This window comes from Pinus tabuliformis, chromosome 1_1 (genome assembly GCF_031772625.1).
Source record: "Pinus tabuliformis cultivar Carrire ecotype Pingquan chromosome 1_1, CPIR1, whole genome shotgun sequence".
NCBI lineage: Eukaryota > Viridiplantae > Streptophyta > Pinopsida > Pinales > Pinaceae > Pinus > Pinus tabuliformis.
Window position 1 is genome coordinate 684,123,171 of NC_142297.1, and position 72,089 is coordinate 684,195,259.

General features: G+C 37.5%; 2 protein-coding genes across 2 annotated transcripts; both read left to right on the forward strand.

Annotated features, from left to right (window-relative positions):
• The first annotated feature begins 26,271 nt into the window (after nt 1-26,271).
• On the forward strand, nt 26,272-27,075 carry LOC149215264 (uncharacterized). Its single transcript, XM_089389675.1, has one exon. It carries the CDS (start codon nt 26,272-26,274, stop codon nt 27,073-27,075), a length of 804 nt encoding a protein of 267 aa, XP_089245801.1.
• Nucleotides 27,076-27,244: 169 nt separating this feature from the next.
• LOC149215265 (uncharacterized) lies at nt 27,245-54,893 on the forward strand. Its single transcript, XM_089389676.1, has 10 exons — nt 27,245-27,559; nt 44,063-44,229; nt 45,803-45,974; nt 46,402-46,621; nt 46,741-46,821; nt 50,329-50,836; nt 50,914-51,087; nt 51,201-52,266; nt 52,377-52,733; nt 52,830-54,893. Exons 1-10 carry the CDS (start codon nt 27,245-27,247, stop codon nt 54,891-54,893), a joined length of 5,124 nt encoding a protein of 1,707 aa, XP_089245802.1.
• Nucleotides 54,894-72,089: the final 17,196 nt, after the last annotated feature.

Here is a 72,089-nt window from a genome sequence, read left to right on the forward strand (position 1 = left end):
CTATCGATGTCCCAATTTATTTTTAGTATATTTAACCGTCATACTTTGAAATTAAATGGAAATGAAACAATGTTACAGGGGATTTCTATCATTTTCTTCTTTGAATTGACTTAAAAGATGATCAGGGACTAACAACAATTTGTTGAAGGATCGTTCTTGTAGTTTGATGTAAAATTATGATGAGGATTTTAAAGTGTAATTCATTGTGATTAAGAGTAAATGGGCTTATGATTCACGATTAGGAACATGAAGAGAGCGTAGGAGCATGGAAGAGCGATCAGGGTTTAGCGCGCGCAGGGGTTGTCATAATACCTATGAAGGGTAGACAAGGAGGGGCTCCACTCCCTCCTACAAGGAGGCCCTGGCCAACAGGGGGAAAAAGCCTCTAGAAGATGTCAGGGAAACAAGGGTGGAAGGAAAAAAGAGCATGGAAGCGGGAACAGAAGAACGCACCGAAAAGGATCAAAATAGCACAAAAGACAAGGAGGTAGAAGACAGGAAACATGAAACTAAAGACAAGAGACACAAGGGACCCTACAAACCCAAAACAGATATAACTCCCACGGTGATTTTAAATAATCTAGAGCTGGAGGCGTACAGAGAACACATGGGGACATATGCCATCATCTGTAAGTTTATGGGAATATGGCCCACTAAAAAATCTCTACAATCATGGATCAAATACCACTGGAAACCTAAAGGAAGCATAGATTTTCACCTTGGGTCTAAGGGTTTTTTATAGTGGTGTTCACAAACACTGAAGATAAGGAAAGAAAATTTGAAGGATGACCCTACTTCTATGCTACTGCAGGACTCTATATGAGACCTTGGGTTATGAACCTTGTCCCAAAAAATGAGACTTTTACTTCAGTTCCGGTTTGGGTAAGACTCTACTCTCTACCTCTTGATTACTGGCAAAATGAATCGTTAGCGGCCATAGGCAATAAATTAGGACGCTATGTTAAAGCCTCTGAAGCCACTAGAAGGGGAAAATATACTTCCTTCGCCAAAATTTCTGTGGAAATGGACATATCAGGAGCTCTACTGGAGGAGATAATCTTGGAAGTTTTTGATGAAGAATGGGTACAAACAGTGGATTATGAGCACATTCCTTTCAGATGTCGCAAATGCCATGAACATGGACATCTTTTTAGAGAATGTCCGCTCAACAAGGAAATAAACAAAAACAGAAGAAATACAGTGAAAGAATCAGATAGCTTTCATAAAGTGGTTAACTGAAGTAAAGGAAGTAAGAGAGGTCCAAAGAATCAGCAGCGAGAAGAACACAGTTCAGGCAAAACAGTTTCCAGGTGCTTCAGGAAGAGGAAGAGAATACTAAAGAAGAACAAGCAATGGAAGGGAGTTCGGCAGATAAGGAGGAAGGGAAAAACCCAAAAGAAACACAAAATGATGATTACCAGAAAGAAGCCACTATGAGTGATGTGGAAATGGATCAGGAAATGAACCAGAATGAACGGACCTAGAGGACTATGAACTACTAGAAATTCTTGATAAAGAAAACCTAGACCTAGAAGGTTTCTTGAGGCAGGGCACCACGAGGGGAGTGGATTCGCTACCTTGAAAGGAACTCAATAGAATACAACAATTGTTTCTATGGAGATCGAAAACTGGGGAGTTAGAGCGATGTAACAACATAGACAAACAGGACAGTAGAGGAGTGAAAATGATGAAAACTACACTAGGACCAGTCAAGAGAAACCCAGGCAAGAAAAGAGGTAGGAAAAACCAAAATGAACTCTTGATGGAGTGTGGAAAATGAATGATTGATTGAGGTAAGATGAAATATCTAGCCAGTGACTCCTTTACAAATATTTTCTAATGAAGTTGACATCTTGGAATATTAGAGGTCTAGGGAGTAAGAGAAAGCAGAGAATGTTTATCAACAGAATGAAACAAGAAACGTCAGATATAATGTTTATCCAGGAAACGAAATGTTCCATTCAAAAGGTAAGACAAATCCATAGTAAAAGGCTCAGTAGCTATGAGTTTCTTGAAGTAAAAGCAGAGAATACAGCAGGGGGTTTACTCACTCTATGGAATCCCCACAAAATTGGCATTCTAGATGCTAAGGCATCCACAAATAACTTATCGATTGTCATTCAACCAGTAGGAGAAAGAGATACCTTTCTGGTCACAAATGTTTATGACCCTTAGAGAATAGATGACAAACTTAAGTTTCTAGATACCCTGGTGAATCTCAGGAGCAGACATGCAGACATACCCTAGATCATGGGAGGGGATTTCAACATGATTAAATCCCTTTCAGAGAAGAAAGGAGGAACAAGATCTCTAAGTAGAGATGCCACAGCTTTCCAAACTTTCTTTGACAACATTAATCTAGTGGATACTAATTGGAATAATGGCCTTTTCACTTGGAATAATAGGCGAGGAGGAGACGCCCTAGTCCCCTCAAAGCTAGACATATTCTTCATCTCTGAGAATCTTATCATAGATGGGAAAGAGGTAACAGCACGAGTTCTTCCCTTTGGTGGCTCAGATCATTGGCCAATTCAGTTGGAAATCAAAGGCATAGGGACTCCTAGGAACAAATCCTTCAGATTTGAAAATATCTAGCTATCTCACCTAGACTTCATAGACAACATTGAGAAATGGTGGTCAGAGGACTTTCAGATTCCGGGAACCAGAATGTATCTTCTTCACAAGAGATTAAAGCACATAAAATGTCGACTTAAGGAATGGAATAAGAAGGATTTTGGTAATATTTTCAAAAAAAATAGAGCAGTTGAAAACAAAATGCAGGCTCTCAACCAAGCCCTAATCAAGAAAGGCTTTGATAAAGAGATCAGTGCACAAGTGGATAAATAGTATCAAAAATGGGAGGATCTATGTAAGCAAGAGGAAATATTTTGGAGACAAAAATCCAGAGTTCAATGGTTAAAAGAAGGAGAGCGCAACACTAAGTTCTTTCATAGAACCACCATGGCCAATAGAGTTCACAACAATATCTCTTCAATCAAGAATGAAGCAGGGGAACTTCAGATATTGGATAAAGCTATAGAAGCTGTGTTAGTCCACTACTTCCAAGGTATAACACAGGAGAACACTTCAGATAGAGAGCAGGCCATCAGGGAAATTAGCGAAAACATACTGAAACTGGTATCCAAGGAGGACAACTTCAACCTTATTAGACCAGTAACGAAAGGGGAGCTAAGAGATGTAATCAAAGACATGCAAAATGGAAAAGCACCGGGCCAGGATGGTTTCAATGTGGAGTTTTTCAAAGCTTGTTGGAATATTGTTAAGCATGACATATTAAATGTTGTGGAGGATTCTATGTCAAATAAAACTATTCTAAAAGCCCTCAATACTTCTTTCATCGCCCTAATCCCCAAACACGAGATTGCTCTTACTCCGGATAAATACAGACCCATATCCCTATGCAACGTAATCTACAAGATTATAACCAAGTTTGTGGCTAATAGACTCAAACCTTTGCTTCCAGTCCTGGTTTCTAGGGAGAAATCAGGGTATGTGGAAGGTAGACAAATTCTGGATAATATCATTTAAGCACAAGAAGTGGTGCACTCTTTAACTAGCAAGAAGCAGGCGGGCATGATCATGCAATTAGATATTGCCAAAGCTTATGACAAAGTAAATTGGGTCTGCCTAAAGAAAATGCTAATTGCATTTGGTTTTGATCATCTCTGGGTCAAATGGGTAATGGCACTGGTGACCTCCTCTAGTTTTTCTATATTGGTTAATGGCTCCCCTTCAGAAATTTTCAAGCCTTCTAGAGGCCTCAGACAGGGGGACCCAATCTCCCCCTTCCTTTTTATTATCATGATGGAAGGGCTAGGGAGAGCTATAAAATAGGCGCAATCTATAGGAAAGATTAAAGCCCTACAGCTAACGGATAATGGGCAAGCTCTGACTCACCAACAATTTGTTGATAATACCATGCTTCACGGACTCCCCACAATCCAAGAAGCCTCAAACTACAAAAGAATTCTGAATCTTTTTGCCTCGGCTTTAGGTATGGAATTAAGTCTCTCCAAATCTAAAATCTTTTTCTTCAATACCAATATTGCTATTCAGAAAAACATCTCTCGAATTCTTGGCTTCCAAAGAGATTCTCTTCCTTAAAAATATTTAGGAGTTCCTCTAACAGCAAAACCAATGCTCAAACGTATATGGGAACCTTTGATCAAAAAGTTGCAGGATAAAGTCAGTAAATGGACCATCAGATCTTTAAACCTTGCTGGTAGACTAGTTCTTACCAAAGCAGTGCTCCAAGCAGTCCCCATCTTCATGTTATCAGCCCTCCCAACTCCAAAAGGGGTCCTTCAGCAATTCAGAGATATTCAAAGAAATTTGCTTTGGGGTAGGGAGGAGACCATGAGAAAATGGCTCTTAGTGTCTTGGGATAAAATTTGTAAGCCCAAAAACCACAGAGGGTTTGGATTGGATGATCAAGAGATTCTCAGTAAGGCTCTAGGAGCCAAACTTTGGTGGCGCTGGGTCCAGCAACCAGAAACCCAATGGGCTAAGATCTGGAAAGAAAAATATGCTAATTCCTGGAAAAACAGTGATCTTATAAGAATGTCGGGAAATATAAAGGGTTCTTATATTTGGAACAAAGCTTGGGAAAATAGAAGACTAGTACAAGAGAATAGCTTCTGGGAAATCAGAGACGGAAATCTTGCTCTTTTCTGGGAAGATAAATGGTAGCAAGAATCAATTCTGGTAAAAGAAGAGTTTCTAGATCTTAAACAAGAGTCGGAGTCCCAAGGTTTAATAAAGGTTAAGGATTACTGGACACATTCTCATCTCACGGAAAAGTGGAGAGTATGGAGAAAGATAGATTGTAGTAATAACAATCTCCTGAAAACTAAAGCAGAAGAACTCAGGAAAATTATAGAACAAAGGAAAATCTTAGTGGTAGAGGGACAAGATCAACTGAGATGGGGAGAGAACAAAGAGGGCACCTTTAATCTTAAGGAAGCTAAAAACATTCTCCTTGGGTTGGATCACCTAGTTCCAGACAAAATCTGGCAAAACCTTTGGAAACATCCAGGGTGGATGAAAATCAAAATCTTCATGTGGGTTGTTTATCACAGGAAAATTCTGACTTGGGACAACATAAGGAAAAGGGGTATACAGGGGCCTTCAAGATGCCTGCTATGTGAATATCAGGAAGAAACCTTGGAACATTTACTCAATAGTTGCATTTTTACATCCTGGCTATGGGATTCATTTGCTGCAATCTTCCAACAATCTGATAGGGACAGAAGGAGCATCATCAATACCCTCATCAATTGGAGGAAAATTTTTTCGGACAATGAAATTCTTAACTCAGCATGGGCTCTTGTACCAAGCTTCATCATATGGAATGTGTGGAAGGAGAGGAATAAAAGAATTTTTAAGGGAGAAAAAAAAGCCCCCTCAACACCTGCTGGAGTTAATCCTGAAACAGCTCAAGGAGACTGTGGGAACCATTGTTCGTAACCCCCCCAAAAAACCCCCCTCAGATTCAGATTCAAATATTCTCAGGCAGCTGGGTTGCAGAGGCTCTCCCCCCATGGGCTTTGATAGGAGGATCCTTTTGTCAGACTCAGAAAAGGAATTTTGGCATCCCCCTTCGGCAGGCTATTTAAAATACAACATTCATGGGGCTTTTAAGGGGAACTCGGGAACAACAAGGTATGGAGGTGTTCTTAGAAATTCAAAAGGAAGTATACTTAGTATCTTTCATTACCACCTAGGTATAGCCACCAACAACATGGTCGAGCTTATGGCTAGGGAGCAATGCCTGGATTTGCTGAAGCCGGACAATTGTCAAAATGTCATGATAGAGGCAGATTCAGAGTTAATTATCAACTCAGTGCAAAAAATTCACAATGGAACCACACCGGATAAAGTCTCTAAACATTGGAAACTAATTCAAGTTTTCCAAAGGATTCAAAGCCATCTTCAGGGCCTGCACACTATCAGTGTCCACCATGTTCGCAAGAAGGCAAAGAAGCTAGCGGATCTTCTGGCTAACCAGGGGGTCAGCTGCACAAGGAAAAATGGGTTGACAAAGTGGCAGGAGGTGAGGCCTAGTAGACTGAGAGCTCAATGTGATGAGCAGGCGGAAGATGACAGGGAGGTGTTTAGACTCAATACCTTGGGAAATAGCTCGAATGGATTTTCCCCTGGTTGAGCCTTCCTTTTGGGTAATGTTTGCGACAGAAAGTGATCCTTGTCTGGATACTCAGACTCAGGGTGTAAGAGTTATGCAGATCTCAGATGTTCCTAGTAAGAGTTATGCGGATCTTCGTTCAGTGACAAGCCCCTCATCTATTCAGGGTTCCAGGTTCAGGCGAGGGAGATCCACTTGCGCTGGAAGAGCCTTGTTTTTTCTGGAGGCTGGTCTTTTAAGAAATCAGAGTCTCGGCATGGAATACCGCCCCCCAGGCGGTTTCTGGTTGATCGCATCGCTTTCAATTGAGAAGCGGTTTGGGAGATTTAGCAGTGATGCCACTCACCCTCCAACACGTGGCAGGGAGAGGGTTCTGAAAACCGCTCTTCCTCGCACACTAATGTCGGCCCTTCTTGTCCGGAGCGATATCAATATCATCCGTTGGATTTAGTTAACGAAGATCTATGGCTGAGTCGGATCTTGGGGTTTCCCGAGCGGTTTTCGCATGCCCCATGAGTGGGAAGTGGTTTCTACTCTTTCGCAGTGATCACATTCAACGAATGACACGTGGCAGAGGGACAGTTTGAAAAACCGTCGTGATCGCACGTTAAATGGCGGCATATAGGCTTCAGCGATATTCTTTTCCGCCGTTGGATTTGCTGAATGAGATCAACGGTCGTTTTTTATCGGGCATGTTTGTGGGGCCCGTTGGTTTAAATTATAGTTTAGGTTTATAAAGTTCTGTTATGAACAACTGTTCGGTTAGTTTTTATTTACGCATTTTGGGTTGCGCTTTTTCCAAGAAGGTAGTCCTTTGGTCGTGGATGTTTTTTCCTGCACCATTGGTTGGCATCTCCTTGGTTTGTTGCCCACGTCGTTCGGGGGTGTGTGTAACATATGTAAATCAGTTTTGAATTAATGCCATTGAAGGATCGTCTCTTGCACCAGCAAAAAAACAAAAAAAGAGTAAATGGGCTTATATATTTGGGCAGATAATTGACCTTTGTATTGTTGTACCTGACTTGAGATTATTATAATGAGGCATTTGTGTTGTAAGGGGTACATGAACGGTTGTACCTGACACCCCAAAGTTGATTTCTCACGTGTGTTGTAAGCCTTGTTAAGTCAAACGGGAAATGTTAATCTCTCTTAGGAAGAGAGAATATGTGATATCAAGTTGTGGAATTGACCACTAGATAGATACCTAGGTGTACTTGTATCTATATTTGATTTGTAATTGTTGATTCGGGAACATAGTCTTTATCCGTCTTTGATAGAGAGAAGATGTGACATCAAGTTATGGAATAACGACTAGGTAGATACGAGGGTGGTAGGTGCACTCGTATCTAATCTTGATGTGTAATCAAGGAAGTTAAAATGTGATATGGAATCAGAGTTTAACGGATCAAGTCAGGAAGAGTTTAAGATCACTGATGAACCATGTAGGTGAAAATGATTCCTAGTGAACTGTCGAGTACAGTGGATGGTACCCATGCACCTTGGTAGATGGATTTCATTTTATATGGACATCAGTAATCAATTGTATGCAGGTACAATAGAGAGAAGAAGAATGACTATTGTGAAGAAATCCTAAAGGGAAGATAATAATAACTAAAAGCAATGCTTCTGGAGTTCTACATATTACAAGATCAGTGTGTAGACATATTTAAAAAATCCTCAACAATTTTTTTTGTGAGATAATTAAGGGGAAGAATATCGCTATTTATCTCACGGCTTTCATCACCGCCTCCAGTGCATCCACCTCCTCCACAGCCACCGCTCAACGCACCAAAGTTCGAAAGACCAACACCATCTGGCCTCATCAATACTCGAAAAGGAAAAACTAATATATGTAACCGACTCAAATTGTGTATAAATATAGATGCTCAACCAAAGTTACATATCGCTATCTCTCTGTGAGATTTATTTGTTTAGTTAAGCAGTGCTACCTTTGTTTTGGTCTTGTATTGTCTCCTTTCGCAAAAATCTTGAGAGTAATTCTTTTGGTATCGAGTTGAAAGAGATAACCAAATCTGCCATCTCTAATAACTGTGATTCTGAACCAATTCCAAATTATATTTTTGTACACTACTAATCAAAATAATCCTTAAAAAAATAATTCGCATAAGTTCCTCACTGCCATTTAAAATCCGGAAGCCTCTTCACGACAAATGTAAATGTCATCTTTGTTCCCGAGCATACAAGTGGGCATATAACCATTTTGCTTTCACTTTTGTCATTCTAGTTTGTAAGGGAGACAGTGTTATCGTGAAATTAAAAGAGTAAGTGAAAAGTGTAGGAAATTAATATATATTTTTTTAGAAAAACCGTTCTTAAATTTATTTATTTTCGAATGAAAGATTAAATGTTAACCTGATTTTCGTTAAAACTAATATGGGAATTTTAAATGATCATCTTAAAAACAATCTTGGGATCACTTTAGATTTGCAAGATGCATACATTTTTCAAAGAGTGTCTATACATTCGGTAAAAATAATTTGGACTTAAAATTGTTCAATGGGATTCTATTAGAAATTGAAGTCTTTATTGCATTTGTTCGATATGTTTAAAATATTTATAAAATAAATACCAGGTAATTTTATTTTAAATTTTATAACTTTTAAATTTAATTAATTCATATAAATTATAAAATAGTGTTAATAATGTGTTTCTATGTTCATTATTTGTACTATAATATATTGAGTATACAATAAATAAAAAATTTACAAATTCGTGTATTAAACAAGTGCTACATAATAGTTTGTAAATACTGTTTAGTTTAAATATAGCTAAATTGAAGTAAAAAAATGATAAATAACAAAAAAATTGCATTTTGCAAAGAAATAAAACGTGGGAAATATTATTTTGAATAAATATTTGTAATTTTTTATTAATAATATATTTATTTTTAAAATAATAAAAATAATTAAAAATATTCTTTCAATATTATACTTTATTATAACTAAAATTTAACTAAATAATTTTTATATAATTATATTTTTAAATTAATAAATTATATATATATATGGTTAAAACATCTTAAAATGTCTATTAAATGATCTAAAAAATAATATTTTTTGATATTTATTTTAGAAATATCAAAAATATTTTTTTATTTTGAAAAACAAATAATACTTCTAATTAGAAAATTAATTTCAATTAGAAATAAAATTTATCACTTAACAACTTGTCATTATACTCCAAATATAAAAGGAAATAATTTTTAAAAATATATTATTAATATATTTATTTTTAAAATAATTAGAAATAATTTTTCAATTTCGATAATAAATTTAATTAAATATTTTTTTATGTAATTATATTTTTAAAATAATAAATCTTTTATGTATGAACAAAGCACAAACATGCATTGGTAAGTGTGTAAATGGAAGGGTAAAAATGAACATATGCATCTGAGAAGTTAGACAGTGATAAGGAAAATCCAATGATAGAAGAAAATCAACTAGCAATTGTAAATTACACTCTTATTTCAGGAGGCTGGAGGAAGGTGGAAAGGAAGAAAAGAAGAAGGGTAAATAAGTATTTTTAGTTGGTCCTAATGGTGGTTTACTTCAACTGGTATGATTGAACACTCTAGAGCATATACAACATGTAATTTTAATTTTTAATAAAATTACCATTTTTCCTTGGGGAAAAAAGTGTGTAAAAACTAAATATTACAATTCTAAAAAGAGTATGAAACTATGTTTACAAGTGTGTAAGCTAGGAGATTTAAAAGTGTAAAGCTATTAGATTTAAAAGTGTGTAAAAGATATTTGAAAAACACTTTCCATTATAAGCTCTCAAATCCAAACATTTTGTAAAAAAAACAAAATATACTCTAGGAAATTATAAACCTCATTGTTTTGAGAAAATGTAACAAACCGAAAATAAGTTAGAAAATAAATTATACTAATTAAAAACACATTTATAAAATATATATTGTATATTACTTTTCCATTATTCTAATGTTTTATTTTTTTATAGTTTTATTTTAAAAATTAAAATATACTAGTTTTGAAGCTACTTTGGTTTTAGTATTATTATGGTAAAAGGATAATCAAGAGTCATGCAAACAAACTAATCCATTTATGTGGGAGACAATGCACAAATGCATTTTCAAATATGGAAAGCATTATGGTAGAAAGCTAATCAACAATCATGAACAAAAACTAATGCACTTATGTGTTGGACATTGCACAAACATGCATTTTCAATATTATGGTAAAAATATAATGTGTAAAAGAGGTAATATCAATTTGATGTTTGTGTTGTTTAGTATTAACATGGTAAACAGCTAATATCTACAAAATTTGATATTTTGCAACTCTAAAAATTTGAAAAAACATGTTTAATTTTTTTGTATATTGCTACACTTACAATAAGAAATAAAAAAAAAAGGATTATATCAATTTCAAAGTAAAACTTCTATATATTTTTAAACTTACACCGCAAAATAAAAAATCGAGGTAATAATGTGACACCTAAGTTAACATTCCTAGTTAAAAAAAAAAAAAAAAAAAAAAAATTATGTGAAATAATGTCTGTCCGGGACTTCGATAAATGGTTCATCATATGCAATCACATAAATTACAAAAATCATAATGTTTTAAATTATGAGTCCGAAGACTTTGGCATGCATGGATCTAATGAATTTCCCATAGATTGCATTAAGGTCGACAGGTCTAAATTTAATTGTGAAAGATCTGTCATGTGATATCCTTGTCCCTTCGCCTGGGTTGACTCGCTGCTTTCTGTACCTGAAGCCATGTGGCAAGGAGTAAGGGAATGAGATTGGTTGCGTTGGACTAAAGGGGCATGGTACTTGCGCCGTCTGTCTAATGTTGATTCCGTTGGTTGTACTCCTGCGATCAGACGGTGGAGATCTAATAGTTTGCAAACCCTAACTAATTGTTTGACCCTGAGCTCCTCGTGGTTCATTGTTTCCACTGCTTCTAAGGTTTCTTGCTTCTCCAGGAGGGTTTCTTGTTGTTCGGTGAGGGTTTAAAATGTTGTGGGGGTTTCCTATCATGCAACATCTTGATTACTTGATCAGAGTTCTTGGTGGTCTAGACATCTTCTGAAAATGATGAAAGGGGTAGCTATTACCCACGCAGTGACATGTAAACCCTTCGGATTGTTGTTTTGTAGTCTTCTTAGATTGTATGGCAGTGTTTGCTATGAGGTTGGTGTGAGGTTTTGGAGCCATTTAACACTTGGCCACTACTGCACAGAAGGCCCTGTGGCACCTCTAGCACTTCGGGTGATAGTCGATTCCAAGAATTGGTTGCGGATGGTAATTTCCTGAGCACCTTTGCACTTGTATCTTTTTAATTCCTTTAATGTTTCCTTAGAATTTCTCTTATGGTTTTCTTACTGTTGACAGGGAAGTTGCCTTCCGTGGGAATCAATCACTTTCAGGTAACTAAACCCTACCTTATATTTATTACAATTTTATTCAACTTTCCCATAAGTTTTCCCTAGCTTACATTTTTGGTTGCCTGACAGGCAACTATATGATATGCAATGACATTGATGGTAGCAAAGGTCATTCCTTACCAGGGCTTAGATTGCTCATGGCGACATTGGCTCTTTCAAGTCGGCATTATTCCTCTGGCATGAATTAAGATATGGAACTCCCCATATGGTCGATGTATAAAATCCTCTTCGAACTCGTTCAAGCTTTTATTGTTTTGTTCATTATGTAATTAAGGCAGCATATGTTAAATGTTAAGGGTTTTTATACTAGGTTCTTTCGGTAGTTTTGGGGAGGACACTCCCGCTCTAAGTCGATAGAGGGTTTCTCTATTCCGTAGAGGGTTGTTTTGTCATGCGACCACTTAAGTGAGCGGCCTGTGTTCCATTATTGAGACTGTTTATATTATACAATATCACTTCCAAGGCTATCTAAACTGTATGTTTGTTTGGAAATAGTCTAAGTTATTTGAAGTAGTATTCGAGGCCGAGAGGGCCCTTTTCTTCTTCATGCAAATATTTAACTGAGCTGGTTTTGGAATTCGATATAGTTTTCTTTATTCAAGATGTATCTATGCTTAAACAATAATTCTGTGAAATGGCATAGTCAAGATATGCATTCCAATAATTCTATGAATCTTCCTTCTTTATAAGTGAATTTTGCAATGTGAACAATTACATAATATTTGAATCTAGAACTGCGTGCCAGCAACCGTCTATTTAATATATTATTCTTGTAATCATTTGTTCAGAATGCATAAATTTATTCAGTTCGTTCTACAGAGTTTCAGTTACAGTATCATTTAAAATGACTCACTACTCTATCTTACCAGATTAACTTGGATTACAAGGTTTAGTGTAACATAATCATTAAATGATCATACTCATTTTATTTTTGTTATGTCACTTAGTAATTTCTATGGGTAATAAAATACACCATCTATCGTGCAATTACAGAAAAGCTGTTTTGTTTTCTAAAGTTCACTTTTCTTCATGACTTCTAGTATAATTTGTCATTTCATAATTTATTCTATGATAGTCCAAGTATAATGATTATATTATGTCATTAAATTTTAACCTCTTTATGCTATTATTGATTGTAGAAAGAAACAAAATGCAGTACTTATCTATTCCACCTATAGTTCCAATAATTCCAGAAAGTCTCTCCTTCCAGCCACAAACCTGGCAATTACGTCGAGGTCCTCCCTTGAGCACTTTCGCTGCTGGAATAATTTCTAGATACAGTCTGTGCCTTGCGTCTCCGGACTCTACGGTCCAAACTCAAGTCCTGCACTTCATTAACTATTCATCTGCAACTTCCCACTGGTTTTTCCTGCTCCATCCCTAGGATAGTTTTCCTTATTTTTCCCCTTTCCCCTATAACTCCCTTTCTAGGGTAGGGGCATAACTGTTTTTTTTGTTAACTGTTTCTTGTAATTGTAGTAAACAATTTTCTTTTAATTTAAGTATTGGGGGTTTTCACAATGCATTATATTAGATATCATTTTTTGGATTCAACTACGTTAATTCATTCATCTATGGCTATTTCCATGAGAGGTAGTCATAACTAACTAATTTCTCATCATTTTTCAATAGTCCACTTAGCACTCATTACATCAGGTGATGCTCATAGGGGTGAAGAGGTGGGGTTGAAACTAGTGTTCCATTTTTAATCACTCATAAGTAGGTAACAATTTAATACCTGGCTTTCCAACCTTGATAACACAAAACAAAAAGTAATGTAGTAAAACATAAACCAAATTAATAACCACAGTAAATTCTTTCAAGGAGCCAAGGGTGTTGCATCTCCCCCCCATATGCGAAACTTCGTCCCTGGTGTTCCTTCTATTTTAAGCAAATAAAGTCGAGTAAGTTTCTCTCATAAATTCTTCATCTTCCCACGTTGCCTCATCCGGGCCAAAGTGCTTCCATTGCACTTTAACCTAGGTGATGACCCACCTCTGCAAGGTGGTTTCTCTCTGATTGAGAATACGAAGAGGTTCTACCTGAAATTCTCCTTCCGGTTCAATCTGCATGTACAATAACTATAGTCATATTCCTTCAAAACAATTGGCAAAATATATAAAACCTTTTTACTTTTTACCTAAATATTTTCCCAGTTTATTATGTTTTGTGGGTTGTACACATATTTCTTTAACAACGAAACATAGAAAACATTGTGGACCCTAATGTGGCTTGGCAACCCCAGTTTATAGGCTATAGGTCCAAATCGTTCCAGGACCTGAAAGGGTCCATAGTATCAAGGTACTAATTTAGCACAAGCCCTCCACTGTAAGGAGCTTTTCGAGGCTTAACTCTTAAATACACGTGATCCCCTCGATGAAATTATCTATACGTCCTTTTCTTATCTTCATACACTTTCTGCTTGTCTTGGGCAGCTTTTAGATTCTGTCGAACTTTCTTAACAGCTTCCTCCATTTCTACTATCATGTTCAAGCCCAATGCTAACTTATTCACATGGTTATTCCAGTCGATAGGTACCCTGCACTTCCTTCCATACAATACTTCAAAAGGGCTCATGCCCAGTGATTCATGGTGTTCATTGTTGTATGCAAATTCCACAAGGTGGAGGTAATCCTCCCACTTAGGTGGTTGTTGCATTACAAACATTTGTAACATTTCCTCTACTACTTGATTCACCCGTTCTATTTGTCCATCGATTTGGGGATGGTAAGCTGTACTAAAATGGATCTCGATACCCAATCCTGAGAAGAGGGCTTTCCAGAATGCAGATGTGCATTTTACATCCCTGTCTAAAATTATCACTTTGGGTGTACCATGCAGCTGAAATATTTCCTTCATAAATATGTTTGCAATTTCCATAGTTTTGTATGTGGAATTCACAGGTATAAAATGTGCGGTTTTTCTTAATTTATCTACTACAACCATGATTGAATCATTCTATTTCCTGGTGCAAGGTAGACCTGTGATGAAGTCTAAGGATATGGTCTCCCATTTCCATTTTGCAATGGGCAGTGGTTGCAATAAACCGACAGAATGTTGATGCTCTGCCTTAACCAATTGACACTCCAAACATTTTGATGAATAGTTTGTGACATCCTTACTTAATCCAGGCCAAAAATACCCTTTCTTAATCGCTGTTAATAATTTTTGGTAACCTGGATGGTCAGCGCAATGTTTCCAGTGAAATTCATCCATTATTAATTGTTTAACAAAACTTTGGTTAGGTACATAGACTCTATTTTTAAAGGTAAGGATGTCATTCCAATCTATGTCGAAATCTGATTTTTCTCCTCTTAACAAAGCTTCCTTTTTTTTCTGCCAAATAAAAGTATATTCTGGATCCTTGAATGATGCTTCCTTTATAATTTCTAGAATGTTTAAGCATGCTTGACTGATCTGAATCTCATAGAGGCAATGTACCTTCCTACTTAGTGCATTAGCTACCTAATTCTCCTTTCCTTTTAAATGCTTCATGTCAAAATCGAACTCACCTAAAAATGCTCTCCATCTCGCTTGTCTAGCATTAAGACCAGACTGGTTGAAGAAATTTGCTAGGCTACTATGATCTATTAGCAACATAAATTTCTTCCCCAGTAAGTAATGTTGCCACATTTTAAGTACATGTACCACTGCTATTAATTCAAGGTCATAAGCGGAGTATCGCGACTCATATTCCTTTAATTTCCATGATTCGTAAGTTATAACTTTTCCTTCTTGCGTTAGTACTCTGCCAATGCCTTCCCTACTTGCATCGATACATACTACAAGGGACTTTTCCGAATCTGCCACTTTTAACACGAGTGCAGTGGTAAGTAGGTGTTTTAATTTCTTAAATATTTCATTTCATTTCTCTGTCCATTGGAAGGTGTGACCCTTATTTTGTAAAGAAGTCATTGGGAAGGAAATTTCTGAACATCCTTCAATGAACTAATGGTAATATCCAGCTAAACTGAGAAAGGATCTAATATCAGTGACATTCTTGGGAACAATCCATTCATAATGGTTTTAATCTTCTTCGGGTCTATCGCTATCCCTTCAGCTAAAATAACGTGTCCCAAGTATTGGATCTGATCTTTGAAAAATTTGCATTTACTAAACTTAGCATATAACTGGTTTTCTAGTAATGTTTGTAGTACAATTCTCAAATGTTCTTCGTGTTCCTCCTTATTTTTAGAGTATATCAAAATATCATGAATAAAAATTAAGACAACCCTATCAAGATAGGGTTGGAAAATACCATGCATCAAACTCATTAAGGTGGTTGGGACATTTGTGAGGCCAAAAGGCAATTATACGAACTCGTAATGACCATAACAAGTTCGGAATGTTGTTTTATAAACGTCCTCCACCTTTATTCTTATCTGGTGATAACCAGATGTTAAATAAACTTTTGAGAAAACTTTCGCTCCCTGCACTTGATTGAATAGATCATTAATATGTGGAAAGATATAATTTTTCTTGATGGTCGATTTGTTTAACTGATGATAATCGATGCACAATCTCAAAGTTCCATCTTTCTTTCGTACAAATAAGATGGGTGCTCCCCAAGGGGACACACTGGGGCGAATATACTTTTTATCCAAAATCTCCTGAAGTTACATCTTGAGTTATGTCAACTCAGGTATGCTCATGCGGTAAGGGGCTTTAGACACTAGAGCTACACACGGGATAAGTTCAATGGTGAAGTAAATATCCCACTTGGGTGGTAAACTAGGAATAGATTCGGGGAATACATTCGAAAATTGTTTCAGAATGAAAAGAATATTTTCCAAGGAGGACATTTTATTCTTGGAGTTGGTAAATTCCATTGTATCCCGTATATTTGTCAACCCTTACTAATACATTTTCCTAGCTGGCTGGCACTAATGGGGCGTAGCTTGGTGTTGGACATAATTCCTTGCAGTTTCTTCCTTTGTCCTGATTCTTAAATAAAACTAATGGTTTTTTGCTTACAATCAACCAAAGACCAGCATTTTTCCAACCAGTCCATTCTGATTAAAACATCATATGAGCCCAGAGGAAAAATATTGAGGTTTATATGAATGGGCTGTCTGGAAATGATTATGGGGCACTGGTCTATTTTGGTGACTGCCTTTCTTTTTGCCCCATTGGCCAGCTGAGCAAGCCAGGATTTTGGGAATTTACTGGTCTATAGTTGACACTTTTCTACCACTTTAGGACTAACATAATGTAAATTAGCACCAGGATCAAATAAAACTGAAACAGGTTGCTTAGCAATCATACCGTCACATTCAATCATAGTGAGCTGAAATTCTACTTGGTGATCCTCCAAGGCAGCCTTAATTTTGGGTATATTTCTTGCTACTTCCCCAACAGTAGACGCTTCCTGCAAGTTTGCAAGTTGTTCTATCCTTGCCTTGTGTAGATAATTTTTGTAGTAATGGGATTCTCTGCATCCCCAACATTGTAACAGTGGTTTTGACTGTTGTTCATTACTGAATTTATTAACCCCTTCTAACTGTTGATTTTCAGAGTACATAGCCTTGGGTTGGTTTGTTGTCTGAAATTTATGGAGAGGCTTTTGCTGTAAATTTCTGTTATTAGTAAATTTTGGGTGTCTACTTGAAATCAGGTTCTTTCCCTTCTTAATCATTCCTCCTCTAGATCATCCATTTTTTTATTTCATTTGCTGGTAACATATGCAGGCTTTCCGCACTGCATCATCCATTCTTTTGGGGTAGTCAAACTCATTTTTCTCCTTCATGAAATTGGGTAAGCTAGTGATGAACTATTGAATCTTGGCTTTATCCTCCTACATATAAGGTACATAGCGCAGAAGGGAGGTAAATCGAGTTAAATACTCGTCCATAGTCAAGGCCCCTAGTATTAATTCATGAAATTCTTTTGATTTTTCATCATAATAGTGATCAATTAGATATTTATCTTTAAAATGTTTTTGGAATTCATTCCATGTCACTTGTTCTTCATCAATTTTTCTTATGGTTTTGATCTCTTCCCACCATAACGTTGCCTTCCCTCTTAACTGATATATTTCCAATTGTGCCTTCAACCTTTCAGTGTATTCATAAATCTAAAAATACTTACCCATATCGATTAACCAAGCCTCCGCTGCTTCTTTGGATTCCCCCTCAAAAAGTGAGGGTTTAATCTTTTTGAGCTCTACTTGAGGTTCTCACTTTTGTCTTTTTGCTTTGTGCTGGTCGGCTACATTATCCGATCGTCCTTCATCGTCCTCCCTATGTCTCTCAGCTAATTTAGAATTATCCTCTGATTTTGTCGATTAGATAGACTTCTGAGGATCCTCTCCTTCTCCAAGAGTAGTTGTTCATTATCCATTCATAAATTGGTCATTTCAACACGTAACTGCTGAACACTCTCCAGTAAAATTGCATTAGCTAGGTAACGAGTCTTGTCTCCCAGTTGTATCCAAATGTCAGAGTTGGCATTTACATAAGCTGGTTCTGGAGTATCATGTGGTCCTGAACTTCTCTACACTCTGTCCCTTATATGGAGGTTGTCACTTTCTCTATGTTCACATATGATTTTATTTAATTAGATTTTAAAATACAAGAGAAAGAAATAGTATTACATGCACAGTCATATAATTTTCTATTCCAAAGAGTCTTAGTGTACGAACCTGAGCTCTGATACCACTTGTAACACCTAAGATAACTTTCCTCATAAAATAAAATAAAAAATTTAATTATGGTGAAATAATGTCCATCTGGGACTTGGATAAATGGTTCATCATATGCAATCAAATAAATTACAAAAATCATAATGTTTTAAATTATGAGTTCGAAGACTTTGGCACACATGGATCTAATGAATTTCCCACAGATTGCATTAAGGTAAATAGGTCTGAATTTAATTGTGAAAGATCTATCATGTGATATCCTCGTCCCTTCACCTGGGTTGACCCGATGCTCTCTGTACCTAAATCCATGTGGCAGGGAGTTAGGGAATGAGGTTGGTTGCGTTGGCCTAAAGGGGCAAGATACTTGTGCCATCTGTCTGATGTTGATGTCGTTGGTTGTACTCTTGCAATCAAACTATGGGGATCTAATAGGTGTCCAAACCCTAACTAATTGTTTGACCTCGACCTCCTTGTGGTTCATTGTTGTCATTTCTTTTGAGGTTTCTTGCTGCTCTAGGAGGGTTTCTTGCTGTTCGGTGAGGGTTTCCAGTACTGTGGGGGTTTTCTATCATGTGACAACTTAGTGACTTGATCAGAGTTCTTGGCGGTCTGGGCATATTCTAAAAATGATGGAAGGGGTAGCTGTTACCCACGCATTGTTAGGTAAACCCTTCAGACTATTGTTATGTTGTCTGCTTAGATTGTATGGTGACATTTGATATGATGTTGGCTGAAGTTTTGGAGCCATTTAACATTTGATCACTACTACATAGAAGGCCTTGTGGCACCTCCAGCACTCTGGGCGACAGTTGATTCCAGGAATCAGTTGCAGATAGTAATTTCCTGAGCACCTATGCACTTGTATGTTCTTAATTCCTTTAATGTTTCCTTAGCATTTCTCTTATGCTTTGCTTATTGTTGTCAGGGAAGTTTCCTTCCACGGGAATCGACCACTTTTAGGTAACCAAACCCTACCTTATATTTATTACAATTTTATTCATCTTTCCCATAAGTTTTCCCTAGCTTAGGTTTTTGGTTGCTTGATAGTAACTATACGACATGCAATGACATTAATGATAGCAAAGGTCGTTCCTTACCAGAGTTTAGATTTCTCACGATGACATTGGCACTTTCAGGTTGGAATTATTCCTTTGGCATGAATTAAGCTATGGAGCTCCGCGTATGGTCGATGTAGAAAATCCTCTAGGAGTTAGTTCAAGCTTTTATTGTTTTGTTCATTATGTAATTAAGGCATCAGATGTTAAATTTAACAGTTTTTATACTAGGCTCTTTTGGTAGTTTTGGGGAGAAAACTCTCGCTCTAAGGCGATAGAGGCTTTCCCTATTCCTCAGAGAGTTGTTTCGCCAGGCGGCCACCTATGTGAGTCGACCTGTGTTCCACTATTGAGACTATTTATTTTATAAAATATCGCTTCTAGGGCTATTCGAACTGTGTGTTTGTTTGACAATAGGCTAAGTTATTTGAAGCTATATTCCAGGGCAGGAGGGCCCTTTTCCTCTTCAAGCAAATATTTAACTGAGTTGGTATTGGAATTTGATTTAGTTTTCTTTATTCAAGATATATCTATGCTTAAACAATAATTTTGTGAAATGGCATAGTCAATATATGCATTCCAATAATTCTATGGATCTTCCTTCTTTATAACTAAATTTTGCAATGTGAACGGTTACATAATATTCAAATCTAGAACTACATGCCCGCAACCGTCTGTTTAATATATTATTATTGTAATCATTTGTTCAGAATGCGTAAATCTATTCAGTTCCTTCTACAGAGTTTCAGTTACAGTATCATTTAAAATGACTCACTACTCTATCTTACCAGATTAACTTGGATTACAAGGTTTAGTGTATCATAATCATTAAATGATAGTACTCATTTTCCTTTTTTTGTGTCACTTAGTAATTTCTATGGTTAATAAAATACACCATCTATCGTACGATAACAGAAAATCTGTTATGTTTTCTAAAGTTCACTTTTCTTGATGACTTCTAGTATAGTTTTTCATTTCATAATTTATTCCATGATAGTCCAAGTCTAATGATTATATTCTGTCATTAAATGTTAACCTCTGTATGCTATTATTGATTGTAGAAAGAAAATAAATGCAATACTTATCTATTCCACCTGTAGTTCCAATAATTCCAGAAAGTTTCTCCTCCCAACCACGAACCTGGAAATTATGTCCACATCCTCCCCCAAGCACTTTTGCTGCTGGAATAATTTCCAGGTATAGCTAGTTCCTTGGGTCTCTGAACTCTAGAGTCCAACCTCAAGTCTTGCACTTCATTGACTCTTGATCTGCAACTTCCCATTGCCTTTTTCTCCTCCATCTCTATGATAATTTTCCCTCCTTTTTTTTCCATTTTCCCCTATAACTCCCTTTCCAGGGTAGGGGCATAACTGTTTTTTTGTTAACTGTTTCTTATAATTGTAGTAAACAATTTTTTTAATTAATCATGTTTCCAATTTTAATCACTCATAAGTAGGTAACAATTTAATATCTGTATTTCCAGACTTGATAACACATAACAGAAAGTAATGCAATAAAACATAAACCAAATTAATAACCACAGTAAATTCTTTCAAGTAGCAAGGGGTGTTACAAATACACATATTGAAATTTATATCTCTTTCAATATTATTATTGTAAAAATCTAGTCAATGTTCATGAACAAAAACTAACAACATGTTTAAAATACAAAATTCTCCTCTTAGCTCTTTCACATTTTGTAAAAAAATATTTTAAAATAACTTTAGATTTTAAAATTTAAAAGAAAAAATTGAACACTTTAATTATAAAAAAAATGAGATGATAATAATTGGATGCTCTGCAACTAGGGTTCTGAGATTCTCTGCGACGACGCAGACTGCATTCTCCTTGCCTCCTTTGGACAACTGCCTACCAAAGCACAATAGCATTCCCTTTTTTTAATCAACGCGGCAATGGATCTCCCCCAGGGGAGGCTTCAAAGCCCTCTCCTACCTCTAATAGTGAGCCTCCAGTGCAACCACGGACTTCACCCTCTGGGCCAAAACAAGAAGATGCGGTCATTAGCGAGCCCCCACTAACCAGTCAGACAGACGTAAAGAGAGAACAGAAGAGAAATAAAAGCCAGAGGAAACGCCCAAGGTCACCTCGAAGACATGCAAACCCGTAGCAGCTGAAAGGCCCAAGATAGAACTTCCCAGCCATAGAATCAATGGGCAAATCCAGTATATGAAGGACCATGCGCTCATTGGAAAATTCATTGGATTCTGGCCGACAGAAAAAGCTTTGCAAGGATGGATCTCTACCAAATGGAAACCTAAGGGCCATGTCACCCTGCAGCTAGGACCGAAGGGGTTCTTTACTGCGATCTTCATTTGCATTGAAGACAGGAATCGAATCATGGATGAAGGGCCCTACTTTTTCAACTCTGCGGGCTTGTACTTAAGAGAATGGGTGGAGAGATTTAACCCGGACAAGGAGGACCTCAGCTGGGCACCAGTGTGGATCAGGATGTACTCACTTCTAGAAAAATACTGGGATGAATATTTGCTCAAAGACATTGGAAACGGGCTGGGGGAGTTCATAAAAGTGGCGGAAGAGACGAAGCTGCACAGATACACCTCCTATGCCCGTATTTGCGTCTTCATGCACCTGGACATGGCCCTTCCGGACTCGGTAAGTCTCTTCCATGATGACTATGAATGGATTCAACCCTTGGATTATGAACATGTACCCTTTCGCTGTCGTAAGTGTCATGCTCTTGGGCATCTTTTTAGGGATTGCCCTCTAAATGCCAAACCCCAAACCTCTGATCCCTCAGACAAGCTGGGCCAAGATGGCTTCACCAAAGTAGAAAATCACAAAAGATCGCACAAAAAACCCTCCTCAGGGAAAAAACCCCAGCAGGACGCTGCCTCCTTTCCTTCAACAAGCAACAGCTTTGAGGTTCTTGCTAAAACCTCAGAAGATCAACCTCTGCACTCGGTGCCCAACCCTACGCCTTTCATCTCCTCCGCAATCCCTCCTCCTTCTGGTTCCTCTCCCATCCCTCGCCCCCCTAATGACACCAATGGTACCCCTGAGGAGGCCAGCAAGGTCTCAGATTGGAAAGCAAAAGAAATGGATGTTGACGGTGCTCCCAGTCAGTCCTTGAGCTTAGCAATCATTTCAGATGAAAAGAGCCAGGCACAACAAATGGACGAAGAACCTGAGAGTATTGATTTAGGAGGACTTGACATTCTTGAGCTCGAACAAGCCTGTAGAAAGAAGGACTATGACAAGATTCCAGAGCATCAGCTTAGCACACTGGAAGTCATCATCTCCAGGGCTTACCAGCAACAACAATTAGGCATTCAGCTGGGCAGTCATTGGGATGGCGGCTTCCTCCCTAAAGACTCCAAAAAGAGGGGGAGAAGAACAGATCTTCAACGAACTATTGCAATAGGGAAAATCCTGGTGGACTCAGGCAGATATGCTAAGCTGACTAAGTACTACAAGCCCACCACTAGTAGTGAATCATGAAGCTCACTTCATGGAATTTAAGAGGGCTCAATAGCCCAGGGAAACTCAGATTGATAAAAAACATGATAAAGCAGGAGCAACCATAGATTTTCTTTCTTCAAGAAACGAAATGTAATAGTATCACTCTTGGAAACATTCTCTCTAGGGCATGGCCAGGTTGTCACTCGGTAGCAGTGGATGCTTCAGGTGCCTCAGGCGGACTGGCTATTGCCTGGAACACGCAAGCGATAACACTTTCAGACATTCATGCATCTCATCACATTATTCAGGCCACTTTCCACATTATCGGCACCAACATCCATGGCCATCTTACCAACGTTTACTTCCCACAGGAAGCAGGCAACAAAATCGCTTTACTAAACACTATAGAAGCACTCAATCTTAATAGAGTCCACCCTCTTTGGATCATTGGAGGAGACTTCAACATGATAACTAGGCTAGAGGAAAAGCAAGGAGGCCGAGCTAGGCTGGAGCAGGAAAATGGCCACTTTAAAGAATTCATCCAAAACAATTTATTAATTGATATGCAATTCTGCAACGGCACGCACACTTGGAGTAATCGCAGGGTTGGGAGGCAACAAATCACATCCAAACTAGACAGATTCCTCATTTCTGACAACACGGTGCATCTTGGAGGTGACATAGCGGCATCAATTCTCCCTTACTCAGGTTCTGATCATTGGCCTATCTCCCTCCAGTGGCAAAGACCGGGCAATGCCACCAGGCGACCATTTCGCTTCGAAGCGTTCTGGCTCACCCATCCCGCCTTCAAAGACCTCATCAGATCTACATGGAACAACTTCCCTCAGCCAGAGGGCTCAAAAATGTTTCAGTTTCAACAGAAACTCAAATTTCTTAAATCCCAAATCAAGCGTTGGAATAAAGAGACTTTCGGCAATATTTTTCAGGCGCAACAGGATCTAAACAAGGAAATGAGAGAGCTCCAGCAACAAATAATCACAGAGGGATACAAAGAAGGGACCTTGGCACAGGAACAGTGCATTCACAATCAATTGGAGGAGAGGAGGAAGCAGGAGGAAATACTATGGAAGCAGAAATCCAGGATTAGATGGCTGAAAGAAGGAGAAAGGAACACCAAATTCTTCCACCGAACCACAATTCAGAGAAGAATGCACAACACCATCTCTTTCATTCAGAAGCTAGGAGGGGAAAGAGTGGAAAATCATGCAGAGATCGAGCAGGAGTTTATAAGACACTTCCAGCAGGTTCATCAAGAGCCCCAAACAGATAGACAGCCTGCTATAGAAAAAATCATTCAAAATGTGCCGAAAATTATTACAGAAGAACACAACGAACTCCTTCTGCACCCAATTTCGCCACAGGAGGTGGATGCAGCAATGAACCAGCTCAAGGAGGGCAAAGCCCCTAGCCCGGATGGCTTTACTACTACGTTCTTCCACACTTTCTGGGAGCTGATAAAAGAAGAGGTCTGGCTAGTGGTGGAGGAATCGCGTACTCTTCATTGGCTTTTGCCCTCTCTCAATTCAACTTTCATTGCGCTCGTCCCAAAAGAAGAAAGCACTAGTACTCCAGACAAATTTCATCCAATCGCTCTATGCAATGTAATTTACAAAGTGATATCTAAGGTCATTGCCAACAGGTTAAAGCCGCTACTGCCCCTGCTCATTTCGCCTGAACAATCGGGATACGTGGAAGGAAGACAGATCTTGGACGGCATTATCCTCACGCATGAAATCATACATTCCCTCAAGCACTCCAAACAGGCAGGTATGATTCTCAAGCTTGACCTCTCAAAAGCTTTTGATAAGCTTAGTTGGACATATATACAAAAAATGTTAACTGCTTTTGGATTTTCTCCAATGTGGGTATGATGGATTCTGAACCTAATATCTTCAACTTTCTTCTCTATCCTCATAAATGGCATCCCATCCCGTCCTTTCAGTCCCTCCAGAGGAATTAGGCAAGGAGATCCTCTCTCCCCATTCCTTTTTGTGCTAATGGCAGAAGGCTTGGGTCGCCACATCAAACAAGCCCTCCTCTCCCAGCAGCTCAAAGGTTTATCCATTCACAACTCGCCTGCAATCACTCATCAATAGTTCATTGATGACAACATGCTTTTTGGATACCCTTCGGTTCAGGAAGCGTCTCTGTTCAAATCCCTTCTGAATGACTTCTCTGAGGCTTCAGGAACTAGTATCAACAAGGCTAAATCACAGATCTTCTTCTTTCACACTCCCCCTGTTACCCAACACGCCATAGCTCGAATCCTGGGCTTTTCCATAGACTCTCTACCTTCTAAATACCTCAGAGCCCCCCTTATTGATTCTGCCCTCAAGCATGCCTCCTGGCGTATGCTCCTTGAGAAACTTGAATCACGTCTCAATTTATGGACTCACAGAACTCTGAATATAGCTAGTCGATTGGTGCTAATCAAAGTTGTTCTACAGGCAATGCCGCTCTACCTATTCTCAATCCTTGCAGTGCCCAAATGGGTTATTAAAAAAATAAAGGCTCTACAGCGCAACTTCCTTTGGGGTGCAACAGGTACAAATCGCAAATGGGCCTTGGTAAAATGGACTACAACTTGTAAGCCTAAAGAAAAAGGGGGTATCGGTTTGAGGGATCCCAGTCACAACAATGCTATCATGTGCGCAAAAATCTGGTGGCAATGGCTCTCTACTCCCAACAAGCCATGGGCAGCCATTTGGACGGCCAAATATGCCAATCATAGACCACAGGAAGAGCTCATTAGATTCACTCCCACTGAAAAAGGTTCACTCATATGGAATGCTGCTAAACAACATTTCTTGTTGATCCAGCAACACAGTTTCTGGGAAGTAAGAAATGGCAGAACAACTCTGTTTTGGATGGACGCTTGGAACCAGCTGCCAAAGCTCAACAACATCCTAGGACAGCCTCCAGACCACTCCTAGGAGGAGCAGCAATAGGAAGAGGTCCGGCAGCATTGGACTCAGGAGACAGAACAAGGGTATAGACAATGGAAGCAAAGTGACAGGATAATTGGGAACGCGGATCACCAAACTAAGAAGGACCTGGAGAGGGAGCTCCAAAATCGACGAATTAGATACTCCGAAGGCAGGGATATTCTATGATGGGGTTACTCGCCTAGAGGAACCTTCACCACCAAAGAGGCTTATAAAATCATTTGCACAGATCCGATGCCCCTGGATCCCATCTGGGGTAGAATCTGGTCACCAGGCACTTGGCCCAAAGTCTCTCTTTTCCTCTGGCTAGTTGGGCACCGAAAAATCCTCACTTGGGACAATCTTAGATGAAGAAACTTTCATGGGCCCTCTATTTGTGCCAATTGTAACTCTCAGGAGGAAACGATCCAACACCTTCTGGACTCATGTACCCTTGCCAACCAACTGTGGGAGAAGGCCAGCTTTCGATGTCAAAGAAGATGTAGAGTGTCTGATGACATCACCAACTCCATACGCCAGTGGCAACAAAACCCTTACAAAAGTGAAATTCTCAACCAATTATGGAGAATGATTCCTGGACTCCTCCTCTGGTCCATCTGGAAAGAGAGGAACAAGCGCATATTCAAAGATCAAAGTACTCCGTTAGAGATCATCTGGGGCAACTTCTGTCTCAATCTCAAAGAGACCTTGGCGCTTCGCACTTGGTCTCCAGACGACTTTCCCACTCTCGCAAATGAGAAAGCCATTTGGGCAAACTGGAACATGCAACTCCCACAGGGAACTCATAATCAAGTCCCCTCAGAGCGCATCAACATCAAAAAGGACTCATGGACGCCCCCTCCAAAGCACACTTTCAAGCTCAACTTTGATGGCGCTTCAAAGGGCAACCCTGGAAACGCAGGATTCAGTGGCATATTCAGAAATCATGAAGGTTCACCTCTCCTCATATACTTTGGGAACATAGGATGGGATACTAACAACTCGGCTGAATTGGAGGGTCTCTGGCAAGGACTTCTCCTTTCCTGGAAACACAACTTCCATCCCCTGGAAATCGAAGGTGACTCCCAAATCCTCATCAACATGGCTAAACAACTTCTAAATGGGACTCATGTGAGGAAAATTGCCAATAGTTGGAGACTCGAAGCCAGATTGGATGCCATAGAACAACTGCTCCACAACAATCGGGCCATCATCTTCAATCATGTTAAGAGGGAAGGCAACAAGGTCGCTGATCTACTTGCCAATTTGGGAGTGGAAACTGAGCACACTCTACTCACAGGGACTCTAGACATCATTCAGAAACATGATCAAGAACAGGAATGCAAAATTCTGGTCCAAAGGGATGTAGCCCTCCCGGATGCGGGTGTTTGAGGTGGCATTAACTATGAAGGGATAGGGGTGGGGCAAGGTAGATCGACACCTGCCCACCCAGTACAGAGAGTTAAATACAGGTAAGGTGGTTAGCTCTTGGCATGCGCGCAGAGCAAGGTTCATCAGCTCTCATTCCAGTGGCTCTGGTTCATACTTCATGTCTACAACGATGGTTCTTCCCTCCGCACGCTCTGGCCTGCATCAGAAGGCGACGTTCTTCAATGCTATAGTAATGGATGGAGCATCTCGAGGCGTGCCAGAAAAGGTTAAGGCCAGGCTATGTCTCGGGTATGCGGTGAAGTCATTTATGCTGTTTCACTTGGTTCATTCCCTCGCCTCTAGCCTCATTTCTGATTTTCGGCTGTTTGAGGTGAGCTTTGTTATTCCTGAGGTCTCTCGGCACTTGCGGGGGAAATTTACTCTGGTGCTTGGCTTGGCCCTCCTGGCGGAGCGGCTCCTGCTCTCCCTCTCGTTCCTCTCCTGGGTTTTGAGCTGTTGTTTCATTGTCTTTGTCTCGTTGATTCATTATTTGGTCTTAAGCTTCGTCTCTGGTTTCGAGCTGTTGTTTCGTAGTCTTTGTCTTGTCGATTCATTATATGGTCTTAGGTGTCGTATCTGGTTTCAGGTGGTGGCTTGTTGGCCCTGTCATTCCTAAGGCCTCCTGAATTTTGCTTGGAAAGGATAATTCAACGCTCAACTCTATTTTTTGAGTGAAGGAGCTCTAGCTCTTCCGCTGGCTCCCTTCCTACACTTTGGGTCTCTGTTGCTCTGTCTACCTAGCTGTTGCTCTGCCTTACTGGCATCCCACTGCTGCTCTCTCTCAGATGCCTTTTTTGTGCCAAAGAATGGGGTGCTGAAGAGGCCAGCCCCGGTGCATGCCTTCTAGCTCATCCTCTAATTTTCCTTCCCTCTCCAGTGAGTTGTTTGTAGGCCACTACCCCAACACCCGCAGTGGGAGAGGGTGGCTCCATTCCTCTAGCTACCACCTTGGGCTTCCTTCCTCGTCTGGCTCTACTATCTTCTCCTTCAATAGCTCTCTGAATCGCCCTAGGATAACGGCTCATATCGCGGTGGTCTTCCATGAGACTAATTAGATAGAGGACTCTAGATCTCATGTGGAAGGTTCGGGGGTAGTTTCTACTCCTTCTTCATCCCTCCAGATGGGAATTGAAAATGTGCCTCGGTAGGATTTGAATGTACAGGTATGCAGTGCTTAGGATACGGTGATGGTACCGGCTGACCCTAGTCCCTCTACTCAGAACGTGGCTCAAGGAAGGGATTTGCCAAATTATGGTTGGTGTCGTATTGAGGAAGAGCCTCCAGATGACTAGTGCACTTACCCCAGCTTTGTCTTCATTTAGTGCGACCTTTACCACTGGGAAAGTTTGTAATGGAAACAGTTTTGTGGTTTTTTGGTGTTTTTTGGCATTTTTGTTATTTATGCATTATCAAAAGAATATCAACCCGGTCCCCTACATGGGTCCTGAAATCCGTCTCAACTATGAGCTCACTACCTACAGTCAGTCTTCTCATCTGCTTTTCTTGACGGTTTTGCCTCTCTTCAGAGCAGAGTTTTGACTTCAGTCACATTGTAATTGTACCTCCTTACTTTGTTAATAGATTAAACTTATTTAGAAAAAAAAAAAATTATAAAAAAATAAAAACACTTTCTAGGAAATCATAAATTTCACTATTTTGACAAAATGTAGCAAACCAATAATCTATCAATTTGTTGAAATCTAGTTGAAAAAAATTAACTAAAATCCCATCTACATTGTGGCTACTATTTTATAAAAATTGTGTTGAAAACTATAATTTACATAAAAACTTGTTAACTACCTCAAAAAAAAAATACAGTTAGCTAAAAAACAACTTTGTTTCTCTCAGACAAAAACCGTAACACCAATCAAATATTAAGCTCTCACGGTTTCTAAATGCATGCTTTGATTAAATTATTTCATGTTTACTCTAGTCAGATATTAAGCTTTTACGGTTTCTAAATACATGCTTTGATTAAATTATTCGATGCTTACTTTGAAATTGAAAAGAAAACTCATCACCATATAAAATGAATAATTATTGTTGACAAAAAGAAATGACAAGCACGAAGAGACGTTCTCATCCAACTCATCTCCTCTTAGATACTTCATTTATTCCATCCAAAACTATTTCTGAAACAAAGTTACACCCCATCCATTATTTAAAAGACAACTTTTATGAGTAATAACGACTAAATTTCTACAATACTTTTACAAAAATTCCACCTATTAATGGGATTTGAGCAACATAATAGTGGTTGGGCACAAGTGCCTTTGTTTTTTTTTAAATCTAGGATAATCGGTAACTGGTGAGAGTTATCCTCAACAGACCCAGGATCAAATCTAACTAGCTGCCACTATAAACCTAGGCTACGTGCAACAGCCTGCAAGCCGCACAATAGCAGGAAACTTATGCCTCAACAAGAGCCGAGACTTCCACTATGGGGTCGCCTACTCTTCTAGCCAAGACACAATAGGTTATATATATACTCAATGAGATTTGAACCCTCATCTCATGGGTTTCACCCAGTGAAACTTACCATTAACATACAATCAATAATAGCATACAAGGGTTAACATTTAATGAAAATATGCTAACATGTGCACTTGGGGGTATAGTCATTAGTGTGAAAATATTTAGCTGTTGTTAGAGTTCGGGGACTGCAAACAATAAGAAAATAATGATTAATTGAAATATTTAATTTAACAATAATCGAAATAAATAAATAAAAATTACAAATATTGCCAACTTCAACTTGAGAAGTTGTCATTTTCCAAATCTATAATATTTGAAAATTAATTTATTATTTTTAGAATTGTTTTTTACTAATTTAATTATATTCATTGAAATGGAAGTTTTATTGTATAGTTGTTGCTTCGAAAATTATAGAAAGGTGAAGGGAAAAAAATAAAGTCAAATTAAAAATTAACAAGAAACAAAAAAATAACTATGATTAAAGGAATTGATATTGAAAATAGAGAAAAAAATGAAATGCCAAAGAAAAAGACCAAAAAAACCTAAAAAAAAATATTGCAAAATGTTTTTAAAATATTTTTTCCTCTTTAAATTTTGTCATAAAATATGGAGAAAAAACTATAATTTAGGGAAATGGAAATAATAGAAAAAGGGAAAAAAATAAAAAATAAAAAAGAAATAAAATTAAAAACAAAAAAAAAAAAATAGTAACTAATAGAAAAAAATCATTTTAAATTGAAAATATTGTGAAAAAAATATAATTCATGAAAATAGAAATAATAGAAAAAAGAAGATGAAAATGATAAAAGATAAATAAAATGGAAATAAAACTTAAAACAAAAAAATTGGTAACTAATACAAATGCACGTTATTAAACAACCCATAATAAGACCTCAACTAATCATATTACAAATAAATAAATTTAAATAATAATAAAAATAACAAAAAATGATTTCCTAATGTTAAACTTGTTGGAATATTATGGAAATATTGGTCCAACCACTTTCCTAAACCATTTAGACATCTAAGTGCATGTTCACACCTAACCACACCTCATCCACTTGAGTTATTTGAGGATTGGCACCCACATGAAGATTCCCCCTTAAATCAAGGGATTTGGCCCCACAAACCACTTTAGCATGTTTTAAAGTTGCCTTCCTTCGGAAATGTGCCACTTCTCATGCTTTCCTCATGGCTGATAGTTGGCATAGGTTGTCTTGAGTCATTGTTGCCATTTTAGGCCTCCCTCTAGCTTCTCTTAGCCTTTTCTAGTTTTTTAGTAGTTTTTTCCTAGTTTTCTAGATTACCACCTCCCTTTGGGATTAGAGGTTTGGTTGCTCATGTATTACTATTGTTCATTAATTTAATTCATTGATTTTATGGAGCAAATTCTTTCTCTCCTTTATTGAATATTAGCAAATTACTTGTGTTTAAAATGGTGGGGACCAAATCCCTTGATTTAAGGGGGAATCTTCATGTGGGGCACCAATCCTCAAATAACTCAAGTGGATGAGGTGTGGTTAGGTGTGAACATGCACTTAGATGTATAAATGGTTTAGGAAAGTGGTTGTACCAATATTTCCATAATATTAAGCCTTTAAAGGCAAAAACAAGGGAAAGTTGGTCCACAAAGCTAGTTTACCGAAAACCAAGTGTGAACATGATTTTTAGTGCATGTGGCTAAGTCTAGGATACTTAGGCTAAAAAATAAATGTAGATGTTAGGATTATATTCCAACACCCCCCCTTAATCCTAACTCACTTAGCTAAACTGAGTCCCAGCCAAGATGCCATGTTAGGTACTTAGGTACAATAAATAAAAGATCTTCATAAAATGAAGAAAGAGGGAAAACCTCGTAGGAAAACCCCCCAAAAGAGGAAAAAAGGGCTAAGTGGCCAAAAGGGCCTACTCAGTTGTCTCCACCACTCTAAGCATAGCTATCAGTTCTGAAAATTTATTTTCAGTGAAAGACTTGGTCAAGATGTCTCCAACTTGTTGCTCAGTGAGGCAGTACTATAGTGATATGACTCAGTCACGGATCAACTCATGGATGTAATGCATGTGAATCTCGATGTGCTTGGTCCTCTGCCTCTAAACTGGATAAATCAATATCTGAATGGACCCCTGATTGTCATAAAATATGACAGTCGCAAGTGGATACTGAATACCAAACTCAAAGAGAAGCCCCTACAACCAAACAACCTATCTAGCTGCATTCACTACACCTTTATACTATGCCTCGACTGTAGATAAAGAAATCTTGGATTGCTTCTTGCTAGACCAGCAAAAATGCCCTGAAACAAAGCTAAAAACATAACTAGAGGTGGACTTGCGGTCTGTACTAGAATTTGTGTACCTAATCAGTGAAAGTGGACAATCTGCAGCATAACGGATATCAAAATTGGGAGTACCTTTCACATATCTAAGGATTCTCTTTGCAACTTTCAGTGCAGCTCTTGGGGCTCATGCATATATCTGGAACAAACTCCTACTGCTAAAGATATATCAGGTCGGGTGTGAGTAAGATACAAAAAACTACCAACTAACTGTTGATAAAGTGTACTATCCACCAAAGGTATAGTATGCGCATCCTCAAATCTGATTAACGAAAGAAAGGGAGATGTCGTTGGCTTGCATTCTGTCATCTGAAAGAGCACAAGTAGATTTTATGCATACTTAGACTGTTCCATCTTGATCCCTAAAGTAGACTGAGAAACTTCAACACCAAGAAAGTAGTGCAACAGTCCCAAATCTTTCATGGAAAATCGATTGTGCAATGTTGATTTTACCGAATTAATAGTTGAGGTAAGGTTCCCTGTCATCAGTAAATCATCTACATAAAGTACTATCAGCAAAAGGAAATCATCATGTTGCAGCGAATAAACATTCAGATCAAATTTGCATCGAATGAATCCAATGGAAAGAAGGAAAGAATCCATCTTTGCATACCAGGCTCTAGGAGCCTGTTTTAGGCCATACAAATATTTCTTTAATCTACAAATGAGGGAAGAGTTCTGAATGTATGCCTATGGCTGCTCCATATATATCTCTTCATTGAGATCTCCATGAAGAAATGCGCTCTTCACAAATTCCATGTGATGAACTTCCCATCTATGAGAAGCAGCAATGGCTAAAACTAGTCGAATGGAGTCCATTTTTGCAATAGGTGGAAATGTCTCTGTGTAGTCTATGCCATGTACCTGTGAGTATCATTTTGCAACAAGTCAAGCTTTGTACTCTCTGATGTTACCATCTGCAGCAATATTTGTTCGATAGATCCATCGACAATGAATAAGCTTTCTTCCTTTCGGAAGTGGAACCAAGTCCCATGTGTTGTTTTCCATGAGAGCAGAGTACTCTTCATCCATGTCAGCCTCCCAAAGCAGGTTTCTAGCAGCCTCAAAGTGTGATTGTGGATATGAACCAAGTTTCATATAGAAATGTATGGGAATCAATGGTTCGTTGGTAGCCAGGGCTTGAGGAGCCCCAAACAACTGTGATCTAGTCCTTCTCACATCCACAGGATCACAAACTAGTTCACCTGCATCTTGCAGGGTTTTCTCTGCCCAAGTTGGTAGTTGAGTTGGAGCAGCCATGGCCAGGGAAAATTTTAAGAACCCCACCTAAATTTATAAATATAATAAATGGGCGAATCTCCATGGTATATAGGAAAAATGGAAGGCGATTTTATCAATAATATAATATGTATATATAATTTTTTGGCGAATCTCTCACCAGGCATGGCGAATATTTTACTCAATTATAAAATCTTGTAAGATCTTGGCGAGTATTTCACTAAATAATAAAACTTTGTAAAGTCCTAGTGAATCTTAGCATAGGCTACATGCTGGTTTAATTCCCCCATTTAAATAGGCTACATTCCAGGTGAATACCATGGGTCAATACCATGTGCCATTTTGGTGAATACCATGGGTCAATACCATGTGCCATTTTTATTTTTATTAATTCTAATATTAGGGTTAATAATGGTTTTTTACATGGTATTAATAACAATCTAGTCCATGGTATTTGTCCCATACTATTTTGGCCATAGGTTTCACATAAATATAACCCATTTTTTGAGTGTTCGTAAATATAAGGTGACTTATGGAGTAAATATAAAAAAATGTTTTATTTGTTTACCATACCTCTCGTTTATTTATATTTTTATTAATTTACCATACCTCTTTTACAAATATGGTATTTGGCCCATAGGATTCACTTAAATAAAACCTCTTTCTTGAGCCTTCATAAATAGAACGAGGGTTATGGACTAAATATAAAAAGAGGTTTTATTTATTTAAGATACGTCTAGTTTATTTATATTTTTATTTATTTACCATACCTTTTGAGTAAGTATAAAAAGACGTTTTATTTATTTACCATACCTCCACTTTACTTATATTTTTATTTGTTTACACCCTTACATGTATATAAGGTGACTTATGGAGTAAATATAGAAAATGTTTTATTTATTTACCATACCTCTCATTTATTTATATTTTTATTGATTGACCATACCTCGTTTATAAATATGGTATTTGGCCCATAGGATTCACTTAAATAAAACCTATTCTTGAAAATGGGCGAATGGAAGGTTGTAAGTCCTAGTTTCAAGGGCTAAATTTACCTTTTTTACCCTCTCCCTTAAAATAAGGTGGGCTATTTGAGGTGATTTGTAAAAATGTACTATGATACAAAATATTCGCCCACTAAAAATTTAAAACCCCTTAATTTCGCCAAAGGACGAACATTCGCCCCTAAAATTATCCTTGGCCATTGCCTACTCCTCATCCTTTGAATCAAACCCAATAAGCTTCTTTGATGTCTGCTCTGAAGTGCTCGAAGAAGTTTCAGAATCCTCCTCATCAGCGGCGACAAGTGGTTCCTCGGCAGGGTTTGCTGAAAAATCATGCAGTGATTCTTCTTCAAACTTCACACTTTGAGCTACAAGGAAATTTTCAGTGTGAGTGTCTAGCAATATATATCCTTTGAAACTATCAAGATATCCAACAAAGATACATTCAACACTTTGAGGCTCCAAAGCCTTCCTCTTATCTGTTAGAATGTGAGCCCATGCTCATGAACCAAAAATGTGAAAGTGCGACATTTTTGGTTTCTTACCAGTCCAACATTCAAATGGAGTGGTGCCTTTGAGTGCTTTGTGAGGAATGCGGTTCTAAATGTATGCTGCACAATTAATAGCTTCAGCCCATAGCTTAGGAGCTAATGATTTGGATTGTAGCATACAAATGGAAATCTCTTCTAACGACGCGTTTTTCCTCTCCGCGACATCATTCTATTGTGGTGTATATTTCACTGTGTTTTGTAGCTGTATACTTGCATCAATACAAAGCTGCTGCACATATTTGTTGACATATTCCCCCCCCCCCCCCCCTATTATCAGTAAAAAATATCTTAATATTAGACCCAGACTCATTCTCAACAAGTTCTTTAAATTCTATAAGGCATTCAAATACTTCTGATTTTAATTTCAGAAAAATACCCAAGTAAAGTGAGAGAAATCATCTATGAAGGTGAGTACATATTGAGCCTTACTAATTGAAGGATGCGGGAATGGGCTCATGATGTCACTGTGAATCAGCCCAAGAAGTGAAGAAGCTCTTTGTGCCTTCCCTTTGTCAAACTTTTGCTCTGGATGCTTGCCAGGAATGCATCTTTGACATACACTGCTTGTGAATTTAATATTGGGCAATCCTTCTACCATGTTTTCCTTGCTGAGTTGATGCAAGTACTTATAATTTAGATGGAAAAATATTCCATGCCATAACCTGCTGATATCATTAGATTGTGACAAAAATATAGTGCTAATAGATTTAGGAACAAAGTGGGAGAAGAAATACAAACGAGAACCGTGATTTGCAATTCCATGTGCAAGTTGTGAGCCCGTGGAAATGTTGGTAATCAATGCAGAGTCTGGAGTGAACTCCACCTTCCTTCCAAAGCCAGAAATGAGTGATTTGATATATCAAGAGTAGATTTGCTGATAGCGAGGGAACATGAAGCACATTTGTGAAGAAGCCCCCTTCAAGGTCTACAATTCCTTCTCTACACACCTTTGCGAGTGTGGCATCTCCCAAGTAAATTGGGGATCTAGTGCTTTCTTCAATGGAGGAAAATTCATCTTCTGATGCAGACATATGGTTCGATGCACCTAAATCAAGGATCCAAGCTGATGGAGTGGATGTGATAGCCATTAAAGCATGACCATCTCGTTCTCTCCCTCTCCCATCTCTTGTTCTATTATCGTCCTTCTTTTTTGCATTCTTGGGCACGGTGAGATTGTGCTACTGCAATTGCTTAGCCATCTCATCGATTGTTTTCCTCATGCAATTTTCTTCGGGATGAAATCATTTAGAACAGTAGCTGCAAAGTGTTATTTCCTTCTTCTTCTTACCCTTAGGAAAAGAACAGCTCTCAGAAGATTGTACGGGTCTCTTCTTCTTCGATTCATTAAATTTACCCTTCCCTTTTTGCTTGTCTCTTCCACTGCTCTTTGGAGCATCAGTAGCTGCAAGTGCTTGGTTATTTGAATGCTTGATGGCACCCATTTGGACTAACTTAGCTTGCTATTGAGTCAATGCTGCAATGAAGTAATTCAATGGAGGTATTTTCCATTTTTCTTGAGTCAATTTAGATGCTTGAAAAGACGATACAAATACAGAATATTCAGGGCCTAGTTTTGAGAGAATCAAAAGGATGAGTTGATCTTCCTCTTTCTTGACTCCACATGCATCAAGTTCAACGAGGAGGGATTTAAACTTGGTGAAGTATTCTTGCAGGTGGCTGAAATGAGTTGGACTGAGGGATATCAGTTCATTCTCCAGTTGATGCACTCTCATTTCATCCTGCTTGCTGAATAGTTCTTCTAATGTGGTCCAGACTGCATCGGGAGTAGTGGCTCCACTGACATGATAGAGGAGTTCTCTAGAAATTGGTAATCATATTAGCCCAATTTCTTCATATAATTTATTGAAGTAATTTATCTTCTCCACTATAGAAGTTGGTTCATTCTCCATTCCCATTGTTACCCTATAAAGCCCTTTGCTTCGGAGGAGCAGAGTAATCTCTGTCTTGCATTCGAAGTAATTGAAAGGATTTAGAACGAGTTTTGTGGGCTGAGAGAGATGATACATTGTTGATTTCTATGCCTCCTGATGATCTATACCTACAAATAAAACCGTGTACAATCCACTAGATTCGAACTAGCTCTGCTACCATGTAGAATTCCTGCAGAAACTCCCATAGATCTAGAATTCTAGTTAAATTAAACACAAGTAATCTGCTAATATTCAAGAGAGGAGAGAAATAGTTTTCTCCATAAAATCATTGTATTAAATTAATGAAGAATATTAATACATGAGAAACCAAACCTCTATTCCCAAAGGGAGGTGGTTATATAGAAATTGCCGAATCTAGAAAACTAGGAAAAAACTAGTAAAAAACTAGAAAAGGCTAAGAAAAGCTAAAGGGAGGCCTAAAATAGAAACAATGACTCAAGACAACCTATTCCAACTATCTGCCATGAGGAAAGCATGAGGAGGGGTTCAATTCCCAAGGAAGGAAACTCTAAAACATGCTAAAATGGTTTGGGGGACCAAATCCCTTGATTTAAGGGGGAATCTTCATGTGGGGTGCCAATCCGCAAATAAGTGGATGAGGTATGGTTAGGTGTGAACATGCACATAGATGTCTAAATGGTTTAGGAAAGTGGTTGGGCCAATATTTCCATAATATTAAGCCTTTAAAGGCAAAAAACAAGGGAAAGTTGGTCCACCGAGCAAGTTTACCAAAAACCAAGTGTGAACATGATTTTTAGTGCATGTGGCTAAGTCAAGGATACTTAGGCTAAAAAATAAATGTAGATGTTAGGATTATATTCCAACAAAAGTATAAATAAGTGCCATAAATTTTTAGTCAAAGACAAAGTAATACACAATCAAAAGAAAAAATGATTGCGTTATACCATGCTTGCGGCAAATATAATAAGGCGACATCGAAAATGAAATAAAACGACATGTTAACATGATTTTCATTAAAACTACTTTGTTGTTTAGTTAACAAATGAAAAATTCAAATGATCACATTAAAAACAATCTTGGGATCACTTTAGATTTGATGGATGCATACATTTTTTTCATAGGGTGTGTGTATATTCGGTAAAATAAAAAAATGGCTTAAAATTGTTCAATGGGATTGTATTAGAAATTCAAATATTTATTATATTTTAGAATATCTAATAAAAATTTTAATTCTAAGAATTTTTTAGGATTAAAATTTGCAAGTATTTCTCAATAGAAATTGTCAATTTAAAACTTGGAAAAAAACTTAATATAAAATTTGATTCACTATGTACAAATACCGTCGAATCAAACTCATTACCCATTTCTCTATGCAACGAAGCAGAACACCATCTCTTTCTGTTTCTTAGCATCAACCACATGGATTTTGAATCACTTTCATATACAATAGATGCATTTCGAATCAATATTATTTTAAGGGAGCAAACATTGATTTCAATGAAATCAATCTCATTCAAGTATTGAGATTTAATGAATTTTTTCGACAAGTTTGTATACATGTTTTTTTTTAATTCATACAGTGTGGGGATATTTTATATTTGTTGATACGAAAATTGTTATTGCACTTAATTTTGTATCTATTTTGTTTGAATTTCATACACATTGTAATGTTGTTTTCTTTATTATATATTCTTTTGGATTTGTAATAAGAAATAAAATAATTAGTCCAAATTGATGAATGTAATAGTAAAAATTAAATATAACTTTGCTTTAATGACAATTTTGAATAATAAACAACAAATATTTACCAAACCAAGGAAATGAAGTTTTTTGTTTTTTTGCTTTATGTTCTTTAATGATTTATGGTTGGATTGTAGATACTTTTTTAATGATTGGTAATAAAGACATAATATAACATTTAGAGCTACTAATCCATGGACCAAAACAAAAAGACACTTTTAATTCATAAAGTTTTATTATTAATAATTATTAATATCTATTTATAAAGATTTGATCAAATATTTTATTATTATTATTATTTATTAGACCCTTGGGTTTATAATATCAATCCCTTGGGTGTTTTAATCTAAGGGTGCATATTCTCAGGGAATAATATTATTCATAGGGTTTATAATATTAATCCTAAGGTTTGATATAAATCCCTTGGGTTTATAATCATGGTCATCCATGTTCAACTATGGTGCACCATGGTCCAACGTCACATTTTGATAAAGATTGTCTAAATGTTAAAATTAATCATGGTCAATCACAGTCTATCATTGTCAATCATAGTAAATATGAAAATCAACCATGGTTACTCTTGGTCAAACATGGTCAAAGATGGTCAACCATTATCAACCATTGTCCACCATGGTCCAATGTTGCATTGTGACAAAGATTGTCTCAATATGAAAATAAATCATGCTTAACCACTGTCAATAAACAAGGTCACATTGTGTCAAAGATTGTCTCATGGCCCAACGTCACATTGTGACAACCATGTTCAAACTATGGTCAACCATGGTCTAATGTCGCATTATGAAAAATATTGTCTCAATATGAAAATCAACCATGGTCAATCATGGTCAACATGGTCAACCATGGTCAAACATCTTATTATGACAAAGATTGTCTCAATATGAAAATCAATCATGTTCAATCATGGTCAACCATAGTCTAATGTCACATCGTGACAAAGATTGCCTAAATATGAAGATCAACCATGGTTATCCATTTTCAACCATGGTCAACCATGGTCAATCATGATTTAACATGGTTAGCCATGGTAAACCATGGTCCAACATCAACCATGGTCAACCATGGCCAACAATTGTCCAACGTCACATTGTGACAAATGCTATCTCAATATGAAAAGTAATCATGGTCAACCATAGTCCAATGTCCCATTGTCAGAAAGATTGTGTCAATATAAAAATCAATCATGGTCAATCATGTTTATTTTAGAGTTTATAATATTTATCTTAGGGTTTATATACCTTGGTTTTATAATAAAAATCCCTTGGGTTTAATATTATTCCCTTGGTTTTATAATACTTTGGGGTTTTAGAATTGATCCATTCGGTTTATAATATCAATACCTTGAGTTTATTAATGTAATGGTACATACTCCTAGGGTATAATATTATTCATATGGTTTATAATATTAATCTTAGGGTTTCATATAAATCCCTTGGGTTTACAATCATGGTAAACCATGGTCACTGATGGTCCAATGTCACTTTGTGCTAAATATGGTCTTAATATGAAAATCAACCACGGTCAACCATGATCCAACATCACATTGTGATAAATATTATCCCAATATGAAAATAAATGATGGTAAAGCATGGTAAACCATGTTTATTTTAGGGTTTATAATATTGATCTTACGGTTTCTATACCTCTGGTTTATAATATTTATCCATTTGGTTTAATATTATTCCCTTGGGTTTATAATCCATTGGAATTTTAGTATTAATCCCTTGGGTTTATTATTCTCTTGGGCTTATTATACCAATCCCTTAGGTTTATTAATCTAAGGGTTCATATTACTATGGTATAATATTATTCCCAGGGTTTATAATATTAATTTTTGGGTTTAATACAATTTTCCACCAAGTTTCTGGGACAAGGAGGCGAGGGAGTGGGGATACACAGGAGTGGCCTATGCAAAAGCTCCCCACCAATTTTTAGGAAACGTGGGGGGACGACGAGGTCTTAAAAACTTATAAATATAAAATATAAATCGATGAATCATATAACTGAAAGAAATTTAAAACAAAAAGCATGATCATTAATATCATTATCATATAAATTATAATCATACATTATACATGTAAGTTCGTAATTGTAAAGTGTAACTACTAGTCTACTAACTTACTAGCAATGCACAATGAAATAAATTATAAAATTATAAATTTATAAATTTTTAAACTTTAAACTTTAAACCATATTAATGTTCTACTTCCAACTATGAACATTGAATATTGAATATTGAAATAAAATTAGAAAAGTCAAGTCTGATACATCAAGAGTCAAAAATTTTAATTTTATAGAGTCAAAATAACATAAAAACATATCAAAACATAAATGAGCATAATTGCTCAAGGTAATCCGTTCAACGAAGGATCGGGCAGAAGGCTGCTTGGCAATGCTGGCAACGTTCCATTTAACGAAGGAGAAGACATAAAGCTGCTTAGCGATGGTGGCAGTGTTCAGTTCAATGAAGGAGAAAATAGAAAATGAAATGTGAAATGAACATAACGTAAACCCTTCCTGGTCGGTCAACAAATATTAAAAATTACGAATTTTTTGTTTCTAAAAAAATTTGTGAATTTTTTCTAGGGAAACGACCCATCAAGACCCCTTAAGGCCCCTTTTTCCTAGGAGATGATCCCAATTGGAGGAAACGACCCCTTTCAAGTTTCCTCGCATACCCTATTTTTGGGAGCGTGGGGAAACGATCCCCTCTCGTCCCCAAGTCCCTGGAGCATGAGGGAGCTAGGAAACTTGACCCCCAGGTGGGGGACGTGACCCCATGGAACACTAGTTTAATATATATTCATTAGGTTTATAATCACGGTCAACCATGGTCCAACATCACATAGTAACAAATATTTTCTTAATATGAAAATCAACCAATGTCACATTGTGACAATGGTTGTCTCAATATGAAAATCAACCATGGTCAATGATATTTGAATGTTGTATTGTGACAAAGAATGTGTCTATATGGAAATCAACCTTGGTCAACCATGGCCAATCATGGTCAATCATGGTCAACCATGGTCAATAAACATGGTTACATTGTGACAGATCTTGTCCCTTGGTCCAACATCACATTGTGACGACCATGGTCAACCATGGTCCAATGTCGCATTATGACAAAGATTGTCTCAATATGAAAGTCAACCATGGTCAACCATGACCAACCATTGTTCAACATCGCATTGTGGCAAATGATGTCTCAATATGAAAATCAGTCATGGTCAACCATAGTCCAACGTCACATTGTGACAAAGATCCTGTCAATGTGAAAATCAATTGTGGTCAACCATGTTTATTTTATGGTTTATAATATTTATCTTAGGGTTTATATACCTTGGATTTATAATATTTATCCCTTGGGATTAATATTATACCCTCAGGTATATAATTCCTTGGGTTTTTAGTTTTAATTCGTTGGGTTTATAATATCAATCCCTTAGGTTTGTTAATCTAAGGGTTCATATGTTGAGGGTATAATATTATTCATAGAGTTTATAATATTTATCTTAAGGTTTAGTATAAATCCATTGGGTTTGTCATCATGGTCAACGATGGTCCAACATCACATAATGACAAAGATTTTCTCAATATTAAAATCAACCCATGTCGCATTGTGACATTGATTGTCTCACTATGAAATTCAACCATGGTAAACCATGTTTGAACATCGCATTGTGTCTATATGGAAATCAACATTGGTCAACCATGGTCAATAACCATGGTAACATTATGAAAAAGATTGTCTCTTGATCCAACGTCACATTGTGACAACCATGGTCCAATGCTGCATTGTGTCAAAGATTGTCTCAATATGAAAGTCAACCATGGTGGTCAACCATTTTCCAACATCGCATTATGACAAATGTTGTCTCAATATGAAAATTAATCATTGTCAACCATAGTCCATCATTGCATTGTGACAAAGATTGTGTCAATATGAAATTCAACCATGTTCAACCATGTTCATTTTAGGGTTTATAATAATTATCTTAGGGTTTATAGACCATGGTTTTATAATATTTATTCCTTGGATTTAATATTATACCCTTGGGTTTGTAATTCCTTTGGCTTTTAGTTTTAATCCCTTGGCTTTATTATTCCCTTGGGTCTATAACATTTATCTTCGTGAACCATTTTCAAACGCCACATTGTGACAAATATTGTCTCTATATGGAAATAAACCATGGTCAAATATGGTCAATAACCTTGGTCACATTGTGACAAAAATTATCTCTCGGTCTAACATCACATTGTGACAACCATGTTCATCCATGGTCAACCATGGTCCAATGTTGAATTGTGACAAAGATTGTCTCAATATGAAAATCAACTATGGTCAACCATGAACAACCATTGTCCAACATCGCATTGTGAAAAATGTTGTCTCAATATGAAAATAAATTATGGTCAACCATGGTCCAACATCGCATTGTGACAAAGATTGTGTCAATATGTAAATCAACCATGGTCAAACATGTTTTTTTAGGATTTATAATATTTATCTTATAGTTTATATACCTTGGGTTTATAATATTTATCCCTTGAGTTTAATATTATACCCTTGGGTTTATAATCACTTGGGTTTATAATATTTATCCCTTGAGTTTAATATTATACCCTTGGGTTTATAATCCCTTGGGTTTATCTTAGTTATTATTATTATTATTAATTCTCAGAGTTGCTGGATAAATCACGTCGAGAACAAAGGGTTGATGTGTTTCAAACCTAGATCTAGGTTTCTCATAAGAAAACCCATAGTGAGCAGTATAGTCATGCAAAATCTCATAAATTTCTAGCCCAGAAACTAGGTGTTCTCAATACTCTGGATACTAGGGTTATTTGGGTTTCTAATGAAGACCATCTGATGGTTTCTTTAATGTCTTGAAGAAGAATGGTTATAGTAAGTTGCCAAGTTTCAAAGCCTTTTTAAAAGCTAGTCAGGGACCTATAACTAAAAAAGATGTTCCTCTAGTGTCCAACTTCCCTATATCAAAGGAACAAATAACAAGATTGATAGAATTCTTAAGCAAAATATTGGCTTCACCATTAGACATTTTAAAACCATTTGTAACTCTTTAAGATCTGTCAAAGACCATATTTGTCAAGCCCACGAGTCAGGCAGGTGTGTTTAACCGACGCGTTGGTGAGAGTCGGCTAGGGCGCAGGACGGGCGAACGATGAGCTCAGCAGTTGGAACGATGAGTTGTGGGCACGCCCGAATGGCATGACAAGCTGGCTAAATGAGCTGGAGTGTGACGCGCAAATCATTGTGAAAAAATGACTAAGTGTCAAACTCTTGGTGGACTTATATGCGTGGGAAGTCCCATGTGTGGACACCCCACACCATGGCCGGTGATGAAATAATAGTGAAATGACATGTGTTGGGTTAGCTTGGCTATATTCCGAAGCCCCTACCATGGTTGAGCCACCATATATATGGACGGAGCCTTGCTGGCAAATAACAACAAGTTTCATGTTCAAGAAGTGCGAGCTTGAAGTGGAAGGCGAGCAAAGGGGTTGAGCACATAAGGAAAGGTGAGGTGTAGGGCGGCTCTTGACCATAGTACCAAGACGAGGAGAAGGAAACGGTTCAAGTGAGCGGACAGCAGGTCAAGCGGGCAGGCACACTGCAGTGGGCGAGCGCACCACTAGTTGGCTTGTAGGTGGGCAAGCTCGGCAAAAGTATCTGTTCCGGTCGGTCATTCAGTGGGCAACCCGTGAATGGCACCACTGCACGACGACTGAACAACAAGCCAGTCTATGATTTTACTCTGCGGTGGGATAAGCGGATGGGCATTAGAGTGTTGGGTGGATCGCAGGTGGCCATTGGGTAGGGTGACACGCTGAACTAGCATGGATCTATTGCACGATGCGAGTTAAGGTGAACGATAGGGCGGGTGGTCTTTGGTAGAGTTGCACGACATCGAGCTATCACTAAGCAGAGGCACATGAAGTGCGAATGGAGTGTTTGGAAGTTTGGTGAGCTGTCAGTGGGCATCGGGTAGTGCAACATGTCGTAGGCATGGACTGAATGGCATGAGTTTTGCTGAATGAGATGCGATGGGCAGAAGTATCTGGTGGGCACTCTGAACGGTGGTTCGGGTGGTTTGAGTGGTGCAAGCTGAATTGCATGATTTCGAGAGAGATTATACAAAGGAAACTTGGGGTTTCTTGCAAAGACTATAATTTGTATATTTTGTAAAATATTCTTATTATCATCGGGCAAACTCCTCTTTTAGGGAGTTTCCCCTCCCATTAAATATCCGTTGTGGATATATATAAATTATAATAATGATGAAGATGAATTATTGAATGTTTCTGCTATGGATGTGAATGTTATACTTAGTTTAATAAACTAAGTATAGAAAGTAGGCGTAGTCCACATTGCATGAGTATTGTTAAAACGAAAACGGGTGGTGGCGCTGCACCCCCCTTCGTGCGGTTGAAAGACTACTGCTAGGGTAGGGGCATGACAGATGGTATCATAGGATCTGATGCATTAAGGAACTGAGGTCAGGGACTTTGATGTAGTATGGGGTGCATACCCTTGAGCACATTTATGGGTGTGCTCGGGAGAGTGACTTGATGTGGAGGATCAATATGAGACACTTTGGAGTGATGGGGTTGCAATGATGATGATGCCTTGGTGGCAACACTTGGGCATGGGTTGAGCTGAGACTTAACCACTTTTGACATGGGAGCTGATTGGTTTATGATCATGAGTAGCACATGGGTGATGAGACAGGTGTATACTTATTTCTTTGGTATACTTGAGGGATGGCACATTACAGATATGATGAAGTTGCTTCATGGACCTAGATGTGGTACACCGAGAGTCAGTTTGATGAGAGGATCTCTTCATTTTGAGGAGATGGATTTTATAGTTATAAGGGTGATGATGTTGGGATAGATGCGACTGATTGACATGTAGAACATTGACACCAAAAATCATGGACAACATGTTGCAGATGAGATGGAGGCTACTTCATGGATGGGCATGACTTACATTTTGATAGAGATGGAGATGGATTCTTGATCGAGTTGATGTTGTGGTAAGATGCTGAGAGAAACGATCGACGATGGAATGAGGAGGTGCATTCTCATGGTTTGAGCATGACAGTTGGACTGATCACCCGACTAGTTTGAGTCAAGGGGGATATCAGTGTACCAAGATGTGACAGATTTGGGTTGGAGTATCATGGCAGCAGTTCACACAATGATGTTACATGATGGAGTCAACACGAGATGTCGCAGTGAGCATGTAGCTCGAGTTGGAGGGACCAGCCTTCCATGGTGGGGCAGCATGTGGGGATTGCGACGAAGGTGGTTGATTATCATGGATTGAGGAGACTTTTTGATTAATGGAGACATGAGCCTTTATGGTTTATGTGATGGCACAACAGAGGTGGTCAGCATGGAAATTTTGGATGTTGGAGCGAGCAATACTTTGTGATATCGTATGATGGTGTTGTCAAGGACAACAACCATTTAGAGTGGGGGAGTATGTCAAGCCCACAATTCGGGCTTGCATGCTTAACCGACATGTTGGTGAGAGTCGGTGAGGGTGGACAACAGGTGAGCAGTGAGCTGTAGTACGACGTGCGAGTCATTTAAAAATAAATGACTAAGTGTCAAACTCTTGGCGGACTTATATGGGTGGGAAGTCCTATGTGTGGGTGTCCCACACCATGGCCAATGGTGAAATAATGGTGAAATGACATGCGTTTGGTTGGCTTGGCTATATGCCAATGTCCCTACCATGGTTGAGCTACCATATATATGAACGGAACCTTGGTGGAAAATAACAACAAGTTTCATGTTCAACAAGCGCGAGATGGAAGTGGAAGGCGAGAAAAGGGGTTAAGCATATAAGGAAAAGCGAGGTGCAAGGCAACTCTTGACCACAGAACCATGCCAAGGATCAGGAAACAGTTCAGGCGATCAGACCGTAGGTCCGAAGGGCAGGCGCACCGTAGGTTGGCATGCGGGTGCATTTTGGCAGGTAGGCGAGCTCTGCGAAAGTTTTCATTTCATTCGGTCGGTGGGCGAGAAACTCACGAAGGGCGCCACTACACGACGGATAAACGACAATATATTGTATGAGTTAACTATGCGGTGGGACAAGCAGATGGGCACCGGAGTATTGGGTGGACCATGGGTGGGCGCCAACCATGGTGACACGCCGTTGCACAGACCGAACAGGCGTGGGTCTACTGCACGACGTGAGTTAAGGTGAACGGTAGGGTAGGCAATCTGTGGTAGAGTTGCACGATAATAAGTTGCGACCAGGCAGAGGCACACAATGTGCAAAAAGAGTGTTTGGAAGTTTGGTGAGCTATAGCTGGGCGCCTGGGCAAGGCGATACGCCGTAGGCATGGGCTAAATGACACGAGTTTTTCTGAACGAGCTGCAAAGGTTGGAAGTATCTGGTGGGCACTCCGAATGGTGGTTCGGGTGGTCCAAACGGTGTAGGACGACTTGCACAATTTTGACAAAGATTGTAATTTGTATATTTTGTAAAATATTATTATTATCATTGAGCAGACTCATATTTGAGGGAGTTTCCCCTCCCGTTAAATATTCGTTGTGAATATGTATAAATGATAATAATGATGAAGATGAATTATTGAATTTCTCCGCTGTGTATGTGAATTTTATACTTAGAAAAGTGAAAAATAAACTAAGTATAAAAAGTACGCTTATTCCACATCACGTGAGTATTGTTAAAAAGAAAAGGGGTGGTGGTGCCTCACCCCCTTCGTGCGGTTGAAAGACTACCACTAGTGTAGGGGCGTGACACTATTGATCCCAAATGCATGAAAGGTGTTTATTTATTTCCATGTCCTTGTGGAACCCCCTAGATCAATGATATTAATCATTCCATTTCACAAAGGATTCAGGGGCATGCAATGAACCTTAGGCACTATAGGACCCGCTCCTCTATTCCAGCCAAACATTTTGAATTAATTTCCATGATCAAAAATTAAGAGAAACCATTGAAATTGAAAATAGGAGTAAAACTCTTACTAGGGACGATAAATGGTAGTTAAGCAGCTCATGGGTCCCTTCTCTTTGTTCTTACCCCCTTAGTTTCCTTCTTCTTTCTTGGTTGATTCAAGTATTTTTTTAAACAAATCCTTAATTAAATTAATATCATTCTAATCTAATTGTATTTTGTATAAAGAGCTTTTCGGAAGAAGTCACATTGAAATTTTAGGAAGACATGTTTCGAACTAGCAAGTGTGGTTCATCTTTCGGACACGATGAAGAAACAGATCCAGGATGAGGGTTAAATAGGAAGACAGGTCAACCTAATAACTAGAAGAAAACGGCTATGTCTGACTATGGGAGGGAAAGGGGACAGATTGGTAATATTTAAATTAATAAAGATTATTAATTTTTTCTTTTTTTAATCAGCTAACGACTATATCTGATAATGTTCAATTCATATTTATTTATTTAATTTTTTTTTTAACAAAGGATTAAAATTAATAATAACAATTGAATATATATATATATATATATATATATATATATGAGATTCTTAATAAACACCTATTCATATTAATGAATAATATAAATGTTAAATTGTGTATATATATAATAATAATATATAAATAGTTCATTATGAATAAAAATTAATATAAAATTGTATATTATTATTATTATTATTATTTTAAAGATTAAACAATAATAATAACAATTAAATATATAAAAAGCACCTATTGGTATTAATAAATAATAATGATGTTAAATTGTTTATAATATATATATATATATATATATATATATATATATATATATATATATATATATATATATATATATATAGATATAGATATATTAAAATTATTAATATTTTTATTAATATTATCACAAAATTATTTATAATGCAAGAACAATTTTATCAGAGAGCTAACGATTATTATTTATATATCAATAATCAATAAATAATATTAAAAAAAAAAAGATAGGGCGGGAATCCAATAGCTACTGATTTTCCACCCATCGTCCTCATTAATATTACTAGAGGACTTCTCAATTTCAATGGCTTCCCTAAACTTCCGATGATGAAAATGGACAACTAACAAGATTGCGAGAATCCTGAAGAAACATAATATTTCCTCGACCTTTAGACCCCTCAGCACCATTAGGAATTCCCAAGTCTCTTAAAGACCAAGTGAACCCCATGGATATAAAAGGTGTTTATATCATCCCTTGTTCGTGTGGAACCTCTTACATAGGTGAAACTAGTCGTTCTATAAACCAGAGGATTAAGGAACACGCTACTGATATTAAACACGGGAGGACCAAATCCTCAGCTTTAGTCGAACATGCAGAGAAGACCAAGCATCATATATGCATTGAGGAGGCTAGGGTTATCGTTAAGGTTCCCCATTTTCATCATTGGAAGTTTAGGGAAGCCTTTGAAATTGAGAAGTCCACTAATAATATTAATAGCGACGACGGCTTGAAAATTAGTAGTTGTTGGATTCCTGCCCTCTCTTCTTAATTCTTTCCGCCCTCTCTTCTTAATTCTCTCCGTTTTTTTTTTGGGTTTTATTTATTATTTATTTATTTATTGATTATTGATATATAAATAATAATTGTTAACTCTCTGATAGAATTTGTTCTTGCATTATAAATATTTTTGTGGTAATATTAATAAAAATATTAATAATTCTAATATTAATATTTATACATAGTAATTTATATATATTGTTTATAAACAATTTTACATTATTATTATTCATTAATATGAGTAGGTGATTTTTATATATTTAATTGTTAATATTATTGTTTAATCTTAAATAAATAAATAAATAATACTAACAATAATATTATTATTATTATAAACCCTAATATACAATTTTATATTAATTTTTATTAATAGTGAACTATTTATATATTGTTATTATTATATATACACAAATTAACATTTATATTATTTATTAATATGAATAGATGTTTATTAAAATCCTTTGTATTTAATATATATATTCAATCGTTATTATTAATTTTAATTCTTTGTTAGAAAAAAATAAAATTAAATAAATAAATAAATATGAATTGAACATTATCAGATATAACTGTTTGATGGTTTTTAAAATAATAATAATAATAATTTTTATTAATTTAAATATTACCAATCTGTCCCCTCTCTTTCCCATAATCAAATATAACCATTTTCTTCTAGTTGTTAAGTTGAACTTTCTTCTTATTTAACCCTTTTCCCCTCTCTATTACTTCATCGTGTCAGGTGAGTGGAATGGTACTTCATCGTGTCAGGTGAGTGGAATGGCAAAATCCGCTTCCTGGAAGCTTCGTTACCGCAAACCGCGTTCCCATGAATCTTTCTGTACCCTTTGTCGTTCTCAATTACCAATCATTCAAAATATTTTGATTTTTCTATCGTTTGGAAAATCACCGGCGGTGTTAGTGACTGGAATGGCGAAATCGGCTCCCTTGAAGCTTCATTCACCGCACACTGCATTCCCATGAATCGTTCTCAATCATATTATCGTAATATAATATAATATTTAATTATATTATCGTGTTCAAAAGTCTTTCTCTAGATTGAACTAGATTCCCCATTTTTTTTTATTATTTTCTTAATGAATAAAGACAATGGGGCGGCCACCGTGCCTCTTTTCCGAATATTTCCAACCACTCGTATTTTTAATTATCATCGAAGTTTAAAACTCCTTAAATTTTCTTCGTCCTGCTTTGCTTTAACCATACAAATCGCTTTGCTTACTCTCAAAGTCGTCATCACCATTTGAACGCAAATTTTCCTGCAATACTTGGAATTACATGATGCTGGCTGCGACATTACAATGAAATTTTCAAAATTCCAACTAAGTCGCTTACCAATTCCCTGAAACCCTGAATTAAAGCTTTTTGAGGCTCTGATAATCAAATAATACAGGCGCGTATTTAGCTTCCGTTGCACGCACATCACGTGTTACTGCTCAACGCGTAAACTGGATCTTTATAACGCTCATGCGTGGTTTTTGTAGTTTCTTATTAGCATTTCTGTGTATCAGGCGATATAATCTCCATTGGACGATTCCCTTATTAGTGTTTCTGTGTATCAAGGCATATAATCTCCATATTCCAATGGCAATGGCAAATCTCACTACCGTCACCAGTTGCGCTATCACTGCTTCTGCTGCTGAAGCTTCTTCCTCCACGACCTTCTCTTCTTCCTCGACATCTAGGTCCTACGATGTGTTTATAAACCATCGGGGGCCGGATGTTAAACTCTCCTTTGCGAGCCATTTGTACAGACGCCTTCGCGATCATGGATTGAATGCTTTTTTCGACAAGGAGGAGATGGAGGAGGGACGCAAAATTTCTTCCCAAATAGAAGAAGCTATACATGGTGCCTATGTCCAGATTGCAATTTTCTCTCCAACTTACGCGAAATCTAGTTGGTGCCTTGAGGAGCTTGTCCTGATGAACAACTCGGGGGCTACAATTCTTTCGATATTTTTCAATGTGGATCCTTCAGGGTCCGCTATCCAGAGAAACAAGGAGCGTACGCTGAAGCCCTGCTGGAGCTCCAAAAGAAGACAACATCTGACGGAAAGGAGCCACGCTACAGCTCAGAAACTATTCAGAATTGGAGAGCTGCACTTTCAGATGTTGCAGATCGAAGCGGTTTCGAACTGAAATCTTTTAATGGGTAAGTATGTCCTACTCTCTCTCTCTCTCAATCAGTATAGTAATGATATAACCTGCTGATGTTTACTTGGCGTTTCTGACTACTTATTTACTTTATAACAAAATATTATTTAGGGACAAGGGCGAGCTCTTGGATGCTGTCCTCGAAAAAGTTTTCAAAATTGTTCGAAAACAAAAACAACCTTTGTATGTGGCTGAACATCCAAATGGTTTGGATCCAAAAATAGAAGAACTCGAAGAAATGGTGTTACAGGACCAAGGGAATCCCAAAGTTATAGGAATTGTGGGTGTTGGTGGCATTGGAAAAACGACACTCGCTAAACAATTCTTCAACTGCAACAGGTCACATTACAGAGAATCCTCCTTCTTGCAAGATGTTAGAGAAAATTGCACTAAAAACTCTCTAAATTATCTGCAAAATGAGCTCATTAAAGACTTGAAGCTTGAAAATATGGGAACAGAATGCGTAGAAGAAGGTATAGGGATGCTTAAACGGCACCCCTTATCTTGTCACGCTCTTATCGTTTTTGACGATGTAAGTGATGCCCATCAGCTGGAAGTGCTTCTATCAATTAAGAAAGACCTTACCCCTGAAAGCTTGATTTTGGTTACATCACGTGATAAACACGTCCTCACAAGCTCAGGAGTGTTAGAGTCATCCCTTTATAACTTAAAAGAGCTGAATTTTCCACAATCCAAACAACTATTCTGTTCCTACGCCTTTCATCATCCACTTCCACTGCCAGAATTTGCAGATCTGGTAGATCGGTTTGTCAGAGCGTGCAATGGATTACCATTATCATTGAAGGTCATTGGGGCACTTGTTTGTGGACAAAATGAGAGATACTGGACAGAGCAATTGGATAGACTTCAACACACTCTGCCTATGCAGATAGAGGGGAGTCTCAGAATCAGTTATGACTCACTTACAAAAGAAGATCAGGTGATATTCTTAGATATTACATGTTTCTTCATTGGAGAAGATAGAGATAAGGCCATCAGAATATGGGGCGAGGTGGGGATTCAAAATCTGCAAAACAAGCATTTGTTAGAAGTGGACAATGAAAATAAAATAAATATGCACGACCACATCAGGGACATGGGAAGAAATGTTGCAATGGAAGCATCCATGCCCCATCGTATCTGGACAAACAATAACACTTTGCAGCGATCATCACCTGTAAGTAGTTAACTAATCGAAACCTTCATCTTCTATTTAATTGAATTTAATATTTAAAAGTTCTTTACTTAAGAGAAAGATAGATAGATTTACTATAGAATTTTCATCAGGTACGAAACGAATTTCGTGGAGTTAGTATAGTTCGTTCCTCTGTTGATTTCTTCCGGGATGAACAACGTTGCTTTTCAAATACCTCAAGTCCAGAAATATCACGGATCAAAAGTTCAGAAGTCAGGTATCTATTCGATAATTTCCATCCTTCTGGTATGAAGAAACTGCAACTTGTTGCAATTGAAGAAGATCATTTAGACGACATTTTGAGCAGAGTGCGACCACCACATCTTATATGGCTCCGCTGGTATAAATGTTCCCACTTTTCCTTGTCAAATTGGATTTCGCTAACCAAGTTAAGAGTTCTAGAAGTGGAGGGAAGCAAATTGAGTACACTATGGCCACATCAATGTCAGGTAGAAAAATATGTGCGCGTTTCTTATTTGTTCATTTAATCATTTAATTTCTTGTTTTGTAGGATACAATCTTATATTGAAATGTAAACATTGAAGGCGTTGCCATTCGATCTGAGAGAGTTAAATATCTGCTCTCCCCTTTCAGAGATTCCAAGCTCTATAGAGAAGCTGAGATCACTCGAAAAGATTGTCCTATGGAATCACTCCGAAGCAGTCACAGTAGAAAGGTTGCCCGACGAATTTTGTTTTCTGCTGTCTTTGAAATACTTAGTCCTCAAAGGGTTCTCTAGATTGGTGTCGCTGCCTGATTCCTTCGGAGAGCTAACAAACCTCCAGGTAATAGATTTGGAAGGTGCTTCTTCTTTGTGCAGTCTTCCCCATACATTTGGAAATTTAATTCGACTTAGACATCTATCATTGAAGGGTTGCGAAGCTCTGATAATCTCCAATGAAGCAATTGGAGATATTAGAACACTGGAATACTTGGATCTTTCATTCTGTGGGCGAGTGACCGATTTTCCTCCACAAGTTGCACACCAACGATCCTTGCGAAAGTTGTATTTGCAGGGAACTAAGTTAAAAGAATTCCCAAACATCATTGCATGCCTCTGCAATTTGGAAGCTTTAAATTTAGGTAGCGATTTGTTGGAAATGCTGCCACCTTGGATCGTTGACCTCAAGTGTTTGAAGATGTTATCAGTCTCTTCTTCGCCGCAACTGAAATCGTTGCCCGAGTCCATTCGTCTGCTCACTGAGTTGACACATATGGATATAAAGGATAGTGGGATAGAATACTTACCGCAACATCTTGTGGAGATGAAGAATCTAAAATCTTTAATAGTATCAGATTGTCCGTTGCGCCAGCTTCCATTTAAAAGGGTTGGAGAAAGAGAAGCACTCTTGTCATTAGAAGGAGAAAGAGCGTTGAATAGATTGAACTGCTCCAATTACAAATACATGTCTGGGCTGAAGACATTAGAGCTGTCAGAGGCAGAAATAAGGGAGGTATCTTTTGAAGAGGGTATTTGCCCTAACCTTCAACGACTGCAATTGAGAGGCTGTTATAGCTTGAGGCAAATAGGAGGGCTTTCCGGTCTGCTAAATCTTTTTGAACTGGACATCAGGAGCTGTGTAAATCTTAAGGAGCTCCCCGGTCTTGAAGCGTTGGTATCTTTGGAGAGGCTGACTGTTGAGAAATGTGAGAAGCTGGAGATAATACAAGGGTTGGGGCAGATTACAAGACTTAGAGAACTACGTGTTTGGCAATGCCGTGAAATACAAGAGCTGCCAGGCGTGGAACATCTCACTTCTTTGGAGGTATTGTCTGTTACTAGATGTGAGAATTTTAGAGGCATACCGATGTTGCAGCAGCTCACAAAGCTTAAATATCTAGATTTCGATTGCCGTCAGATACGAGAGCTGCCAGGTCTGGAATATTTGACTTCTTTGGAGCAGTTGGGTCTTTTTCAGTGTGAAAGGCTCAAGCAAATACCAGGGTTGGGTCAGCTCACAAATCTTATAGTTCTACATCTTTGCGGATGTAAGGAGATCAGGAGCATAGCAGGACTGGGGCAGCTCACAACGCTCAGAGAACTATATCTTCATAACTGCTATGATTTACGAGAGATGAGAGGTGTGGAACATTTGAGGTCATTAGAGATTCTTAATGTTAGTGGCTGTCCCAGAGTGCGATGGGATGAGCGGGTACTTCAGCAGCTACAGCGACAATTGATGGAAGGCGTAGGCCTCCAAGACGAAGTCTACAGATTGTGGTCGAGGAAATTTGCGACTCTTCTATTGGTTTTATTTTTTGAGATTCTTGTGTCGTTCTTAGTCCTTCATGATGTACCGCCAATCCTCGTGGTTATCATTATCTTACCTCTATTATTATTTCTTCCAAGTAAATGGGCAAACATCCAATTATCCATGCCCATTAAAATTACCAACTCCATTAGATTTAAAATGACCACCACCGTCGGAATTATGGTTTATGTAGTAGCATGGACTCTGACTTCTATATGCTCCCTCCCTCTCCATTGGCCGCCAAACCTGTCATTCCAAGCGCGTATCGGGCTTGTACTTCTGTTAATAGAGTGCATCCTATTTCTTTTTCTGAGCCAGTATCGCGGAGTTGTCTATAATGGCACTTTCATTTTCTGAACCAGTATCGTGGAGTTGTCATGAGACTTTTTGGAGATTCACATATGAGTTGGAATTCTTCCATATTAAAGACCTACATATTCCTGCTCAGAATTGACCATTATGGGACCAAACCACTCTATCTAACCGGTGCATCCTGTACATCCTCAAATTGGACCATGAAAATTATGACCTACATATTCCTGCTCAGAATTGACCATTATGGGACCAAACCACTCTATCTAACCGGTGCATCCTGTACATCCTCAAATTGGACCATGAAAATTATGGGACCAAACCACTCTATCTAACAGGTGCATCCTGTGCGTTACTGATTTCATTGCTTCACGTTACAACATTTAATCCATGTAACAAAAGTGAGAAAAAACACTTAGGCCTCTGTTTCACTGTCTTTCATTTCCACCGTGTGAATATAAGCCTGAGCACGTTTTAACAACTTACATGTATAACAGTAAAATGATGTAATTGGTTATGTTCCTATATTTTATTTGTAATTATGTTAATAGGCGTGTTTATGGTAAAATAGAGTTTTTTAAATTTATATATAATTATCCATAATTAAGAAATAAACAGTAAGTATTTTAATCTTAAAATATTTTTAGTAGTATTTAGAAATAAAAAGTTGAATATTATTTTAAAAACAGTTATGTTTTTTAATACTTTTAATTATATTAATTAATTAAAAAATTTAAGTATAGAGTATTAATAAGGTATGGTATTTGTGCATAATGTTATAATAAAGTCTATTTACAAGTTAAGAATCTCCAAATTAAAATGAAGTATTCATGATTAAAAAAATTGTTTTACATATAATTGGCAAATTAATTATTTTTATAACTAATAATAATAATAATTTTAAATAAAGTAATGATATAACTTAATTTTTATAATGTTATCTTATTTTATTAATGTGAAATGTAATACAAGATAAGTATTTTAATGATATCCATATTTGCTATCCATTTAATTTATATAATTACTTATAGAAAATGATTTAAACTTCACATTATCACAATAGATTGATTTAATATTTATTATCTTTTTTATTACTTAGTAGCATAGATCCATCTTAATCTAACATGAGTCTAGAGGGATCCAATTTCTTCACATGATGATATTATTTAAATGTTTTGTATAGTTTTTTTTTGGCGACATGAGGAAAATTTTAACTTTGATTACATACGAACAACTTTATAGATACACATCATATTGGGCTAGAATGAGCCTCTCGGCTCAATAATATTATTTATTAATAATTTTATAAATATTTTAACTTAATTCCTTATTAATATAAAATATTTTTGGAGCGTTAGTGTTGATTAAATGTTTTGGAGTGTTAGTATTTATTAGCATGTTGCATATTTTTTAAGGGTAACTACATTATGGAGTGAGAAATATTATTTTTTCTGATAATTTGTGTTGTTTTGGTTTACTATTTATTTTAAAAATGTATATCTTTTAATATTATATAATATCGCAAAAATAATATATTAAAACAAAAATCAATATTTTAATCTTTATATGTTTTAGTCGTTTATTTTACATATAGAGTTGGATTTTTTTTTATGTTTATTGTTAATAGCTAAATTAATTTAAATATTTAAGTTAATTATAATAATTCATTATTTGGATAGGATGCATAATGAGGGAGGGCACATGGCAGGTACCCCATTGAGCTTGTATAAGTGAGGACGTGGATGTGCAATGATGTTTGCTATTGATATGATGAGTGATTTGAATGCAGGGCACACACCACCATGAGATTTAATGGATATATAACCACACCACCTTGGATATCTCTATAATCACTATGAAATGATTAGCAAAATAATGATAATGAATGTGGTTTTATGGGTTGATGGCATTCAAATTTTGGAGGGTTATGTGGGAACCACCCTTTGCCAACCTATCCATCCATGGTAATGATGAAATTAAGCAACCAATTAATAACACTAGCATGTGTCATGCAGTAGGATATTATGTTGATACAATACCAAGGGTGATAATGAAGAAGTGTAACTCATTTTCATGAAGGATACTCTACTTTCAATTTCGTGAAAAAACATCACAATGCATATAGGAGGAACATGATGAAGCAATGTAGGACATCAAAAGAAAGTCTAAGTGATTATAAAACATGGACATCATAGAGATGTGTCCTCCTTAAGACAAGAGACGAGTCACACTAGGAGTTGGCACAATCACTACATCCACATAGTTGATTTATTATGGCATGTCAATGCTCTATTAGCATGGGTTCTACTAAATAGTAATGAAGAGGAAATTCTATTAATGTTTGATATGATACAAATTTATATGATGTATATACATATTCACTTGCAAGGAATCAAAGACTACCCGGGACCCCCTCTAGACCTAGGAAGCTCCTAAAAGCATGGAAAATAACGAATTGAGGTGGAACCTTCAACCTCATACTAGCCTTATGCTACATTGATACACGTTTCATTCCTGCTTTGGGCCTCATGATTTTTAGTTTACTTGGAATAGTTGGTTAGAAAGCATCTAGTTATGGATTAGAACCTTTTCAGTTTTGGACTTTATTTTTTATTACGTAATTTAGAAAGTTAAAATCTTTAGGTCTTGTCACTACTCTGTAATTTCTGAAGTAACACACCATGGAAAACCAAGTCCATGAAGTGTGTAATTTTATGATAGACTAATAGGATTTTCATTTCATAAACAACAACAAAAATAAAAATGATAATTCATTAAATCAAATTGAATATTTGTAAATCTTAATTCAAAGATTGAGATAGATTTAAGTTTAGTATATAATTCACTAACTCAGCTTATGTGTGTGTGTGTGTGTGTGTGTGTGTGTGTTATCACTAAAAAATGATCACCTAGCCATTTCTAACTTGGTGGATCGAAATACACTATGTAGGATTAATTTTACGAGAGTAAAATCACTTTCACCATGGGAAATAATTTAGTGAATATTTTTTATTAAATTATTGTCTGATTAAAATAAAAATAACCCCATGAGAATAATTGAATAAATCATTATTTATTAAATTTTCATGAAGAATAATTATTAAATCATTGTTTAAATAATCATTCCTTGTCACATTTCACTAAATCCCCTAGGAATAATTAAATAAATCACTATTTATTTATTATTCTGTATTTGCATTATTGGAATAATTGTTAAATCACTATTTAATAATTATTTCAATTTCACTCCATTTTTAATCCTCTCCAAATAATTAATAAATCATTTCATTTGTTAATTATTTCTACATAAATATATTTGACCATTTTGAATATATTTTCCCTCGACAAAAAACATAATAAAGTATTCCTAACAGTTAGATCTTGATTTGGTCAATATTATTTTATTATTTCCCGTTTTTTATATTAACTCAATACTTTGTTATAAAAAGGTGGGTTTTTCATTCATTCTTCACTATGATCATTATCATCGTCACCATGATCATCTCTTTTCTTTTGAGCTCCCATTTGAGTTCTTCACATTGTTATGGGTTTTTCAGACATTGAGAGAGGATCGATTACTGAAGCATGAAAGACATCACATGAGCCCTCCCACGAAGGGGGATTTACAAACCCTTTTGTAGATCTCCTTCACAACATGTTATCAATAAAATATTTATTCATTTTAAAGTCTTTTAATTTGGGTTATTGTAATGGATATCTATATTTTTGTCTGATGTTTTCGATCGTATATGTTATTTTTGTTGCAGTTTTTTCCATGTTTTATTATAAATGTGAAGTGTAGGAAGTCACAAATTGTTGTTAGGGTCACGTGTTACCTAGTGACTTAAGTGAAGTTCTTTTGGTACACCTTCCAAGAAATTTCATGCTAAAAATGGCGACTCAACTGGTGTGATAATGACATTCTTGGGTGACTGAAGTTTTAGTAAATTTCAGGGTTTTCTACAACTTTTCTTAGCCTCTCAATTTCTAATTATAGTATTATTTCCTTTTTCGTCAACTTTTTGGATTCTAGTGGTTTTCTGGTTCTTTCCGTAGCTCACAGGTACCAGCCGAGCAGGAGACAATAAAATTCATGTGAGATCTGCTCATCGAGAGTCCCAAGACCAAAAAACACTTTTCAGCCCCATATATGCATCCGAGATCACACTTTTTGGCCCAAAAACTGTGTTTTTCACTGTTCGAGGTCAATACTACATTCTGAAAATTTTCCAGACAATTTTCAATTTTTTTTTTAGATTTGCTGAGAATGTTGTGTGTAGGCTGGGAAGGGTACTTCATCTCTATTTTCAGTCTCCCCTAGGCCTATATTTTCTTATTTTTTCTCTTTGAGGAAGGAAAAAGCACCTTAGGGTTTAGAGTACACCTGCACATTGCTAGGAAGCAATTGGCTGAGCGAGGAGTCTAGGGTTTCAACGTTTTCAACCACTTCTTTCTAGAGTTAGATACATTACTTTTCATCACTTTTGGATAGGTTTATTATAATTTTCTCCATTTAGAGTTTGGGTTTTCTCTTTTCCCCCTTAGGGTCCCCTTGAGCATCCTAGGTTTTAGGCATCACACCTATCCTTTGGAGCATTTTTCACCTCTGATTTTTGTTGTTTGTCTACACCATTTACAGAATATTAGTGCCTCTAGATCTCAATCCCGTTGACATAAGGTATTTTAGGAATCTTGTGTGTATTTTATTAGGTCGTTTTCCCTCTCTTGCATAGTTTCTTGATAACCTTTTTGGGTGGGGTTTTGTGTGCTCGATTGGCTATTTATTTTTATGTCATTTTCAACATTATTTATATTATTTTAGCACTTTATTTTCAGCATCACATGGCATCATACAACATGTTCAATTAAATCATCCACTTGACAGATTATTTTCACACACTCGCACCCTAAGCAAACGTGAGCTTGGTTAACACCTCCAAGCCAAGAATTGAAACACTTCACCTTAATAATTAAACCTACAAAGATTAAGCCCACTTGGACACTAGGGCCAAACAATATTTGTATTTTAGGTGTAGGTTCGGTGGGATAGGCTTCCAATAACGCCCATCGACCGCTTTCATTGAGACATAGAAGATGACATATAAGGGAGCTTAAAATCTTTCACCATCCCACTGTCCAAAGCCAGAGTGCATCGGAAACACGATTCAGAGGGGGTTAGGCTAGGTCATCATGCGAGCGGTTCTCCTTGAGGCTACCCAACTCGTGGCAAGGAATCCCGTGCGTTGGTTGACTACAAAGAAGCTCAATACTCAACCACCCCCGTAGGAAGAAGGTAATCCTAGTGACCAATCTCAGGAAAACACCACATGGGGTTGGTAATGAATAACTCATTCAAGTAGCTTACCTTCAAGTGACTCTAAACCACTCTAATATAGCTAAAGGAATTTTGAATTTCCTCATCGTATACTATCTAATTTAGGTAGGGGTTGGTGTTGTAGGGATTAATGCATGGGTGATGGAAAAAAAACCCTCTCAGACTTCCTGAAACCTAAGGAATATGGATCAAGGGACTTGCAACTATTCAATAAAGATATATTCAAGCATGTAATGTTAACTAAGAATTGAGAAAGTAATGGCAAGGAGTTACCTACTTGTCCGTGGCACAAATTTGCTAGAGCTTTCAGTGTGATGGAGAGAGAATCCTCAGCGAACAATCAAATTGAAATCGGCACACAAGATGGACACAAAGTGATATTCACAACATATATAAACCTTAGAAATTCAATACATTAATGTATCACAACATATAAGAATTAAATGCATCAATAAAAAAGCATTAGTATCACCATTAGATCAACATATACAAAAAGAAAGTATCGAGGTCATGACATAGACAGAATGATAATAGATCTATATTATCAACTCTAAGAAGAATTATTACAATCATGATTTTCGCAACAAGTCTTCCTTTAGCTCCTAGTTTCTCTCTCTCTCTCTCTCTCTCTCTCTCTCTCTCTCTCTCTCTCTCTCTCTCTCAACAGTGTCTCAATAGCATAATAGTGCACAAATTTTGGTCCCTATTATTGTGGCCTAGCCTTCAAGATATAGGTGTGGGAGGCTCAACTTTTTCCCATTTATTCACACCTTCCCTTTGGGAAAAAGGTATATGTTTCCTCTACTTTGTTACTCTTTACCTGTTCATTTTTTATGATAAGAAATTTCCAAAGACAAGTCTGAGGTGAATCTTTCCATCTTTTTAGAGTGCCACATTAGCACAATTTCTGCTAGTTTCTCAAGTGTGTTACCATGGAAAACAAGCCTGTAACTTAGGTTTTCTTCCCATCGAAGTTAGTCTTCTCCTCTCAACTAATGAGGAGGTATTTTCTAGTATAACAAATGTGCCCTAAAGTGTGATGTCAGAGAATAATATGATGGCCCAAATACTTTACATACTGGCACTAAAGAGAGAGAGTGTCACAGTTACAGAACTGAAGGAGACCTAAAAGAAACAACATATGTCAAAATATATACATATGTCCTAAGTCGAGCATTTCCATGATCAGTAGAAAATTAGAGTGATTTATAAAGATGGTATGACTCTCATGTCCACAGATAGGCATAATGTGGATTGTTGTCATAATGTGATCAATCTAATAAGTTGTCTGTGAAAACAATAGTCGTAGCTTGGGAGAGGAAATAATGTTGAGTGATGTAAGAATAATTCTTAAATCATTGTTTAAATAATCATTCCTTATCACATTTGACTAAATCCCCTAGGAATAATTAAATAAATCACTATTTATTCATTATTCCTTATTTCTATTATTGGAATAATTGGTAAATCACTATTTATTAATTATTTGAATTTTGCACTATTCTTAATCCTCGCCAAATAATTAATAAATCATTTTATTTGTTAATTATTTCTACATATATATATTTGACCATTTTGAATATATTTTCCCTCTCCAAAAATAATAATAAAGTATTCCTAACAGTTAGATCTTGATTTGCTCAATATTATCTTATTATTCTCCATTTTCGAGATTAACTCAATACTTTGTTATAAATAGGAGGGGTTTTCGTTCATTATTCACTATGATCATTTTCATCGTCAACATTATCATCTCTTTTCTATTGAGCTCCCAATTGAGTTCTTCACATTGTTATGGGGTTTTCACATATTGAGAGAAGATCGATTATTGAAGCATTAAGGACATCAAAGGATCCCTCCCACAAAGGGGGATTTGTAGACCCTTTTGTAGATATCCTTCACGAGGTGTTATCAATAAAAGATTTATTCATTTTAAAGTCTTTTAATTTGGGTTATTACATTGGATATATATTGTTGTTTGATGTTTCTGATCATATATGTTATTTTTGTTGTAGTTTTTTCCACGTTTTACTACAAATCTGAAGTGTAACAAGTCACAAATTATTGTTAGAGTCACGTGTCACCAAGTGACTTAAGTGAAGTTTTTTTGGTACACCTTCCAAGAAGTTTCACACTAACAAATGGCGACTCAACTAGTGTAATAACGACGTTCTTGGGTGATTGAAGTTTTAGTAAATTTCAGGGTTTTCTACAAAAAAATTTAGCCTCTCACTTTCTATTTATAGTATTATTTCTTTTTTGTCAAATTTTTGGATTCTAGTGGTTTTATGGTTCTTTCTGTAGGTCACAGGTACCAACGAGCAGGAAATGACAAAATATGTGCGATATCTACTGGCTGAGAGTCCCATGAGAAAAAAACAACTTTTCAGCCCTAGATATGCATTCGAGATCACACTTTTTGACCCAAAAATTGTGTTTTCCATAGTTCCAAGTCAGTACTGTGTTTTGAAATTTAAAAAAAAAAATCAGATTTTCTTAGAGTGTTGTGTGTAGGTTGGGAAGGGTACTTCATCTCTATTTTCGGACTCCCCTAGGCCTAGATTCTCTTAGTTTTTATCTTGGAGGAAGGAAAAATACCCCTAGGGTTTATAGTACACCTCCACATTCTTAGGAAGCGATTGACTGAGTGAGCAGTCTACAATTTTAACATTTTCTACCACTAATTTTTAGAGTTTGATCCATTACTTTTCAACACTTTCTGATAGGTTTATTATACCTTCTTTCCACTTAGATTTTGGGTTTCGCCTTTTCCCCCTTAAGATCTGCTTGAGCATCCTAGGTTTTAGGCTTCACACCTATCCTTTGTACCATTTTTCACCTCTAATTTTTGTTATTTGTCTACACCATTTGTAGAGTATTGGTGCCTCTAGATCTCAGTCCCTTTGACATTAGGTATTTTAGGAATTTTATGTGTATTTTAGTAGCTTGTTTTACCTCTCTTGCTTAGTTGCTTGATAACATTTTTGGGTGGGGTTTTGTGTGCTTGATTGGCTATTTATTTTTCTGTCATTTTCAGCATTATTTATAGTATTTCAACACTTTAATTTCAGTAACACATGGCATCATAAAACATGATCAATTAAATCATCCACTTGACACATTACTTTCACACACTCACACCCTAAGCGAACATGAGTTTTGTTAACACCTCCAAGCCAAGAATTGAAACACTGCACCTTAATAATTCAACCTACATAGATTAGCCCACTTGGGCACTAGGGTCAAACAATATTTTTAGTTTAGGTGTAGGTTCATTGGGATAGGCTTCCAATAATACCCATCAATTGCTTTCACTAAGACATAGAAGTTGACATATTAGGGAGCTTAAAATACTTCACCATCCCATGGTCCAAAGCCAGAGGGCATCGGAAACCTGGTTCAGAGGGGGTTAGGCTACGTCTTCATGTGAGCAGTTCTCCTCGGGGCTACCCAACTTGTGGAAAGGAATCTTGTGCATTGATTGACTACAAAGAAGCTCAATACTCGACCACCCCCATGGGACGAAGGTAATCCTAGTGACCAATCTTAGGAAAACAACATATGGGATTGGTAATGAATAAATCATTCAAGTAGCTTACCTTCAAGTGAGTCTAAAACCACTCTCAACTAGCTAAAGGAATTTTGAAGTTCCTCATCATATAATGTCTAACTGAGGTAGGGGTTAGTGTTGTAGGGATTAATGCATGGGTGGTGGAAGAAAAACCCTCTCAGGATTCCCGAAACCTAAGGAAGATGGATCAAGGGAGTTGCAACTGTCCAAGAAATACATATTCAAGCATGTAATTTTAACTAAGAATTGACAAAGTAATGGTGAGGAGTTACCTACTTGTCCTTGGCAAAAATTTGCTAGAGCTTTTAGTCTGATGGAGAGAGAATCCTCAGCCAACTCTCAGATTGAGATCAGCACACAAGACAAACACCAAGAGATATTCACAACATATATAAACCTCCGCAATTCAATACATTAATGTATGACAACATATAAAAATTGAATGAACAAATTCACTAGTGAGGAGAAACCTAAGAGCCAGAGAAAAAATGGCGGACGAGGGTTTCTGACAAAACCTTCCACAACAAAAAGAAAGGTGTGGTAGACCATCAAAGACAAGTTGTAATACCTCAAGCATGGGCCTAGTCGAGCTGACAGAGTCAAATAATAAAAATTCAGATGGGGGAGGCCACAGGTAGAAATGATGGTCGCAGCCCAAATAGGAATGAAACTGAACAACCCTTATCCGGGAACATGGAACGGCCACCGGTCCAACCTACTCGGCAGCAGGAAGTGGAATATCTGAAAAAAGGAAAGGATAATACCTTTATAGGACCTGAAGAACCAAAGAAGGCAATGTCATCCACATGCAAGCCTATCATAGTGGACTTCCCCAAGATAGATCTACCAAGTCATAGAATCAATGCCCAAATACAATATATGAAGGATCATGCGCTTATCAACAAATTCATTGACTACTGGCCAACTGAGAAAGCCCTACAAGGATGGATTACCTCTTAATGGAAGCCAAAAGGGCATGTTACCCTTCAGCTGGGCCCAAAATGTTTTTTTAAGACCATCTTCAACTGCATTGAAGACAGGAACCGTATCCTCGATAGAGGCCCCTACTTTTTCAATGCTGCGAGTCTATATCTAAGAGATTGGATAGAAAGATTTAACCCAGACAAGGAAGACTTAAGTTGGGCACCAGTATGGATTCAAATGTACTCCTTACCTCTAGAATATTGGGATGAAGAATCACTCAAAGCCATTGGCAATGGGCTAGGAGAATTCATAAAGAATGCAGAGAAAACAAAGCTCCGACGGTACATATCATATGCTCGCATATGCATATACATGCGACTCTGCAAGGCTCCCACGAACTCGGTAATCCTTCTTCATGATGACTTTGAATGGATACAACGCATTGATTATGAACATGTGCCCCTTAGATGCCGAAAATTCCACGCTCATGGCCATCTATTTCGTGACTGTCCCTTAAATGTAGCCCCCAAACCCACTGACCACTCGAAAAAATATGACTCTGAAGGGTTCACCAAAGTCACAAATCGAAAGACACCAAAAAACTCCCTCATGGAGCCAAAAACCCCCTGCCCACCTTCTTTATACCATTCATTAATAACAGCTTTGATATTTTATCACACCAAGACATGCCAGAATCAGATATGTCCAAAATGGTTGAGCCAACCACCATGCCAGCCACCAAGCCATCTAACTCACCTAAACCCAATGACTCCAGTCCACTTCTGCAGACAAAAAAATCATATCAGCAGCCGGAAGCTCCTCAACCCAGCCCCTTCCAAGAGGAAGACACGGTCCTATGGTCAGCAAAAGGAATGGGCATGGACAATTTTCTGACAGATCCAATCAAAACAACCCACCTCATGGCTAAGAGTAGCCAACAAAGTCACATGGAAGAAGAACCAGAGAGCTTTGATCTAGGAGACCTAGACATCTTCAGTCTTGAACAAGCTTGCAAAAAGAAGGAGTTTGACAAAATACCAGACAAGCAGCTCGAAAATTTGGAAGTAGTACTTTCAAGAGTACACTAGCAAAGAACCTTGGGCATACAACCAAGAAGCAACTGGGATGGGAAACACACAAACAAAGATGGAAAGAAAAGGGGCAGAAAGACAGATCTACAATGCACCATCCTCATTAGGGAAATGTTAGTGGAGTCCAGCAGATGCTCCAAGCTGACCAAGTATTACCGATCATTACCAACTGGTCAACCATGAAGCTTGTCTCATGGAATTTAAGAGGACTCAACAGCCTTGGGAAATACAGAATGATCAAAAGCATGATACAACATGAAAACCCCCATATATGCTTGATGCAGGAAACAAAATGCAACAATAGCACATTGGGTTCTATTCTCTCCAAACCCTGGTTGGGATGCCAAACCATTACGGTTGATGCGTATGGTGCATTGGGAGGGCTTGCTATCGCTTGGAATACACACAATATTTCACTCACAGAATTTCATGCCTCCCATCATTTTATACAGACTACCTTTCACATCATAGGAACAAATATACATGGTCATTTGACAAATGTATGCTTCCCTGAGGATTCCATGCAAAAGAATGCGCTGCTAAACATGTTGGAAAATATCAATTCCATAAGAATACACCCACTCTAGATCACAGGTGGGGACTTCAATATGATCACTAAACTGGAGGAGAAAAAAGGCGGCAGAGTAAAATTGGACAATGAAAGCAGATGCTTCAGAGATTACATACAAAATAACTGGCTAATAGATTTTCCATTCAATAATGGTCTCTACACCTGGAATAACAAAAGATTAGGATCTCAACAAATTGCCTCTCGGCTGGATAGATTTCTAATTTCAGATAACTCAGTACATTTGGGAGGCGACATCATTGCTTCAATACTACCCCTATTAGGCTCAGATCACTGGCCCATTTCACTTCAATGGACAAGACCTGGAGACTCAATTAGGAAACCTTTCTGATTTGAAACATTCTGGCTCACACATCTAGATTTCAAAAATATAGTCAACTCAGCTTGGGAAAACTTTACTCCTCCTGAAGGGTCAATTATGTATCAATTTCAACAACGACTCAAGCATCCTAAACAACAAATCAAGCACTGGAATCAGTCTACCTTCAGCAAGATATTTCAAGGTCAAAAACTACTCGAACAAAGCATGATAGAACTCCAACAAAAAATCATTGAAAGCGGCAGAACCAAAACATTGGTAAATCAAGAACAAGATCTCCTCACACAGATAGAAGAAAGAAGGAAGCAAGAGGAGATTCTTTGGAAACAAAAATCAAGAATCAAATGGTTAAAAGAAGGGGAAAGAAACACTAAATTCTTTCATCGCATGACTATCCAGAGAAGAATGCATAACACCATTGCACATCTTCAGAATCAATAGGGAGAACGATTGGAGAAACATGAAGACATTGAGAGAGAGATCCTTAACCATTTCAAAATGGCACATCAAGAGCCGCCAACAGATAGAAAACCTGCTATAAACAAAATTCTCCAACATATTCCAAAAATCATCAAAGAAGAGCACAACTAGCTATTACCTCGACTGGTCACTATGTTGGAAGTAGAATCAGCATCAGCTCAACTGAAAGATGGGAAAGCCCCTGGACCTGATAGCTTCACCTGCAACTTCTTCCATCACTTCTGGGAACTAATCAAAATGGAGGTCTCGAAGGTTGTAGATGAATCAAGAACTATGCATTGGCTTCTTCCTTCTCTCAATGCTACGTTCATAGCTCTCATCCCCAAAGAAGATCAGCCAAGCACTCCAGAGAAGTTCAGACCCATTGCTCTCTACAATGTCATATACAAAATCATTTTGAAGGTCATCACCAACCGTCTCAAACCACTACTCCCACTACTCATCTCGCAGGAACAATCAAGATACGTAGAAGGCCATCAAATACTGGATGGCATAATCCTGACTCATGAGATCATACATTCCTTAAGCAACAACAAACAGGTAGGTATGCTTCTCAAAATTGATTTATCCGAAGCATTTGATAGATTGAGCTAGACTTACATAAAACAAATGCTTACTGCCTTCAGTTTTAGCTTGACATGGGTTAGATGGGTTATGAATTTAATATCCTCCACATTCTTCTCTATCTTAATTAATGGTGCTCCCTCAAGTCCCTTCTCCCCCTCTAGAAGAATTCATCAAGGAGATCCCCTATCTCCCTTTCTTTTTGTCCTCATGGTAGAAGGCTTAGGTCGCCTTATAAAGCATGTTTTTCAATCCCATGACCTCAGAGGCATCTCTTTCCATGGAACCTCTGCCATTACTCATCAACAATTCATGGATGATAATATGCTATTTGGACACCCCTCAATCCATGAAACTCACTCTTTCAAAGCCTTGCTAGACACTTTCTCTCTGGCTTCACGAACCACAATAAACACTACTAAATCTCAAATTTTCTTCTTCCACACTCCCCTTGCAACCTAAAGAGTCATTGCCCGAATCATAGGATTTTCATTGGCCAAACTACCCTCCAAATATTTGGGTGCTCCACTGATAGACTTGGCAATAAAGCACGCATCCTGGTAACTCCTCCTTGATAAAATTAAAGGATGGCTATCAATATGGACTTACAGAGCTCTCAATATGGCAATAAAACATATTTTGATCAAGGCTATACTGCAATCTATGCCTCTTTGTCTTTTCTCAGTACTCGCAGTGCCGAAATGGATGCTCAAAAGGATCAAAGACATGTAGCGCAACTTTCTCTGGGGCTCCTCAGGGAAAAATCGCAAATGGGCACTAGTAAAATGGTCAACAGTTTACACACCAAAAAAGCAAGGAGGTCTTGGACTGCGCGATCCTCAACATAGTAATGCATTGATGGGAGAAAGATTATGGTGGAAATGGGTATCAAGCCCACACATGCCATGGGCCAAACTTTGGACTACAAAATATGCGAATAGTTAATTGCCGAAAGAGCTAATTAGAATGACCAATACAGATGCAGGCTTTCTAACTTGGAATGTAGCAAAATAACATAGAGCGCTAATACAACAACATAGTTTCTAGGAGATACGAGATGGTAGTACTGCTAGATTTTGGGCGGACTCATGGCAACAACGACCCAAAATTATAGAAGTCATCCCTCCTCAAAATCTTGAAGGAAATAATATCAACCAAAATGACAAAGTCTCTCGGTACTGGACCCAAAACATCAATCAAGCATTCAGGCAATGGAAACAGGCTGAACATATAATTCATCAAGAGATGGAAGACTACTACAAAGAACTGCACAAAGGGCTTACCAATAGGAAAATCAGATACACAAACAAAAAGACGTTTTAAGATGGGGCTACAACCTAAGGGGGATATTCACAACAAAGGAAGCATATATGTTGGTGCTTCAAACACAGGAACCAGTAGACCCGCTTATGGACCACTGGAATATGGCCCAAAGTTTCTACATTCACCTCGCTACTTTATCATCATAGAATTCTTACATGGGACAATATCATCAAAAGAGGATTCCAGGGACCCTCATACTATCCTAATTGCAAGAAGCAAAGCGAGATTCAACACCTCATGGATTCTTGCCACCTAGCCAATCAATTATGGGAAAAAATTACCTTCAGATGTCAACGAACTTGCAGAATATCGGGAGATATTACAAGTACCATTCGCAATTGGGCCCTTGCTCCCTACAACAACAAGCTTCTAAATTCTCTATGGACAATCCTACTGGGTCTACTGCTATGGACAATTTGGAAGGAAAGAAACAAAATAATTTTGAAAAACCAAAGCACTCCACTAGAATTCATTTGGAACAATTTATGCCAGAAAATTCAAGAAACCCTGGCCCTCCAAAAATGGAGAGAAGAGGACCTCCCCACTTAGGCACAGGAACAAAATATTTGGGAAAAATGGAATATTCAGATTCCACAGGTTCAGGATGATCATAATGAATCCACAATCACTATTAAGCCACCCACTCAATGGAATCCCCATCCAAAAAATGTGATCAAACTAAACTTCGACGGGGCCTCAAAAGGCAACCCAGGTAAAGCAGGACATGGAGGCATATTCAGAAATCATGAAGGAAAACCTCTATTACTATAATTTGGATCAATTGGCTGGGACACAAATAATTCATCAGAACTAGAAGGATTATGGCAAGCAATGAGTCTAGCTAATCAACATAACTTTCATCTTGTTATAATAGAAGGGGATTCTCAAATCCTCATAAACATGGCTACCCAAATACAAATGGGGACCCTAGCTTCAAAATTAGCCACCAGTTGGAGACTGGAAGCTCGTCTAGAACTAATAGAGCAATGGATAAAAAATAGAAGAGCCATCACTTTCATTCATGTCAAGAGAGAGGGTAACAAGGTTGTTGATCTTCTAGCAAACACAGGAGTCGAACATGATCAAGTACTCCAATCAGGATCCATCAACATCCTAAATGATAAAACTAAATCACAATAATGTAATGACCTGGTGCACAAGGAAGCACAACACCTAGATGCGGGTGTACGTCGGAATTGATATGCTGGCGGGGGAACGGGATGGCATGTGGCCTAGCCACATAGGCCTCTATAATCTTGCACACAAAACCATAAAATGAATTAACAACAACAATAAATGGCATTTAAGTCGACACTCTAATCAACCTGGCTGCGTCTACCCACCTCAGATCTGCTTAATGGTGCCCTTTGGTAATTTCAACTCCACCTCCTTTGTCTCTAATCCTTCGCCTCTGCAATGTCATTGTCCACTGGCTGCAATGGAACCAAGCTCACACACTACTACGGGCAGGCGTTGCAACATTCTATGCTGCATTGAATTTGGCCCGGGTAATCATTATTCTTAGAGCTTTATCTGCAACCTCATTCTCCATTATGCGTATGTTGTTATTCCTTCCTCTGAGCCAACCTTTGAGCTTGCTGCGCCTTCTCAACTCTCTGAGTCGCCTCATAGCAGATATTTTCTTTGCTCATGCGTCAAAATGCCTAGGCGTCACCATAGAATTCAAAGCAGAAGAGGGAGTAGCAAAGGAAGACTGCCTCGCTCTCCACCTTCTCTTGCCTTAGACTCCTCATCCCCCTCGGTTCAATTGGTCTCTGGCTGCTATCCAAACACTCGCAGTGGCTGCTCACGAGCTCTCCACTTCCAACCATTGACATTCCTTCCAACACACAACAACCCCTTCACTCAACCCAGTTCACTTATCGCTGCTCCCTGAACCAACCAGTCATAATAGCCACCATCTCAATTACCTTCCACGAGGAGCCAACCAATGAAGAAGGAAGCCCAATCTACGAGGAGCCAGCTAGGGATGATAGAAGACCACACTGTGCAAGGGAGAAGAAGGACAATCCTCAGGACAAGAACACTATGGAGGAGAAGAACCGTGACCCTCAGGCGAAAGACGACATGGGTGCGATGCAGTAGGAAGAGGATGACATTGATCCATATAGGTGTTTCATCATTGAGGAACACCCATTGCTGCCGCATAACACCTGACTTGCTAGCACAACATGCCACATGACTTGACATGCATCATCGAGTCTCAGGTTTATGGAATTACATCAATAGGGTTTTTTTTGTGCATTTTTTCAAATCATGCTAGCTACTGTGATTGATTGCTGGTTTCCCAGGCAGCAAGTTCATTTTTGCAATTTCTTTTTTGAACTGGACTGGTTTCCCGTTTTGGGCAGTCACAATCCTGTTTTGCTATTATATGCCTTAAACCATGGCATGGACATGCAAAGGCCAAAGCCTCAGTGTATCACTATGTTTTAGTAATAGAATTTAGAATTATTTAAAAAAAAAACATATAAGAATTGAATTCATCAATAAAAAAGCATTAGTAACACCATTAGATCATCATATACAAAATGAAAATATCGAGGTCATGACATAGACAGAATGAAAATAGATCTATATTATTAACTCTAATAAGAATGATTACAATTATGATTGTTGCAACAAGTTTTCCTTCAGCGCCTAGTTCTTCTCTCTCTCTATCTCAACAGTGTCTGAATAGCGTAACAATTCACAAATTTTGATCCCTATTACTGTTGCCTAGCCTCCAAGATATAGGTGATGGGAGGCTCAACTTTTACCCATTTCTTTAAATGTTCCGTTTGGGAGAAAGCTAGATGTTTCCTCTACTTTGTTACTCTCTACCTGTTCATTTGTTAGGATAAGAAATTTCGAAAGACAAGTCTAAGGTGAATATTTCCATCTTTTTAGAGTCAAACTTGAGTAAAAGGTGGAGTGTTAGTGATCTAACTCGAGTTTTCTTTCTTTGAGAGCTCATGAAAGTCAAGTAACGTGTCCCAATAGGAAAAATAAATTGTTCATGCCTAGGTTAACGTGGTGTTTTGG

Bases quoted from the DNA above. Each gene is read 5' to 3' on its own strand.
- LOC149215264 (XM_089389675.1), top strand. From the start codon at position 26,272: ATGATTCCTGGACTCCTCCTCTGGTCCATCTGGAAAGAGAGGAACAAG.
- LOC149215265 (XM_089389676.1), top strand. From the start codon at position 27,245: ATGGTTCTTCCCTCCGCACGCTCTGGCCTGCATCAGAAGGCGACGTTC. The intron at 46,622-46,740 runs GTGAGTTAAGGT...GGTGAGCTATAG, and splicing joins GCGTGGGTCTACTGCACGAC to CTGGGCGCCTGGGCAAGGCG. The intron at 50,837-50,913 runs GTGCCTTGAGGA...TGGATCCTTCAG, and splicing joins ACTTACGCGAAATCTAGTTG to GGTCCGCTATCCAGAGAAAC.